The 68,400-nt window shown below is 60.8% G+C and overlaps 2 protein-coding genes across 10 annotated transcripts; both read left to right on the top strand.

Annotated features, from left to right (window-relative positions):
• Positions 1-22,525: 22,525 nt before the first annotated feature.
• Positions 22,526-32,306, top strand: Ctsd (cathepsin D). The gene is made up of 9 exons (XM_047519036.1): positions 22,526-22,684; positions 24,589-24,748; positions 26,210-26,333; positions 26,930-27,048; positions 28,315-28,541; positions 30,315-30,437; positions 30,743-30,887; positions 31,345-31,443; positions 31,521-32,306. The coding sequence occupies exons 1-9, from the start codon at positions 22,617-22,619 to the stop codon at positions 31,686-31,688; spliced, it is 1,233 nt and encodes a 410-aa protein (XP_047374992.1). The 5' UTR covers positions 22,526-22,616; the 3' UTR covers positions 31,689-32,306.
• Positions 32,307-34,385: 2,079 nt separating this feature from the next.
• Positions 34,386-52,014, top strand: Ifitm10 (interferon induced transmembrane protein 10). Of its 9 annotated transcripts, XR_007103957.1 has the most exons (5): positions 34,863-35,598; positions 36,873-37,325; positions 38,384-38,464; positions 38,630-38,746; positions 51,446-51,578. XR_007103957.1 is itself a non-coding variant. In XM_047517647.1 (4 exons), the coding sequence occupies exons 1-3, from the start codon at positions 35,422-35,424 to the stop codon at positions 38,432-38,434; spliced, it is 681 nt and encodes a 226-aa protein (XP_047373603.1). In that variant the 5' UTR covers positions 34,863-35,421; the 3' UTR covers positions 38,435-38,464; positions 51,446-51,584. The 9 variants fall into 9 exon arrangements, 8 of the variants coding, with proteins under 8 accessions (XP_047373605.1, XP_047373606.1, XP_047373603.1 ...); XM_047517647.1 differs by lacking the exon at positions 38,630-38,746 and having other exon boundaries at positions 51,446-51,584; XM_047517649.1 differs by lacking the exons at positions 34,863-35,598; positions 38,384-38,464; positions 38,630-38,746 and adding an exon at positions 34,386-34,487 and having other exon boundaries at positions 51,446-52,014.
• Positions 52,015-68,400: the final 16,386 nt, after the last annotated feature.

Below are 68,400 nucleotides of genomic sequence, written 5' to 3'. Positions count from 1 at the left end.
GCCTCAGGCGTGCCAAGGCCTTCCCGTGTGCGGGGCTGCTCCCTGCACTGGGAAGAGGCGCTCCCCGGGCAGGCACACCCACAACGCCCACCCTGCACTCCCGGCCGCCCGAGTGCTAAGTGCACCTCGCCTGGCCCTGTCTTCCTCTGCCAGACGGGGGCTGGTGGCTCAGGGAGGCTCAGCCACCTCCCGGGTGACAGAGCTATAGTGACCCAGCACCCGGACCTTCCTCCACAGCCTGTGTTCCTCCACCTTTCATGGCCACGGTCTTAACCCAGCGCTCACCTGGGTGTGAGGCGTGAGACACGCGCCCGTCTCACCCCAGCTGTTAGGGGACTGGTCAGTTCCCGGGACTTTAAGCTGCGTGTGTGCACCAACACCCGGAGGCTCAGGCCCGGCCCCGCCCGGCCCCTTTCCTGAGCTCGGCTCCTGCGTCCAGCTCCCTCTGAGCTCCCTCGCCTCCCCCGAACCTGCTCTTTCCCTACGGTCCCCAGCTGGGCTTCCCTCAGAGCTGCCCACCAGCAAGTCCAGGTTGCTCTCCATGGGAACAGGCCCAGGGCAGGCCACTCTGGCCTGGGGGCTTCTTGACTCCTGTCCTGTCTCTGAACCGTCATGGCCACAGCTTGCAGGTGGGTTGAGCTCTGTGCCCTGGCTGCGCTTGGCCTGAGACAGGGGCTGAGATGCAGGAGAGACGCGCTCATCCCTCCGGGGCTGTCGGGGCCCCAGGCCTAGTCCTGCGGTTGCCAGGCTCGGGGTCCCGAATGCCTAACCTGGTTCTGGGGCATAAGGGATTCCTATCTGCTGCCCAGGGCAGGGATGTGATTCCCAGATTCACCTTTGCTTAGGTCAAAAAATGTCCTGGGGAGCACACACAGGAGGCCAGGCCATGAATGCCAGCCTGGACAGGCAGTGTCCCCCTGAGCCTGTCCCTGGCCAGCTGCAACTGAAGGAGGGAGGGGTGAGCTCTGTCCAGCCCCAGGAACACGCGTCTGCTGGACAGAGTCAGTTTCCTTCCATCCAACCTACAAAAGCTCATCTCCACCAGGCTTTCTCTACGAATCGCAACCAGACCCAGAGATGGAACCAAACAAAGCCCAACTGCCCTGCTCTTGGGAGTTCAGAGGCCTAAACCTCAAAAGCTTCTAAGGCAACAGAAGCAGAGCGACCTCACTCTCGGACAATCACACCCGGAGGCCACCGAGTCCTGTGGAGACGAGAGGCGGGGGCGGAGTATCCTCCACTGAAACGGCACACGAAACTAGAAAAATACGTGCGTGGGGAGAAGCGCTCTGCGGACGCGGGACACAGCCCCGTGCCAGCTGAGGCCTCGGGGAGTCTCCAGGCCTCAGCGTGGTGCCCCTGGTGGGGCAGCGTTCTAGAGAAGAGCGTGCAGGAGACAAAGGCAGAGACCTGCACAGGGCCCTCTGGGGTTTCGGCCACCAGCACGGCGCACTGGAGACCACCACCCCAAACAGGGACCGCCACCCAAGAGGAGACAGGGAGCATTGGCGTCCCGGCCAGCCAAGTGAGAACACCTCTGAGTCCACAGGTACCGAGCTGAGGGCCCAGAACGTTCCGCCAAGGCTTCAGAGTAAGACCAGCATCGACGCCAGGACGAAGCTCCGAGGGGAGCCAGCCCGACCGGGCAGACACGCCGTGTCCACGTCCCACCAATGACGGCCGGGGAAGCGAAGAAGCAGGAAACGCCGTCTCCACGGACAGGACGATCAGCCATGGAGGCGCATTCACAGACGGTGCCCGAGAGGCGCGTGGACGGGCCAGCTGAAGGCTCGCCGAATCTCACGTGTCCAAGAAGGTGAAGGGAAGCGAGCCCGGCTAAAGAGGGCCCGGGAGCAAATGGAAGACCCAGGACGCATCTGGGGGTTGAAAATGTCACTCTGAGACAAAGTGACATGGGGTTCAGTTAGTGGCAGGCTGTGACAGACTTCTCAAATGAGGCACAGGGGAAACGCGTCCCGCGCCGGGGGTCAGGCCGGGCAGGCCAAGCGGGCCACCGCGCTTGGAGTGGGAATTCCCAAGGGAGGGGTGTGCCAGCAGTGACCAGAAGGCCGCTGGCCAGAACCGCCAAGGCTCCCAAGACACAGACTGAGAACCCACAGGTTCAGGAATGTTCACAAATAAGCACGATAATGTGCATAAACTGCAGCAAAGCTCATCACAATCAAATGGCCTAAAACCAGCCACGACCTCGAAAGCCCTGGAGGAGGACGACAGCTGGCGCGCAGAGGAGACTGCAGAGAAGGCTGCAGAGGAGGCTGCAGAGGAGGCTGCAGACCAACAGTGGGAGCGGGCGGAGCGGACACCGTCTAGGACCTGCTGGGCAGTGGCGAGGAGGTCTGAGAAGGAGCCCGTATCTGCCCTATCCTGTAGAAAGGCCCGGCGATGAGGGCGGAACCAGACTCCTTCAGCTGGAGGAGTCACACCAGGGGCCCTGCAGGGCCTGCCCTCAGCAGGCACAGTCACAGGCTGGAGATCTGGGTCTGCACGAAGCGTCTCGAGACTTGCGGCACCGAGTCGGTAAGACCTACAGCGATGTTGGCACAGGGCTGGGGCCCAAGTCCCTGCAGGTACCGCCTAAGGCTGGGCAGCCAGCCATTCTTGGGACGGGCACCCCAGGGCCCTGGGTCAACCAGACAGTGACAACACAGCAGTCGAGCTAAGACACCATCAAAGGAAGAAGGTGGAGTCGTAAGAAATACCTGCGACCTCGAAAAAAAATAATAACGAAAGGCAGGAAAGAAGCAAAACACAAGGACCAAGGGGCAAACAGAAAACCCAAAGCAAGGCTTTATATTTAAATTCCACCCCACCAATAACGGTCTAAATGGCCTACTGGCCTAAAAGTCCCAATTAAAAACAGAAGTAGTGGGACACAGAGGCCACACCTGTAATCTCAGAGGCTCGGGAGGCTGAGGCAAGAGGATCAAAAGTTCAAAGCCAGCCTCAGCAACTTGGTGAGGTCCTAAGAAACTTAGACCCTGTCTCAAAATACAAAATAAAAATGGCTGGGGATGTGGCTCAGGGGTTAGGCACCCCTGGGTTCAATCTCCTGTACCAAAAAAAAAAAAAAAAAAAAAAAAAGACAGAAATAGCCAAATTGGATTTAAAAAAGAAAAGCAGGACTCAACTATATCCTACCTAAACCCAGGGCCCCAAATACATGAAACAAAAATGGCCCAACAATGAGCAACTGGAAAATGAGATTTAAAACAGTTCCCATTTCCCATTAGCACCCAAAATGAGACACCGGTATAAATCTAATAAAATAAAATTTGTACAAGATCTACAGAAGAAAACCGCATAACTCATAAAACAAATCGAAGGTGATCTAAATAAACAGAGATCCCGTGTGACTCACAGGAAAGCACTACTGCCCACGGGTCAGTTCCGCCCGGACTGGCCTGCGGGCTCCGCACAGTCCCCTTCCATAGCTCAGCGAGCTCTACGACCACAGACAGACAGAGTCTAAAGTCTCCACAGGAAAACCCAAGTCCCAAGGAGCCGCCGCGGTACAGGGGAAGAACCACGCCAGAGGACGCAGACTCCCGGGGCGATGGAGGCAGATCGTGGGCAGGTCAGAGAACCCAGGGAGCCCCAGGAGGCAGCGCCAGCCGTCCCTGGCGAAGGAGCGGAGGCGGTTCCAGGAGAAAGGATGGATATCAGCGGATGGTGCGGGGACGAGGGGACACCCATGGGCAAGCACAGCAAGCACACTCGACCAGCAGAGAGAGGCAGGAGCCTAAGCCCCCAAGGTGGTGGAGAGCGGATCCCAGACCCAAGGCAGGCGAGACCCCCAGGTCCCCCAGGACACCAGGCAGGGAGGTCTCCGATGACCCCGGGTCTGGTGGTGGTTTTAGCCGCGACATCCAAGACCCCATTCCCATGAAACTATTGGCAAGGAGGACGTCATTAAAAATAAAAACCTCTGTGGAGAAAGTTTTTGTGAAACGTGTTAGATAAAGGACCTGAATTAAAAGTAGTCCAAAAACCCTTAAAATTAAAGGATTGAAGCCATTTTTTAAGTGGGCAGGGCTGGGGACGAAGCTCAGTGGTAGAGTGACCTCCTAGCCTGTCTCAGGGCCTGGGTGCCAGCCTGCAGATAGGTAAACAAATACACAAGCAATAGAGCAATAAGAGGCTGACGTACCAGCCAAGACACACAGGTGACAAATAGGTGCATGGGAAGGTGCTCAGTGTCACGTGTCACCGGGAACTGCAAAAGAAAACAAGCCAGGCACCACCGCACACCTGCTGGAGTCGGGCTAGAGTCCAGGACGATGGCTTCAGCAGGCGCTGGCAGGACGCAGCCACGAGAAGCCCAGGACACGTCCGTGGGGATGCCAAGCGTGAAGATGGCTCTGGCTTCCTGCACCCTGCCCACCCCTGCCCTGCAGCCTGGCAACCCTCCCCTGAGGAGCAGAGGACTGTCCACACACAAAGCTGGCACTGACCCTCACAGCAGCTTCCTTCACACCAGGGACACAACCAAACGTGCTTTGTCAGTGAAGAGATGGGAAGTGGTAAGATAGAGTGGATCCGAGTCACCAAGGAATCCGAGGGAACTCAGGGCCTCCGGCTGCGTGGCATTTAGGGGACGACAACACCGGGCAGACAGCAAAGTCCAGGTGGGGGACACGGAGGGGGGACGGGACACTATGGGGGAGAGCTGCTCTGCTTGGTGCTCTGACATGGACAGCACACGCATGTCACTCAGAGCACGCAATGCAGAAAGAAGCTCCAATGAGCCACAACTCTGGTTGATAATAAGGCGTCGGCACTGCTCCTTGACCATAAAACACGCACCGCGCGAGGGCAAGATACGAACTGCAGGGGAGACGGGGAACGGAAGATCTGCTCGAATCTTCTGGAAATCGAAATCTTTTAAAAATATGCAATTTTTGTTTTTAGGGATGGAAAAAGAAATACCTAACACTAAGCGAAAGAAGCATGGGTGGTGGTGTTGGTTCCAGAGGATGTGTAGTTTGAGCAACAACAAAACGTGTGTGGGCGTATAAAGGGTCATTTTATAGCGACAACGGGCACTGGTCAAGGGACCCAGCAACCCCCCGGGGCACCCACGGAAGCACAGGAAGCAAACACGGCCAGCACCGGAGGGGAGGAGGCAGACCCGCGTCCCTTGGAGAGCCAGGCTCTGTCGGTGACGGGCGCCCTGACCCCGGGAAGCCAGGACGGCACGCAGACTGCAGCCCGGACTCCGGCGTGAGGTGACCGCGGAGCCCGTCTCCTCGGGCATGGGGTGTGCTCCGGGATGCGCCATGCTGGCCCCTGAGGGCAGTCGCAAGGCCTGAGTCCATGCAGCAGGCGGTGACGGGGCCACCAGGAGCGGAGGCCATGAGGGGCCACCGGGAGTGGGGGCCAGGTCTGGTGACCTCCCGGCACTCTGTGAGGGGCAGCGCCCCGACACGGCCTCTGCCTTCACCCTGGAGCAACTCCCGGGTTGGGTCATGACAGGCCAAGCAGCCCGCAGCAAGCCCGGGACACTCCCTGGTGGCCTGAGAAGCAGTCCCTCCTGCAGAAGGAGGCAGTCAGGAGTCGAAGGCCGGAGGCCCTGCAGCAGGGGTGGAGGGTCAGGACCCGTGACCCGGAGGGCTGCAGAGCGGCAGGTGGCCAGCCAACACCAGCAAGGACACGAGGCCTCAGCCCTCCACTCCGGGGCACTGGCCGCTGCCCACAGCAGGAGGGTGGGGGATCCCATGCTCCAGAGGCGGCACGGGCCTCGACCCAGCCGAGCAGAGAGCCGGCCCGCCTCCGCCTTGACGGCAGTGTGGGCAGAGCTGCTCTGCTGGCTGGGCTTCCTCATGTGGCAGGCAAAGCTGATGCACAGAAATGAGCCCGCTTGACGCCACACTCAGCCCAGGAAGCCCTCGCTCCAGAGGGAATCAGGAGGCTTTCGGAAGGTGGCACCCGCAAGGACCGCAGGAAACAGGCATCGGAGTGGGAGACGGTCCAGAAGGGGGCCTGGTCTTCCACCTTAAGGATCAGGAAGAAGGAAGGAGATCACCCATGGGAGAGCAGAGACCTCAGAACAGGAAAGAAGATCCGTGGGACCCAGGAGCTTTGCTTGGGAAGATAAGACCCTCAAGCCAGGGGCCCTGGGGGGAATGAGAGACGCTCCAGTCCCCAGGAACAGGACGGTGGGGACCCAATGGAGCCCACAAGCATTCCAAGGGACGGCAGCGAGCCACCTCAGGCTGACATGTTAGTGGCTGAAATGACATGGATGGGCTGCCAAGGCAGCTGCAGAAAGCAGATGAGCCAGAGCACGTATCTGTTCAGGAAACTGAGGCTGCAGCCTCCAACCTTCCCTGGAAGGACAGCCCAGGGCGGCCTCACTGGCAAATTCTTTCCGGTGTTTAAAGAAGAGCTGATATCAACTCCACACAAACTGTCCCAGAAAATCGGAGGGAGGGGAGCAGTTTCTGACTCATTCTTAGGATGGCATCGCCAGACCCAGACCCAGTGCGGACGTGAGGAGAGAAGATGCAGAGCACCAAGCACACACAGCGTGAGAAAGCCGGGTCCCAAGTTAAGGGAAGACAACACTCGTGACCACACAGGGTCACCCAGGAATGCCTGGTTGTTCTCACACTTAAAATCAAGGACCAGTGGTCACAGTGACCAAACCTGTCTCCCAGCAACTCAGGAGGCTGAGACAGGAGGATCACAAGTTTCAGGCCAGCCTTCGAAATTTAGGGAGAACCTGTCTCAAAATAAGCAAAAAGGGCTGGGGGTGGTGCCCCGTGGTGCAGAGCCCCGGGCCCAATCCCTGGTCCTGGGGGGAGTCAACGGCCATACTAACAAGCAAAAGAAAAGGCGCATGAACATTGCCACAGAGACAGAAAAAGGGTTTCGCGAAATCCAACCTCTAGTCCCAGTGGAAGATCTGAGCAAACAGACTGAAAGGAAATTTCCTGAAAAACAGTCCAGGTGAAGGCCTGGACTCCCTCAGGAGCCAGGAGCCAGTGCGCCCCCACCGGGGGTGAGCAGGTGGCCACTCACAAGCCCCGTGAGAGAAAAAAGAAAAGGTAGCCAGATTAGAATGACTTTGTTGGAGGAAGACATGATCTTCATAGAAAATCTACAAAAAATTATGAAAACTAACGTGAATTTAGCAGGGTTGCAGGACAGGACATCAGCAGGCAAAAATTATATTTCTATATAACAGTAATAAAAATCTGGAAGTTGAAGTTTTAAATGTCCATTTACAAGCGAGTGAAAGGCAATTTTTAAGGGATAAACTTGACACAAGACATTTAAGGCATAATCTGAAAGCTATAAAATATACTAAGAGAAAGTAAAGAACCAAGAGCTATCCAGTATTCATGGAGAGAAGGAATGCATGTTACCATGTCAATTCTAACATGATCTATAGATTCAACCTGGATCCCTCAGGCTGGTTTCTTTTGTAGAAATTGACAAGCCGATATTAGAATTTTTATAGAAATACAGAGGAACTAAAACAACTTTGAAAAAAAAAAGTTGGTTGAATTGCCTACTTGACATGGAGGTGTTATCACAGGAACCAAGACCGAGTGGTCCTGACGGAAGCAGAGGAACAGGGGATGGGTGGCTCAGTGCACACCCACCCTGGGCTCCATCCTGGCCTGTGTATATCAAAAAGAGCACCCTGAAATAGAGCCACACAAATGGCCAACGGATTTTCAACCACTGCTGAGGCGATTCAACAGGGAAAGGATTCTCGTTTAAACAAACAGGTTGGAATGGTGGTCTAAGGTAGGAGTTCAGGAATACCAAGATGGCGGAGACAGATACAAGAGAAGCTGCTGGAGGACAAGACAAGGAAACAGTCTTGCCCCTGTTTATAATGAATCCCATTACCATGACAGCTCCCATCACTGAGGACTTACCTCCATGACAACTCCTGCCACAAGTTCAAATCTTAAAATGACCCATGGGGTGAAGTGGGCAGTATCCTAATGAGGTTTTCTAAAGTAACCAATGAAGGGGTTGGAAAACATTCTAATCAGGTATCATCAGATAACCACTGGGAGGAAAGGGGTAAGACCTTCAACCAGGTCCATCCAGGGAAGGGCCCGGCCCACAGCTCAGAAGGTAAGACCCTCATTTCCAGACACTGGGGCCTCTCTCCCGCTTGTCCCGCTCCGCTCTACCTAATAGAGTGCTACCTTCACCTTCAGTAAAGCTGTACTCTGTTACTTCTGGGTGTCTCACTCAATTCTTTGTCCAGAACACCAAGGACCTAGACTTGGACTGGATATGCCAACGGTAACAGTGGGATGTCATAAGAATGAAGGACAATACTTAGGTCACATCACATATAGAAATTAACTCAAAATGGATCATAGACCTAAAGTAAGAAGCAAAACTATGAAACTTCTTGAAGAAAACAGGAGAAAATCTCACTCAAATTCAGCAAATATTTGTTAGATATAGCCTACAATAGTGTTAAAGAAAAAAATCAGTAATTTAGACTTTACAAAAATTTTTCAAACTTCCGTTCTTTGAAAGACCCTATCACAAGAGTGAAAAGCCAAGCCATGGAAGGAAATCATCTGCAAAATACTGTATTTGATAAAAGGCTGCAGTAAATAACAAACGCTTTCCTCTCGATAACAACACAACATATGAAGGAGCAAAAGGTTTGGATGAGCAGCCCCAGTGGAGAGAAGGTGCCAAGCTCAGAGCCCTGAGGTCAGTGTAGACCAAGGCTGCAGACTCCACCTCATCCCTGTGAGCTGCCCAGACTGGGGCAGTGGAAAGGGCACAAGGACTCACAGACACCACGTGGACGTGCTTTGAAGATGACCGGTGCATCACCACGCAGCCTGCAAGCCTCAGAGTCCAGACCACAGGTCCCCGTGAAGACTCGTGCCGGACTATCTGCGCTTCCCAGCACTGCCCTGCTGGAGCAGTGCCACCCCAAGACCATCCACCGCTACCTGGGCAAACCCTGTGGCATCTGCACGTGGCAGAAAGTCACGCAGCAATTGGACTTAGTGGGGCAGTGACTGCGGAAGGCAGAGAGCCCCACCCCCAGCCCAAGAGGCCTGTTCAAATCCCTGTGGTCCCAGGGGGATGGAGACTGCGGGTGGCTGACCTCCCAGGAGATAATCCCGGATTATCTGAGGGCACAATGCAATCACAAGGTGCTGGGAAACGGGCCCAGGAGTGACCTGGAGCTGGTGCTGGGGTGAGGGGCCGGGAAGAGCTGCCCTGCGGAGCCTCCAGGGGGGCACGGCTGCTCGACACCCCGACCTCGTCCAAGGGAAGCCCCCTGGGCATTCTGACTCCAGAGTCCCAGGGTAATAGAAGTGCTGGTTTACTTCCCGGAGGGGAGAGCGCGGCCAGCGGGCGTGTCCACGTGTGCGGCGACAGGAGGGACTCCAGAGGCCCTTCCCGAGTGCAAGAAGCCAGACAAAGGCACCTGGCCTCCAACTCCGTCTACATAAGACCCAGCTGGACGGGTGTCCCAGTCGCGGGAGCCGGGGGGCGGGGGCAGGGGACAGAAGCCGGTGGGTGCTCGTCACCCTGGGTCTGGAGTCGTTCCTGGACATGTGCCTCAGCGCTCACCAGACGGTGCCCACAGGCCACACAGAGATTGGTGCATATCGATGACCTTTTGAGTGAAATGGCAATGAAGTCTCCATCACTGGGTCATCACAGCAGGCAGCAGAGATCCTGGGGTCTCATGTCTCCCGGGAAAGGCGCCAGGCGCTGGCTGGAGCTGGGCACACAGCTGACGCCTCAGAGCGCCAAGGTTGAGGCAGGACACGAGGCACCACTGGGTATCTGCAGACAGCAAGCTGGGCAGAGGGTCAGCACTGGCCAGCAGGATCCCCGGGAAGGCAGTGGCCCAGGCCGAGGAGGCAGACTGAGGGGTCTTGGGTGGGAGGGCACTGTCCTCTCCAATGACACCAGGGGTCGCAGGGGTCGCGGGGCGAGGAGGGCCGCAGGCTCAGCCTCACGCTGAACTCGGTCCCGCTGTGACCACATCGTCCTGGGGAGAGGATGACCATGGACTGGTGCCCACTGCGGGCTCCACATCAAGATCTCACCTCAGGGCCCAAGTGGAGCCCAGGGATTGGGACATGGGCACCTTCGGAGGCTAACTTCAGCCCAGCACAGAACAGAACCAGGCACAGGAAGGGTCAGAGAAGCAAGGAGGGGCCCGGGCCCAGGCCGCTGTCCACTGCATGCTGCACTCCCATCCTCTCTGGCTTCAGGACAGGCAGCAGTGTGCGGCTCAGGACGTGGACACTTGAGATGACCTTCCCTGACCCATGTGTGAGTCACCATGAGGGGGCCAGCTGGAAGCACACTGGACCCTTGGGGAGCGTGGAGGGGACACTGGAATACAGGGCCCACCCAGGCCTCTGTCAAGCCAGAGTGGGGACCCCTGGCCCTCCAACGCTCTGTGGGTGATGGGCAGAGACCCTGAGCAGAAGCCTGATGAGGCAGCGACTCCTGCAAACTGCCGAGGTGGCAAAACCAGGATCAGGAGACGCCGCGTGTCCTTGAGCACTTCCTCCTGTGGCTGGCCGGTTTCCTCATCTGGGGCACGGGGACGGGGCCCTGCCTCCCCTCTGGGCCCGGGGGCCAGGGGCGCAGGGGAGCAGTGGCCGCCACCTTCCAGGGGCTCCCTTCTCCTTCCCTCTGTCCTCAGCTTGGTGGCCACAGAAGCCCTCTAGGCTCTATCGTGTCCCCTGCCAGCTCGGGCCCCTTGCCATCTGCCCGAGTGCCCAGTGGAGCCTGCTGCCCTCGACCAGGCAGAGCATGCAGCCTGCGGCCGGCGAGGTGGCACGCACACAGTGCTGTGCCGACCTGCTTTCCTGCAGCTCACTGGCACTGCAGGATGGAGCTCTGTCCTGGCAGAGCGTGGACACGCTTGCTGTGGGTGCAGCAGGCGGAAGGACAGGCTGGACCAGGCCGGAGAGGCCAGAGGGTGCAGGCTGTGGGCAGAGGCCGGGCAGCAGGGCAGGCTGGGGCCACTGCTGAGAGCCATGGTCCTGGGGATGTGGGGCCGGAGGAGGGCGTGGGGAGCCGGGTGCTGGCACCAAGGCCAGCCTCATGTGACACCCGGGGGGACAGCGGAACTTTTCACGGGGAGGAGGAAGTGGCTGGCTGACCTGCAGACTGCAGGGAGGGTCATGTGCTCGGAGGTCAGCACCCGGGCCAGCAGCAGGGGAGGGGACAGGGTCCGGCCGCATGCCAGCCACTGACACCTCCCTCCTGCCCGCTGTCCACCCCACACTTGCCCATCGTGCCAGCCCTGCTCACCCGTGGAGGTGGACCCTCTCCCTCGCCAGGCTGAGTAGCCCCAGGTGGGGCCTGTCCCCCCACCTCCCGTCCTGTGGCCCCGGACATGCACCCCCGCAGCCTGGCTTCCTCCTGTGTCCTCGTGCTGGTCTGGCTGCCCCTCTGAGGGGCAGCCTGGCCACCCAGCTCAGGAGCAGTGACACACCTGGTGAGCCCTGGAGGGAAGGCCCGGCTTCCCAACCTCCCAGGGCCACCGTGCTGCGGCCACGTCCTCGACCCAGCTGCAGCAGCCGCAGCAGCCGCCGGGCCTCGGCTCTGTGACCCCTCCCCGCGGCAGGCCTCGGACACCAGGGCCCCTCTCCCCACCGGCCATGGCCATGGCCACCCACCTTCTGTGTGGGACTGGTCCTGGGAGAGGCCCTGCCCCGTACCCTGGAGGAAGGCTGACCAAGCAGGTGTCCAAGAGGCTTCTGGGCAGACGGGCCTTGCTGGGCTCCCCCTCGGCCGGTGCCTGGAGGCCCATCTCATCTCCACAGGCTGCCCGAGCGCCACCAGACCTGAGGTGGAAGTGGACACTTCCCCTGTCTTTGGGTCAACTGGGCACACGGCGGCCTCCAGAGCCAGGCTTCCTGTGAGCAGTGGGCAGGGGCCTGAGGGACAGGCCTGGGCCCCTTCAGGACGGAAAACAGAGGCCTGTGGGCACAGGCCCATCCCAGGCTCCCAGCCCTGCTCCGCCTCAGTGCCCCACGGCCACGGCCACCTGAGCCGTCCAGCCGCTCTCATCCCCATGGGAAGTCAGGACCCTGGTCACGCCCACCACCCCCGGCCCTTCTGAGCCTCCGCTCCAGGAGAGGGGGCGTTGCGGCCCCAGACCCGCTTGCTCGGCTGGCCGGGAGGGGCAGCCTAGGGGAGCAGGCGTCCCCGGAGCAGGCGGGCGATGACCCACCATGGGCCCACTTGGCCACGGGCCTCGTGGCCTGGGAGGCAGCGGAGGGCAGCGGAGGGCAGCGGAGGGTGGAAGGCCTTTCCGCTGGTGGGACGAGCTCCAGGTCACGAGGAGCAGGTTCCAGCTCTGCAGGGCCCGCCCCAGCCTGGCCCACCACAGGGCAGTGTGGACGTGGCCCTGCCTCAGGGTCAGGAGCTGAGCAAGCGCAGGGGCGGGCGCTTGTCCTGCCCCTGTCCTCAAGGACACCGTGGAAGGACTGAGGACTGGGGACGCCAGGTGGCCAGGCCCCTCCTGGTGGGATGTCAGGTTCCTCTAAGACCCACTGACCCAGGGCAGCAAGGAGGCAGTCAGGGTGGACAGCTGCTTGCCCATGGCCTCCGCCACTTCTGGGGGTGGAGGTGAGTGCAGAGGCTCGGGTGGTGCCCAGGGAGGACCCCAGCTCCCAGGCAGAAGCCACAGCCTGTTCCAGGAAGCAGCTGGAGGGCCGGCCCTCGCTCCAGGGAGCCTCGGGTTGTCAACCCCACCTGCGGGAACCCACACTGAGCGAGCCGCTCCGGCCAGCCAGCCCAGCAAGGTCAGCACCTCAGTCCCGCGGCAGTCCTGCCCAGCTGGCAAGCCCATCGCGCCAGGGCCATCCGCCACCCACCCCAGCAGCCCCATCCCCCACGCCACCCAGCCCAGCCCCCGTGGTCCTGTGTGTGCCAGATAAGGCGGCCCCAAGTCCCTGCCCCACCAGCCTCTGGGCTGGGCCTCTACCGTGGCCCCCACTCAGCCCACCCTGCACACCAGGAGGCCTCGGGACGGGACCTCCCAGCCCCGTCTCGGACCTCCGGCTCACCCTTACTCTCACGGGACCACCCCCCGCCCTGGCAACTTCAGACTCTGCCCAGACTCCACCCGCCGGGGTTCCACCTTGCCCTGCACACCCTCGGCCTAGGAGATGCCAGTGGCCGGCGCCACCCACGGGCACCTGCTCTCTGGGCCCGGGAGGTTCTGCTCCTCCCTGAAGTCTCTCTTCCAACCAACGGCACGCCGTGGACAGTAGCACCCCTCCCCAGGTGCCTGCACCCCACCCCAGCCTCTGACCATCAGAGGTGTGACAGAAGACAGGACCCCAGACGGGAGAGCATCCTGGTCCCCCGGTGGGTCAGCATGATCTCGGAGGAGGCGATGGACAGGGAACCATTAGCAGATGGCTCCAAGGAAGGAGGGGCACAGCCCAGGGCTCAGTGGCCTCCAGCAGCCAGAGAGGACGGGGACACACGGAGCGCCCAGGAGGGCCCTGGATGCCTTGACTGCAGCCCAGCGAGGCTGACCTCAGACTTCTGGCCTCCAGAACTGGGAGCAGGAACCGGGCTGTTCCAAGCCACCCGCTGTGGTCATTCAGACAGCAGCTTTCTTCCCGCTCTGACTCCAGAACTGGGGCAGCCTCACCTCTGGGAGGGACAGAGGGGAAGCAGATGCAGCCTCCCTTCCTCACGTCCTCGTTGCCTCTTCCTGTCACCTGTCCCTCGTCCCACTCTTTTTTTCTTGGGGGGGGGGACCAGGGATTGAACTCAGGGACACTCGATCACTGAGCCACATCCCAGCCCTAGTTTGTATTTTATTTAGAGACAGATCTCACTGAGTTGCTTAGCACCTGGCTTTTGCTGAGGCTGACTTTGAACTCACGATCCTCCTGCCTCAGCCTCCCAAGCCACTGGGATTACAGGCATGGCCACCGTGCCCAGCTGCCCTTGTCCCATGCTTGTGGTCTGCTGCGTGCCAGGCATGGGCTCCACCACAGAGCTGCACACCAGCCCCCTCCTAGGCCCAGGCCCGTATGGATCCAGACCATCCCTTCCTGGTTGGCGGCCACACTACAGGGCAGGGCCACTCCCAGTCACTGCTCTGACCCCTGGCCTGCCGTGCTGCCCACTGCTGGCTTGACCCTCGCTCCAAGCTCCCTCACAAGCCTGCAGACCACACACTTCCACCCCTCCCCGTTGGAGGCTGTGACGGGCCCCCCTGCACACCCAGCCCTGCCCGCCATGGGCCAGACACCAGCCCCCAGCTAGGTGGCCCCAGGGGACCTTCCCTGATCCCGTCTGCACTCACCACGGTCCTCCCAAGACAGGCACAGTGGGATGTGGAGAGAGACACACACAGACACAGACACAGGGAGAGAGGCTGAGAGACAGAGACAGAGATAGATTTATTTTAAAGAACTGGCTCGTGCAATTGGAGGGTACAAGTCTGAAATTTGTGGGGCAGGCTGGAGACTCAAGGAGAGATGATGCTGTAGCTTGATTCTGAAGGCATTTGATGGCAGAACAGCTTCCTCCTGGGGACCCTTACCATTTTTCTTTTAAGGTTTTCGACTGTTTAGACGTGGCCCACCCCAGTGTAGCAGCTGGTCAGCTTTCCTCACAATGTGCTGCCCTGATCAGCTGAGTACTTGCTCAGGTCCTGTTTGTCCCAGTTCATCAGGTTGGATCTGCCTTGCTCATTGCCAGCAGGCAGCACAGTGGGGCACCTCCTGGGCACAGTGGATATTGCCAAAGCAGAGGAGGAGCCTTTGGGGAACAGCAAGTCACTATTGGGCCATTGCAGGTGCTGGGGCCAGTGGGCTCTGCCATGGACTCCAAAGCAGAGCCCACTCTGTGGGCTCCAGGTGGCTTGCTGCCATCGGCCTTCCCAGGGCAGCCATGAAGAGGCAGGCCCCACCAAGGGCTCAGCCCTTGGGACGGGAGCAACTACACAGAGAGCTACTGGGACCCCGGGTCTCTTTTCACTGCAGCCTGAACCAAGACCCCGAGACACTGCTGGGCTCCAGAGCCTCTGCTTTGGCCTCTGTCTCAGAACCCTGGAAGCTCAAGGCACCCATGCTTGTGGGCCACAAGTGAGACCAGCTTGAAAGGTCACCCGTCCCACCTGCCTGAGGAACACACGCCTCCTCAGGGCAGAGGGGCCGATCCCGGGGCGATGCCCACCCCAGGGGACGCCCAGAGACCCCCGCCCAGGCCCCCGCGGCACCCAGGAACACTCTCCTGGATGGGGGCGTGTGCACCCCTCACTCTGCCCCGAGTCTGGTCAGGCACACCCTCTCCCCGCAGCCTGCTGGGCACCAGTCCCCCTCCCGCAGCTCTGCCCATGTGCGCTGCCCCCTCCCACCAGCCCTAGCCCCTCCAGTGACCACAGCTCATTCCCTCACATGGCCTTGGCCACCCTGAGGACCTGGCCCCAAGCCCCAGGCGCTGCAGCCCCTTCCGTGTGACTCAGCCACGGAGCAGGAGAGGCAGGAAGGCAGGAGAGGTGACTCAGCACCTACAGCTGCTCCCGCCCCGGGCTGGGGGAACGCTGCCCACGCGGCACCGGGCAGCCACCCCGCCCAGGCCCCTGCGCTCCAGGACTGCCCTTCCCCTCAGAGCTGGTGGGGATGGACAGAGCTTCCTCCCTGTCCATCACACTGAGGACCCAGGGGTGGTCTCAGAGCCTCCGAACAAGGGGGCAAGGCCCTGGGGCTGCCACCAGGGAGGGTCTGTCGGGCTCGGGTCCCTTGGGCCGGCTGCCCCCAGCCCTGACCTGGCCCCTCCTCCAGCCCCCACGGGGGCACGACTGGGCTTCCCAGGGGCCAGGGCCTAGGAATGGCCCCCCAGGGAGCAGGGCCAGGGAGCTGTGAGTGGCCCCATGGTGTGTCCACGCTGGGCACCGCCAGCTGCCCTCGGTGCCAGTGAGGAGGAAAATCTCGGAGGACACACTGTGTCTGCTGGAGTGCAACCCAGGCAAGCCAGATCCGGCCAGCAGGAGCCGTCCTCTGGCCTCCACCTTCAAGGGCCACCACACTAGCCTTTCCTGCCCCGCCGTGCGGCGGAGATGGGGGCCGGGAAGTGGGTGCAGGGGCTGCTTCGGGCAGAGCGGAGCAGCCACAGGAGCCCACCTGCCCGCCTGCCCTTCACTGCAGGTCCAGGGCAGGACAGGAGGCCCCTGCCCCCGGCTGGGCCTGGGCGTCCCTGCTGCCGGCTGGGTGGCCGTGGCTGTCGCCCGGGCTCCTGACCATGTGTTGAAGATCAGGGTCTCCATCTCACCCAGTCCCCTTCCTCGTTCTCCCTCAAAGAAGTGGAGGCTCTTGTGAGGATGAACTTCACTCTTTGGAACCACTGGGCTCATTGGGGGACGCTGAGCAGCACACAGGTCCCAGACCCCAAGGCCGCCACGCCTGCTGCCCACACCTGGCGCCTGTGTGGGCGCCTGCACAGGTGCCTTATTAAGGGGGCCCACAGCTGGCCCTGAGGCTGGACAGACGTGCAGCGACGTCCCCCGGGGTGGCAGGGCAGCATGCCCTGTCCCCGGCTGGCCCCGCACCCCTGGCCTGGTCACCATCTGCAGAATGGCCCCTGCTGGGGTGGAGGGCGGGCGTCTTTCACTCAGCAGACTGTGCCCAGGGCCCCATCCATGCCAGCAGGTCTTCCCTTCTCAGTGCTGGACGGCATCCCTGTGGCCGCACGGCAGGCCCGTGGCTCCTCCAACCACCTCCCCAGGGCGTCTGGGTGGCTGCCAGGCCCTGGTGACTGGAACCTCCCGTGAGCCTGGAGCCAGCGCAGGTCCTCAGCCTGGTAACTGGAGCCCGGTCGCCGGCTCAGGTGCAGGAGGAGGCTGGGCCCACAGCAGCTGCCGAGTCAGCAGCCGCACACCTTCGAGGCTTCCGGGGACGCATGTCCTCGCCAAGGGTCCTGGTGCTCTGGATGGGGCCGTCCAGCTGGTGTGCAGGGGTGTCCGCTGTGGCCTCAGTGGCGGTGACGTGGGGAGGTGCCCATTGCCGCCACGTTCTCCTCTGGTGAGGTGACGGTCAGAGCGCCTGTGGGCTTTTGAATGGGGTTGTTTGGTTTCCTGTCCAGCTTTCGAACTCTGCGTCCTGGCCACAAGTCCTTTATTGGACGCCCAGCCTGCAAACGCCCCTTCTGTTCCGGGGCGCATCCTCTCCGCACCCAGCCTCTTCCGGCTGGGATTCGTGTGCAGGTGCTGCTTAAGCTGATTCCCGGGGTGTGAAGAGCTGCCTTGGCCCTTCTCCCCGGGTGCTCTGTCCACTGCCATCTGCAAGGCCGCTGGCTGCCTGCGGGAGGAGGGGTCACCTAGAGGGTTCAGTTGAGGCCCTTCCTTCCCGCCACCGGCCTCCACCAACGCTCGCTCCCGCTTCCTCGCCATCCCTCGGCGGAGGCGCCTGAGCCTCCCTGAGCCGCCCTCTTAGCCTCCAGGCCCCTCTTGGCCTCTGTGCCCAGTGACCGCTTCCAGTCCCCTCTGATGGCTCCGCTTCACCTCGTGAGGCCCTGGGCTAGGCTTCAGTGCCCTCCGTGCACAGCCCTGGGCTTTGCCTGGTCCTGTGGCGAAGCCTCGAATGCTGATCAGGGACGCGCTTCCCACTCAGACCTGCCCTGGGCTCCCTGTGACGTGGCACTGTCACCAGCAGCGCTGCTCCCTGTCGGGCCCCCCAGGCAGCCGCTCACCCGACACACGCAGGGCAGACTCCTGGGCCTCCTCCCGGCTCCCCTGCTGCTTCCACCACAGGAGGCCAACTGCACGCCAGCCCGGCCGCTCTGGGGGTGGCCCCAAGGCGCAGCACTGGCCACCCACCAGGGGATCCCTCGGGTCCTGTCCCTGCAGTGCAGGGAGACTGATGGCGTCAGGGCACTGCTGCCTCCACCTGCACAGGTGACCCCCGCTGGCCCCTTCACCTGGGCGCCCCCCACGTGGCAGCCAGCCACGCCCCGTGGCTGCTCCTCCGCCTCTGCTGGGAGCGCCCTGCAGCTGCTGGTCTGTAGAGCCAGGCTGGGTGTTCCCTGGGCATTCTTCTGACCTCTGGCCTCATCGGGTCAGCTCCTCTCTGACCTCTGGCCTCCTGCTCCCCTCCCTGCAGGCTGGGTGTGAACCTTCGGCCTCTGCTCCTCTTGCTCCAGTGTCTGGCTGCGGGCCAGCTTTGTGACCCGTCACCTCCTTCCGGCAGCTCGGATGAGGCCTCTGAGGTTGCAGCACCCTCGGCCACTTCCTGAGCCCACCCTGCGCCCGCGTGCGAGGCCCCTGTGAGCTGCTTGCTTCATTTCATGTACACCCTCTAGAACGTAAACTGCAGGAGGCCAGGAGGTCCTTCTGCCTGGTGCGCCTGGCGGGGCCTGCAGGTGTTCAGTGGGCGCCGGCCAGCGGGCGGGGCTCTAGCCTGCACAGGCTGACTTTGATCCCAGCACGGCAGCAAAAGGGAAAAGCCAGGTGCACAGAGTCTGAGATCAACGCACGGCCCAGACCTGGTCCACCAGGCAGAGCGCGACTCCAGAAGGCAGGGAGCAGAGGTCGGGGGCCTGGCTCTAAGCTCCCTCACCAGGCCGTCCCCCGCCGGCCCGGGCTCTGCCACTTGCTCAGCCAGGGCTCCGCACGCTGCTCAGGCAAGGCACCCCAACACAAACCGAGAGGCGCAGGGTGGGCTGCTGCCCAAAGAGGAGCTGCAGGGACCCCTGGGGCAGCCCCGTGGGTGCAGCTGGGTCAGCTTTCCGCTGCTGTGACCAAGAGACCTGATGAGAACCATTGCAGAGGAGGAGAAGTTTACTTGGGCTCACAGTTACGGCGGTCTCTGTCTGCAGACAGCACGAGGCAGCCCCAGGCACAGGCTCCACTCCTGGGGCTGGGGGACAGACACAGCACTGAGGCGGAAGAGGGAGGCGGAGGGAAGCAGCTCACATGATGATCAGGAAGATCCACTTGCCAGATACGAATACATACCCCAAGGCATGCCCCAGCGCCCACCTACCCAGCCAGAGTTACCACTCAGTTAATCCCACTGGGGGGGGGGGGTCATGCTGTCACTGGGTTAGACTCTCATAACCCAACGGGTTCGCCTCGGAATGTTCTTCATTGTCTCACACAGGAGCTTCTAAACCACAGCAGGCGGTGACTATAGAGGCTGGGAGGCAGGCGGGCCAGCCTCCACCACCTGCCTCCTTGCTCCCTGCAGGCTGTGCACCAGGCAGAGCCCGGGTCCCTGCCCCATGCAGCTGCTGTGACCTGGGGCCCCTGGTTCCCTGAGGAAGCTCTCTGCTCTATCAGAAGCACAGGGCCTCTCGAGTCAGGGAGAGAGGCCCTGTGCCCTGTCTTCTGCCTAACACGAGGCCAGGAAGAGGCATCCTTGGACCAAAGGCACTGGACTGGACACAGTACTGCAGGGCATGGACACCGTCCCACCTTCGCTGGTTCAGGACACTGAGGGGCCAGGCTGGTGGGAACAGGGGCTCCTAGCCAGTTTGGCAGGTGCAGGAGACCTGGGGTCTGAGCCGAGCTGGGCAGGAAGCAGGGCAACCCCAGAGCATCTGGCTCCTCCAGGGCTCCGGACACTATGGGCCCATCCTTGTCTCTGCAGGTGGGGGAATCCAGGCTGAGACCTGGAGATCGGCCTGAGCAAGTGGGAGGAGGGACCAGAAACCACGCCCCGCTGCCCCTACTCTGGGGCGTCCCAGGGTCCTGTGGGCACATGCAGGCACTCACGCCACAGGGCACAGGGCACCTGCCATCACCAGGCTAGCCAGGGACTGAGGCAGGTGGAGGCCTCCTCTGCACCAAACGGGACAGACGGTCTCACACTCGCCTCTGTCTGACACCCAGGGACAGTGTCTGCCCACCACAGGGCTCCGGGTCCCAGTACCATGACCCAGGGCACCTCTGCCCCTCACCTGATGCCACCTGACCCAGGGCCCAGCTGTCCTCTGAGACAGCAGCTCACAGGGAGGCAGGTGACGGTTCAGGGTGCTAGGTGCCACTCCTGGGCTGACCAGAGGAGCTGAGGTCAGTTTCCAAGGGCACAGATGCCTGTCCACCTCGTTCTGGCCTTCTGTTCTCACACCGAGAGCTACACAAGGTACGTAGAGCACTATGCACCAGGAAAGACCCGGGAAGCCCTCACTCACCTGTGGCCACCACACTGGGTAGACAGGGTCCGCAGGGCCTGGCCTGACTTAGTTACAGCCTGACATGAGCCATGATGCTGTCTGCCTCTCTGCAAAGTGGGGCCGGGGGTGTCTACCCTCCTAGGCACTGGGAGAGCCTGCCCAGCAAGGGGGCATCTGGAGGAGAGGCCCAGGAAGGCTCTCAACCCTGCTCAAACCTCACCCCCTCCAGAGGACTTGCCCCTGAAACCTCAATTCCTAGCTCACCTCCTCACATTTCCTTCCTGACAGGAACCCTTCACTGAAATGACCTGTCCCAGCCGGGTTCCGGGAGGAGAAGCCCAAGGGCAGGCAAGAACAAGTACCAGGGACGCCTGGGAGGGCAGCCTCCTGAGGCCTGGCCAGGATGAGGCTCACACAAGCACTACTGGGAGAGCTGGTTCTTGGTCGCAGGTGGGATGCACAGCACCCTTTGAGGGTCTGGCCCCAAGAACAGTGCCATATCACAGAGGAACAGGTCCCAGCCTCGAGGGAGCACCCTCAGGGACCCCGGGCAGGCCCAGCAGACGACTCGATGGCAAGGTGAAGAGTGGGCCGTGGGCATTTGTGTGACCCAGGCTCAGTCCTTGTCCCTGATGCCAATCCAATAACAAGACACCATTTTCAAGGAAAAACAAGTTTTCTTGCTTTGCTAGCAAAGGAGAAGCACAGGGACTCCCGTCCCAGAGGCTGTGATTCTGCCCATCAGCAGGAACAGGGACCTTTTAAAGGGGAGACTCAAAGGCCACATTCCTCGTGTTCTCTGTTGGAGTTGCGATGCACTTGTTCATCTGGGAGATGGTGACTGCCCAGAACTTCTGGTGCCATCCCCAAGTCTGGATACTTCTTTCCTGTGGTGGGTGAGTGCTCAGGAGAGATGGCTCTGCCTAGGATGGGGAGGAAAGCAATCCTGTTTCCCCCGAGACTAGGGAGGGGAGAGATTAGGGAGGAGCAGGGAGAGAAACGTGTCCTTTTAAAACTAAATGGGCTAAGGAAATGAACAGACACTTCACAGAAGATCTACAAGCAATCAACAAACATATGGAAAAAATGTTCAACATCTCTAGTAACAAGACAAATGCAAATCAAAACCACCCTAAGATTCCATCTCACCCCAATTAGAATGGCGATTATCAGGAATACAAGCAACAACAGGTGTTGGCGAGGATGTGGGGAGAAAGGTACACTCATACATTGCTGGTGGGGCTGCAAATTAGTGCAGCCACTCTGGAAAGCAGTGTGGAGACTCCTTAGAAAACTTGGAATGGAACCACCATTTGACCCAGCTATCCCACTCCTTGGCCTATACCCAAAGGACTTAAAATCAGCATATTACAGAGATACAGCCACATCGATGTCCATAGCTGCTCAGTTCACAATAGCCAGATTGTGGAACCAACCTAGATGTCCTTCAATTGATGAATGGATAAAGAAACTGTGGTATATATATACAATGGAATATTACTCAGCCATAAAGAATGATAAAATTATGGCATTTGCAGGCAAATGGATGAAGAGAATATCATGCTAATTGAGATAAGCCAATCTCAAAAAACCAAAGGACGAAAGATATCACTAATAAATGGATGATGACACATAATGGGGGGTGGGAGGGGTTAGTGTTAGGATTAGAGGAGGGGGGCAAGAATGGAGGAAGGAGGGACTGTATAGAGGGAAGGGGAGTGGGGGGGGTGGGGGGAAGGGGAAAAAATGACAGAATGAATCAAACAGCATTACCCTATGTAAATTTATGATTACACAAATGGTATGCCTTTATGCCATGTACAGACAGAGAAACAACATGTATCCCATTTGTTTACAATAAAAAAAATAAAAAATAAAAAAATAAAAATAAAAAATAAAACTAAGTCCCAGTGGCAGAGCAGCAAGGGCTGCATTCAAAGCTTAAAGAGGACCCTGTCACACTCGGAGAGGGAGGGCGAGGTCCCTCTGGGCCAACGGCTCGTGGGGGAACAGGGGGCGCTTCCAGAGGGGGTTGTGGATGATCCCCAAGGATGGAGAGAGCCGCGAGGCAAAGAGGCCCGAGGAAGGCGGGCGCCCTGGGGAAGGGGTCACCCCAGGTGCACCAACCCGAGCTTCCTGGGCGGGGACTGCTGGCAAGCGGCGACGACTGCAGGCTGGGGACCCGGCTCCGCCCGGAGGCAGGTGGGCGGGGGACAACCGGGGTCCCCGAGGGGCTCCCCGCAAAGGGAGCCGTGGACCCTCGGGAGCGCCTGGGGGAGCGCGGGGCGGGCGCGCTCCGGGTGCGTGCGCGGCAGGTCGCCCTGCCCAGGCCCCGCCCAGGCCCCGCCCCCGCGCCGGCGCTCGGCCCACGTGACCAGCCCGGCAAACAAGTCGGTCAGCTGACTCGCCGGACTGCGCCGTCATCCCAGCTATAAGCGCGCGACCTCTGGGACTCGGCTCGGCTCCCACCCGGCTCTGCAGCCATGCAGCCCCCCAGCCTCCTGCTGCTCGCGCTCGGTCTGCTGGCCGCGTCCGCCTCGGCGCTCGTCAGGTGAGCCCCTGGCCGCGCAGCGGTCCTGCGCCTGCGCCCCCCGCGCGCCCCGTGCTGGAATGCACCTGTGCAGCCTGCGCGGCCACCTGCAGGGCCCACCCCTAGGGACGGCGCTCCGGGGCGCACCTGGGGTGGGCCTCGAGAGGACAGGAGGTTTGCTGTGACTGTGACTCGGGGGTCGGGGACTGTGGAGGAGCAGTGCTGATCCGTCAGGCGGAGTTTCGGGGAATCTTACTGGGGACGCGCTGTGGATGGCGGGAGGCCAAGGACTAGGCCCTGGGCAAGGCAGTCTCCCTTTGGGGGACCCCCACTTTGCCATTTGTGAACTGGAGGGTGGTCTTTCCTTTACTCGGGGGATGCTCCCACAGTTCTGGGTGGAGAGACCCAGGAGGCCCTAGGAGACCCATAAGTCCCAGGGACAGGAGGAGGTCTGGGGGAGAGGTCCAGCTTGTCCACCCCTGGAGCTGGGGCTGTGCACCTGTGCACCAGGCGCTCTTCAGGCCTAGGGATCTGCCCCCCTGTGCCACATGAGGCCTTCCTGCAAGACCTCCCTTGTGGACAGATGGAGGAGGTCCTAAGTCTCTGGGCCTGGGAGCTGGCTGGGGACAGAGACTCACCAAAGGTAGAAAGACCGTGGGCTGCAGCGTGGGGGTGGGCAGCCTCAATGGGAGCCTTTGTAGGGAGCAGCCACAGGCCTGAGCCTGCCTTGGCCTTGGTGCCCCACCTTCAGGCCTCCCCTTTCTGGGGAGGGAGGCTTCCTGGGGGCAGGGCAGCTGAGCCAGAGCCCCTCACCTGAGCCTAGGTCCCTCAGGTCTGCTGGCACCTGTTTCCCTGAGCCCTGGAGGGCGTGTCCCTGCCCCTAGGCCAGAATTTGATCTCTTCCAGCTCACCCCTCTTTGGTAAGAGCCCTGTGTTCCTAGAGCACGCCCTTGCCGTGCCAAAAGTTAGCTGTGACCTTGTCCTCAAATCCCTGGGGCAGGGAAGGGTCATCGAAGCAGTTCAAAGCTCAGGCCAGCTCTCCCAGGTGCAGGGAGGCCAGCAACCCCAGGAGATAGGCAGGACCCCTCACTTCGGACATTGGATGGCAAAGCCCTATGTTTCACAGAACCCAGAATACCTGACCTTGGTCTCCAGCGCCCACTGGGCAGGCCAGACCCCTGAGGCCACCTGGGCAGGCCTCTGGAGGGGTGCTCCCTGCAGGCAGGTGGGGCTCCTCTGGAGGACACATGGAAGCCTCTGGTGCCCAGGGGCAGTCTACAAGCTTGTGGGCTGGTGGTACATGTGGGGCAGTGGTCCTGGGGTAGTCAGTAAGGCCTCGGGGATTGGCGTCGCGGCCCTCTGTCAGGAGGAGCCACCCGGGGAGGTCAGACAAAGCTGTCAGTGCTGGCCTAGAGGGCAGCCACACTGGTGTGGGCCCTGGTAGAGAGCAGATGTGGCCAGGGGGCCAGGTGCAGGCTGATGCCTCCAGGGCTTCGGGCAGGGCGACAGGTGTCCATCAACGCCCTAAACAGACACCATCCCAGCAGAGACCAGAGCAGGTGTGCAGGAGGACTGGAAACCAAGTCAGCCGCTGGAGTGACTGAGGGCTGTTGGGCTGGCGTGTGGCTCAGGAGGGAGAAAGGTGGGCACACTGGCCTCCAGGCCAATGTGGGGTACAGAGGGGGTTGGGCCTCCCAGGACTTTGGCCTGGCCCCGGGCTGCTGGTGGGTCACCATTCACTCATTGAGGGCAGCTGGGCCCGCAGGTTCTGGGCAGGAGTTGGGTTTAGACCATGCTGAGTTTGAGACTCCTGGGAGCACTAGGAGACCATGAGGGCACCTGGTGGCCAACACGTGGTCTCTGGAGGGGGCTGCCTGAGAGCAGCAGCCTGAGCGCCCCTGACGTGCCCCACCCCATCTTGACAGAATTCCCCTGTACAAGTTCACGTCCATCCGCCGGACCATGACGGAGGCGGGGGGCCCGGTGGAAGGCCTGGTTGCTCAGGGCCCCATCACCAAGTACTCCCTGCAGTCTGCGGCTGGGACCCAGAGCCCGGTTCCCGAGATCCTCAAGAACTACATGGACGTGAGTGTGGTGGGGCTGTGCTCAGTGGGTCAGGGCCCCTCGGGCTCTGCAGCCAGTGGCTTTGCCTGTGCACCTGTTCAGGGGTGGTGCTCCTGGCTCCCCAGGCCCTTCCCTGTGCAGCCGGCCCTGCACCTCAGGACACGTCCCGCTGCCTCCAGCTCAGAGATGTGCTGTCGTCTCAGCCTTAGCACCATCCGGGGCCCTGAGCCCGGATCATCTGGACCAGCACACCTGCCTGGGTGTAACTGGCTAGAATCTCCGCTGGGAGGCCTGCGGTGACCCCGTGGCACAGGGCCATCTCCTCACCATCTTCTCCGGGGTCAGCAGCCCCTCTCATGCCTCTGTCCCTGAGGGAGAGACAGGCTCTGAGCCACAGACAAGCCTTGGCCTGGCCCATTTGGTTCCCACTCTGAGAACGGCTTTGGGGCCCGAGCAGGTGGCTCGGGCTGCCGGGACCATTCTTGTGTCCTTATCTCTGAGTCCCAGGAAGCCCCTCATCACCGCCAATCCTGGGCTCTGTGGCCCCCTGGGCTGGGGGTGTGCCCTCTGTCTTGCCTGGCCACAGCCAGGGTGGTGACAGGAAGCTCAGGACATAGGCATGTGACTGGCTGGGGGGGGGGGGCTGCCTTTCTGGGCCTCACTGGCCAGTTCCTGATCCCCCCGGGTGCACGGAGATTTGCTGAGTCACCGCCCCCCACGGCCACGTGGGACAGTCGGTGGTTACTGCTGCTCCCTGGAGCCGGGTGGGAGTGGAGCCAGGCTTCCTCCAGTGCCGGGGGTACCCTGGCAGGCGGGGCAGCTCACCCCAAGCTCCAGGACCCCCCCCACCTCCCACCTCTGAGAGGACCCATGACAGGGCTTCCTCCCAGAGGCAGGTCTGGTCCCAGAGTTGGTACCCTCGTGGCCCTTGCTGTCCCTGTGAACAGATGGGGAAACTGAGGCTTGGGTGGTAGGCAGTGACTGCGTCGAGCCAGGGTGTCGGGCTCCTGGGTGTGGCTTCTCCCATTGGCCCAGACCCCTCCAAGGCTAGTCGTAGGACAGGGGCAGGACCTGAAGTTTCCAGAGTCAGGGCCTGACCCCCGTGAAGAGCTCACCTCACTTCTCAGGCCCTAGAGGCTGAACGGCAGGGGAGTCTACTGGGTGGCCTTCCCCAGGCCAGGGTTGCCCAAGCCAGCTGACAGCTGGCCTCATCTTCCGAGAGCTTCGGCCCGCCCCAGCCTCCGTTCCCCAGTGGGTGCTGTGCCCGGGGTCTGGAAGCGCCCTGCCCGAGTGCTCGGGCCTAAGCTCTGCTGGAGCCTGTCCTCATCAAGGTCAGCAGGTGGCAGTGGATGCTGCAGCTGGGCACTCTTCCCTCCAGCCTGGGCCTTCAGGGTCTGGCTCCCAGGACAACCAGGGTCCCCTCAGGTTCAGTGGGGACATGGGGTACCTTCCCTTGCCCTGATGGACACTGCCACCCCATAGGCGCAGTACTACGGGGAGATTGGCATCGGGACCCCCCCACAGTGCTTCACAGTCGTCTTTGACACCGGCTCCTCTAACCTGTGGGTCCCCTCCATCCACTGCAAGCTGCTGGACCTTGCCTGCTGTGAGTCACACCCACGAGACGCCGGCTCCAGCCGCCCTGACCCTCGCCTGCCTGTGCACTCAGCCACATGCGGGCTGCTGGTCGCAGGAGCAGTGGGGGAGGCAGAGGCCGCAGCATGGGGCCTGCAGGCAGCCAGTGTCCTCCCACTCTGGGGACTCGCCTCTTCCTCCGGGGAGCGGGGATTGCTCCCCAGTCCTGCCTTTCCCACCAGGCCACTCTGGGGGACAGCTGGGTGGAGGAGCAGGCCTGGGACCGGCAGGTGGCCCTCGCCAAAGCTCTTGGGCAATGACTGCACCTCTCAGCCACATCAGACAGGCCCGGCTCCTCCACCCTGCCCGAGGGTGACCGCTTTCCGGGTGAACCTGTTCCAGCCGGCCCAGCTGGCCGCGGCCTTGCTTCTCCTCTGGGCTGGCACTGTACCGACCGAGGATGGAGAAAGACGTGGGCTTGGGGTGTCACAGCCCCATCCAGGGGTCCCTGGGCTGGTGGGCCACAGGTCATGGCCCAGCCTTACCCTGGGCAGCGAGCGTCACGGTGGATTGGGGGTCTGAGGCTGCAGTGGGGCAGCGGGCTGATGGTCTGCCCCCACCGAGCAGGGATCCACCACAAGTATAACAGCGGCAAGTCCAGCACCTACGTGAAGAACGGCACGTCCTTCGACATCCACTACGGCTCGGGCAGCCTCTCCGGGTACCTGAGCCAGGACACCGTGTCGGTGAGTCCCTGAGTCTTCTCTTGGGACGGGGGCGCTCACCGTGGTGCGCTTGGGCAGCTGCAGCCGAGGGAGAGGGCGTGGTGACCTGGCCTCTTGGAGGGCTGTTGAGCCATGGGCAGGCCTGTGGGTGGACGGCAGGCAGGGAACCTGGCGTGCTGGACTGCAAAGAAGCCAGCGGGAGGCAGGGTGAGCCTGGCCATGTGCAGACCAGAGGGGCAGCTAGGGACCCCGGGGTCGGAGGGGCCAGTGTTCCCTGGAATTCGGGGCGGCGAGCAGGAGGAGGAAGGTGGGGCAGGAGCGTGGGTAGCGAGCATCGCCACACCCGGGCAGGCACGGTGGCTCCCGGGCAAGAGTGCTGGGTGGTCTCGCGCCAGCCCCGGCCTGCTGGGCTGGTGGTGCGGGTGCAGATGGTGGGGGAGGGTTGGAGTTCGTTTTGGGTTTAATGTGTCAACAGGGTGTCCAGGGACATCCCTGGGCATTGAGGGGGTCCCGTCCCTGCAGCTGGCTGAGGGGTTGGGCACTGAGGGTGAGATGTGGCAGAAGCCCCGGTGCAGAGCGTGTGGAGCAGAGACCTCTGCAGAGTGGCGCAGGGCCCGTGCCCGCCTGCAGGTGAGGGTCAGGCAGGCTGGCCCCTGCCCTCCAGAGAGGCTGAGCTGCCAGGGGCTGTGTCTCTGAGTCAGCGTCCATGTGGGCTGAGATCCTGTAGGGTAGTGAGTGGGTGGCACTCGTGCCCATATGCTGCCGGGGTGGGTCCAGCAGGGCTCTGGGCCCCTCAGCTGAACAGGACGTTGCCCAACCCGCTCCCCACGCAGCCTCCAGCCGAGCAGCCTGCCTCCCACATCCTGCCCAGGCCTCCCTCTCTGCCGACCAGGGAGGGGTGTGGCCTTGGGTGGCACTGTGGGCATCGAGCCTCTCGGGCTGCAGGCCTAGGCCTGGCAACTTATCTCCAAGCCCAAGGGCAGGAACCAGACAGCCCTGGCACAGGGGAGAGGGCAGGGTGGGAGCCGAGCCAGCGCCGCCCTCCACGCTCCCTCCCGCCCCCGTGTCCTGTGAAAACAAGGTCATGACGCTCCCTGCGAGGCGCCCCCCACCCTCACACCACATCCCTGTCCCCAGCTGGGTGTGGTGTCCCCAGCCTTCCGCCTGCCCTGTGTCTGCTTGTCTGGTGTCGGGAGACGAGGGCCATCTGAGCCGGGCATGGCAGCTGGCGTCCCAGTGCACTGTAGCTGCTGAGCCCTGCGCTGCTGACCCTGCCCTGGCCTGTAGGTGCCCTGCAGTTCAGGTCCGCCAGCCCCAGGAGGCATCCAAGTAGAGAGGCAGATCTTCGGGGAGGCCACCAAGCAGCCTGGCGTCACCTTCATCGCGGCCAAGTTCGATGGCATCCTGGGCATGGCTTACCCCTGCATCTCCGTCAACAACGTCCTGCCCGTCTTCGACAACCTCATGGAGCAGAAGCTGGTGGAAAAGAATGTCTTCTCCTTCTACCTGAACAGGTTCCCCTTCCCCACCCCACCCCGGCTCTCCCCGCTGTGCTTTGACGGGGCCCAGTCCACCCTCCAGACTGTGCCCACGGCCCTGACCTCTGACCCTGACTTCCCAGGAGGCAGGAGCGGCTACTCTTACAGACAAGCGGCCTGCAGGCCTGCAGGTCCCAGGACCCTGCCCGTGGGGCCTCCCTCCCATGGGGGCAGGACCCACGCAGAGGTGTGGCAGTGCCTGGTTCAGCCTGTTGGCACTCCTTGGCTCTGGGGAGGGGCAGAGGGGTCCAGTCCTGGGCTGAGGGTGGCCCCAAGGCCGTGGCCGTGAGCCCTGCTCTGTAACAGGAGCTCTGGAGGAGGGCATGCCAGGGCCGGGGCCTCCTGAGGGATGTGCCCTCAGATGGACCCTGAGAGGCAGATGCTCCTGAGAAGGCCGAGTCCGGCCTCAGGCTGAGGGTGGCTGAGGTGCCTCAGACCTCTGGCTACCCAGAAGGAACGCTGGGGGCCTTCCTGCCAGGGGAGCTGCTCTGTGCAGCTGCTGCTCCAGCACACTGTCCCTCCACCAGGACCTTGCGGGGAGCGTGGGCCTGGTCCCCTCACGGGTTACTGCCCAAGTGCTGGGCAGTGGCTGGTGCCGCCCTGAGGGGGCTCCAGTTCTGGTGCAGACGGGTCAGCGGCAGCTTCCCTCCCGAGCTGTGGCTGCTCGCTTCACGTATTCCCCGCCCCGGGCTGACTGGGCCGCCTTGGCCAAGGGGTGTCTGAGCCTGACCCTGACCCTGGGCACTCTGGCGGAATTCCAGCCCAGAGCCTTGCCCTGTGGCTCAGCCCTGCTCCTCCCTGCCCTGACTTAGCACGGACCCTTTGCTCCGTCCCTTGCTCTGGGTTCTGCACACAGCTGCTGGCCCAAGACTGCAGTGCAGGTGACAGCTGGGGTCATTTCCCCAGGACCCCTGGGTGCAAGGGAGGAGGTGGGGTGAAGAGGGTCCCCTCCCCTAGGCAGGAGGTTCACTCAGACACCCACAGGTGTGACTGCCCAGGCAGGGTCTCAAGGTGGCTGAGGCCAGTGGGGTGGGGGGACATGGGCTCAGGAAAGCAGAGTGGTGGACAGAGCGTGGGTGAGGGAGGAGGACAGGGCAGTGGTCAGGTGTCTACACACGGGAGGCCCAGGCTGGAGGCAGGTGGAGCCCAGTGGGAGGTCAGGTGAAGCTTGGGGCTTCTGAGTGTGGGGACACCCTGGCAGGCCGGCAGAAACTCCCGAGGCCAGCTTCTCTCAGGACGTGTTTGGTGACCACAGAGTGCAGCGGTCTGTGTCCTGTCCAAGTTGCGCCCTGGCTGGTTGTGGGTGGGCGTCCCTCTGACGGGCTGGAGAAGCCGGGCTTTGGAGGCACGTCCTCAAGGACGCAGGGAAGGTTGTTCCTGGGACAGCCAGTGTAGAGGCCCCAGCAGGAAGGAGCCACTCAGCCTTGGGGTTGTACCCCTGCCTCCTCTTGGAAGCCCACCCTGGTTTTTCCTTCTTGGGCTCCCAAGTTGTCTTCAGCCTTGATCCTGGTCGCCTGTGGCTGGGCCTTGGACCCCAGCCAGCACTCAGGGCAGGAAGGAGGAAGCTTGATGCTCCTCTTCCAAGCCTTCCCCCTTCCGGGTGGGGCCAGGAAGTCCCTCTGTGAGCAGCCCCCATGACTGCCTCACCCCTTTACCTCTCACCTCCTGGCCCAGCCGGTGCTCTGGGGGCGACATGGGCCCTCCTCTGCAGGGGGCCGGGGGTGCTGACTGCCGCCTCTTCCCTCCCAGGGACCCCAGTGGGCAGCCCGGAGGGGAGCTGATGCTGGGTGGCATCGACTCCAAGTACTACAAGGGGTCCCTCACCTACCTCAACGTCACCCGGAAGGCCTACTGGCAGGTGCACATGGACCAGTAAGTTGGGGGCGTTTCTGTGGGTGCCGGTGGCGTGGCACACAGGCCCCAGGGCACACGGCCCAGCCCCTCCCTCGGGCTGCCCGGGCTGCAGCCCCTGCCCACTCATGGCCTGTGACTCCGGCCAGGAGCTGGGCCAGGCTGGACCCGGCCCTCCGTGCCCTCTTGCCCTCTCCGCCCGTCACTCCTGGCGGCTCGTGAGTCAGGTCGCCCTGAGAAGGAAGAGCAGGCCCGTCTCCCGAGATGGAGTCGGGTGGCTCTGATGGGCTGGCCCAGGTCAGGAACTTGTGCCCTCCCACCTCCAGGCTGGAGGTGGCCAACGGGCTGACCCTGTGCAAGGAGGGCTGCGAGGCCATTGTGGACACGGGCACCTCGCTCCTGGTGGGCCCCGTGGACGAGGTGAAGGAGCTGCAGAAGGCCATTGGGGCTGTGCCACTGATCCAGGGCGAGGTGAGTGGACGGCAGGGGGTCCCTGGCCTGCAGCCTGATCCCTCTTGCTGGGATGGGCAGCCGGGGGCGGTGGGGGTCCCTGGCCTGTGGCCTGACCCCTCTCGCTGGGATGGGCAGCGGGGGGCGGCGGGGGTCCCTGGCCTGCAGCCTGATCCCTCTTGCTGGGATGGGCAGCAGGGGGCGGCGGGGGATCCCTGGCCTTCCGCCTGACCCCTCTCACTGGGATGGGCAGCAGGGGGCGGCGGGGGATCCCTGGCCTACGGCCTGATCCCTCTCACTGGGATGGGCAGCGGGGGGCGGTGGGGGATCCCTGGCCTACGGCCTGACCCCTCTCACTGGGATGGGCAGCGGGGGGCGGCGGGGGCCCCTGGCCTGCAGCCTGATCCCTCTCGCTGGGACGGGCAGCGGGGGGCGGCGGGGGTCCCTGGCCTGCAGCCTGACCCCTCTCGCTCTCCAGTACATCATTCCATGTGAGAAGGTGTCCGGCCTGCCGCCCGTCTCCCTGCGGCTGGGGGGCAGAGATTACACCCTCTCCCCCGAGGACTACACACTCAAGGTGAGTGGCGGGAGGGCCGCGGCCCAGACACCCCCGTGGGCATCAGTGACCGCCATGCCCACCCCGTGGCCTTGCAGGTGTCGCAGGGCGGGAAGACAATCTGCCTGAGCGGTTTCATGGGCATGGACATCCCGCCGCCCAGCGGGCCACTCTGGATCCTGGGCGACGTCTTCATCGGCCGCTACTACACCGTGTTCGACAGGGACAACAACAGGGTGGGCTTTGCCGAGGCCGCCACGCTTTAGCCTGGCCCCTGCCCACCAGCAGAGCCATGGACCCGAGTCCAGGAGGCAGCCGGCCGGCCCTCAGCACTCGGCCCTGCCCACTCACACACACTCACTCACCGCTGCGGCCCGGCCTTCGCTGGTCTCTCGTCCTATGGCTTCCCTCCCTGGGTCAGCAGCGCTGCCAGTCTCTCCCAGGAGGGCAGATGCCAGGCCTAGGCGGGGATCTGTCTCACCCCTTGGAAGACCCAGCCTGGGCTTGGTGGCCGCCAGGTTTGAGTGTCCCGGGAGTCCCTCCCCTCACCCTGCCGGTCTGAGTCCCTGCCCAAGACAGACTGTCCTCAAGGGCTCTCCTCTGGAAACCTGCCCTGCCGGAGTCCCCTCCACTCAGCCTGGGCCTTGCCCGTTCTGTCGCCCTCGCCTGACGGAGTGTCCTGGCTGCTGAGGCCTGAAGACACGCAGAAGGAACAAGAAGACAGGCAGTCCTTATGGGCCTGACCCACCCAGGTGGCCTGTATTGGCCTGAGTCAAGGGCCAGGGTGTCTGGGGCCATGCTGGCCTTCCTCTGGTGACCTCTGCTGCCCTCTTCCTGGGTGGCTGAGAGCCACAGCTGATAAGAAAATATAGTTGTTGGGCCTATTCCTGTGTTGGCGTGCTTTGTCCTCTGGAGAGGCTGTGCTCCCTCGGGGCCTGGGGCAGGAGCGGTGGGCTGGAGAGATACCTGAGGGCCAGGGCAGGGGAGGGAGGGATGAACCAGGCTGCCCAGGCCTTTGGAGCCCGGTCACGCTGCCTAGGGGACCCCTGAGGCTATAGCTTGCTGGCTGGCCTTGTGGCTAAGATGTGGCTGGCAGCAGCTGGCTTGTTCTGAGGCCTGGAATGGAGGCCAGCGGATGTGGCCTTGGCCGGAGGCTGCAGGGCCAGCGTGGTGCTTCTGGTGCGCATGCCTGCTCAGAGGCAGGCTTCCAGTGAAGCCGTCTCAGCGTGCACCCACGAGGCTTCCAGATGCTCCTGAAGGAGAACAGTGTTGGGTGCCCTGGTGGAACCTCTGACCCTTGTGGCATTTCCTTGTATCTAGGGCAGAGAAGGTATCTGCCTGGGCTCTGGCTTGGGCAGCCTGCCTCCCAAGCCAGCCCCTGGAAGCAGCCCTGGGCTCGGGCAAGCCAAGCTGGTGCTGCCCGGGCCTGCCTCGGGTCACCGGGTTCAGGGCCCAGGGCCCAGGGTCCAGTGTGGGGCCGTCCCCAGGCAGCAGTTGCTGCAGGCACTGGTGTGCAGACTAGCTCCTAAGGTGGTCTTGTTGGTTGGAGGGAGAGGCCAGGAACACATGTCCAGAGGCAGCAGCAGGGGCTGAAGGGCTGAGCGGGAGGTGGTGTGCTCCAGGTGGCAGGCCAGAGATCTCTCGATCAGCTCGGGAGTCTTGCTCGAGGCCCCCACCCCCACCCCAGCAGGTGCAGGGTACTGGCACGCCTGATGTCATCCTCCCTGTGCCTTCCCGGCCTGCCGGACGGTGGCTGTCCTTGGACTTCCAGTCCCAGGGGCTCCAGGGACTATACCCTGGGGCTGAGCCCCAGCAACCACCTCCTCTGGAGAACACTGGTCCCGAATTGCCAGGAAGCTGGTAAACATGTGCCCGCTGTTCTCTGCACCTGAAATATGAGAGGGAGCTGGGCAGAGCTCCGCAGGGCCTGGCAGGGTTTCTGGGGAGACCAGTGTCATCAAACACTGCATGGAGAGGCCGGAAGGAGGTCGATCCTCCCTCCCCTGCAGGCCCGCGCTGCTCCTTCCAGGCGCCATCTCCTGCGCTGCCAGGGCTTGCACCCGTTGCAGCCACCTGGGCGTGACCGAGGAGGGCTCTGTCCAGCTCGGCATGCGTGGGACCCTGGAGTCTGACTCGGGTTCAGATCCAGCCTCGGTGCCTTTGTAGAGGTGTGACCCACCCCGAGTCTCCAGTCCCTGGTTCTAGGGTGTGGGAAATAACAAGATCCGTGTCACTGCTGGCCATGGGTGCCCAGCACGGTGGCCAAACACTGGCCCTAGTCTGTAGCAGCAGGCCCACACCCAGGCCAGCCCTTCACTCACCACTCCAGGGGAGGCCAGGGAGGCCCTGAGGCCTCAGGCCTGATGCAGTTCAGGGAGAGGGCCCTGCCTGGCCTCACCCTGCCCTGAGGGCCAGGCACCCTCTCCTGCTGCTTCCTGAAGTGTGCAGCCCAGCCTCCCCGCTGTCCGAAGCCTCCTGCCCAGGGTAGCAGTAGAAAGGCACTGTGGCAGGGAGGACCTCAGGGTGGCGCCTGTCCACGGAAGCTCAGCTCTGACCCAAGGAGACAGGGTGGCATGGAACAGTCAAGGGAACAGGCCCAGATCTAGATGCCAGGTCTGGGCCCCTGGGTGCCTGGCCCTTGGGAAAGGGGGAGGTGGTGGAGTTGGGTGAACAGACGCCCACAGGGCCTGTAGGGCCTGAGGACTGAGGCTGGGCTCCATGAAGGGAGTGGCCAGGACTTCCAAGAGGGCTCCTTGTGCTGGGAATTCCTCCCACTCATGGGGGATTTTATCAACATCATTTAAGATCTACTTTGTGCTATGGGTTCCTGACATGCCAGGGCTGAGGCTGAGCCAGGGGTCAGCCTGGGGGTGGGGGTGTGGCCTGGGCAGGGGAGAGGAGGGGCTTGGGAAGGGCGGAGCTTGTCGGGGGACAGGGGTTTGGAAAAGAGCTTAGGGCTCAGAGCGCACAGAGGGTGTAGAGAGAAGGGGATTCCCATAGCACCAGGAGCTCAGGTCAGGGCCAGAGAGCACTCAGGAAAGGAAGAACTGGGAGGAGGGAAGATGGTAAGGAGACTGGAGGCAGAGGGCAGAGGAGAAGGGGCTTTGCTGGACGGAAGATGCGGCTCAGACAGCAAGGTGCAGGCTCAGACAGAGCAGGGAGGACAGGCCACACTGGGTCACGGAGCAGGGTCTGGGGCTCGAGTGGAGAGGGCCCAGCTCAGAGGCGGCCCCGCAGGGTGAGACCAGGGACTCCCAGGGCTCTGTCCAGGGAAAAGGAAGCTCATCACGACCTTTCAAGAGTTAGGAGGTCAGCTGGGAACAAGTGTCCAAGGAGCAGGAAGGTGGGGGAGAAGGAACTGCGAGCAGTCGAGGTGGACAAGCGCTGCTGACGGATGAGTCGGGGGCCAGCACACCTCAGGGACTGGGGCCCAGGTAGGATGGGTTCATAACCCCAGGCCTGGCGTGGACAGGGCTCCAGGGACACAAGTGCTGGCCCCGGTGAGGGACCAGGGGCCAGGACCCTGGAGCAGAAAACGTGACCTGGGGACAGAAGAACTTGCTGAGCACCTATGCAGGGACAGGCTGCCCTGAGAGGTCACAGGATCCAAGACTGGATTAGAAGGACAGGCTGGGCTCCGGGGGTGTCGGGCTTCAGAAGAGGGTCCGGAGGAGCAGGAGGAGACACTGGAAGTAGTGAGGGACCTGAACGTGGTGTGCTTGGGACAGAAGGGACTGGGGAACAGCCTTAAGGATACAGAGATGACTGGGTGGGGTTGTGAGGTGCCCCCTCCTCAGGGACCCTGAGCAAGGAGTGTGAAGGCCAGAGATACTCCAGAGGCGCCCTGGCCGGGTAGTCTGTACAGGGGCAGAAGAGTGGCAGGACCCAGGCTAGCGATGAGGCTGGGCACAGCAAGGCGACCAGGATCAGAGGACCTCACGGCTGGTGGGTGGTAAGGCTCAGGAGTCAACGGGGTCTCGACCTCATGGGACCGACCTCATGGGACCCGGTCAAGTACTCTGCCATGGGGCCAGAGGAGGTGGCAGGTGGGCTCGACAGGCCCAGAAGAGGCACAGCCGGCGGCTCGGGGGCTCCAAAAGCAGAAGGCAGCAGGTCCTGGACGGGTGGAGCGCTAGGGGAGAAGAGCAGGAGGAGGGGGCTCTCTTGGGGAGGCAGGTGCGTTGGGCTCCCACGGTGGCCGGGGCTCTGCGTGGGGGGGCTGGCTGCGCCAGGGGAGGCAGGCTCAGTGGTCCCCGAATATGGAGGAGGAGCGCCACAGGGGTCGCCGAGGCCCATCCCTGTCCGGCGGGCAACTCCCGGGGTCCAGGCTTCCGGCCGGCGGCCCCCACCCTCCCCGCGGAGGAGGCGGAGGTGTCTGCGCCGCCGCCGCCGCCACCGCCGTGAGTCAGGCTCTGGCCGCAGCCGGCCGGCCTGGCGCTGCGGAGCGGGCGCGGGCAGCGGGGGAGGCAGCGGCGCCGCCGAGTCCCGCGCGCTCCCTGCCCCCAAGGTTGGGCGGTTGGGACGCGGATCCGCGGACAGACAGCGGCCGGGGAGGGCAGAAGGACGCGCGCACTGAGGCGCAGGGGTCCGGCCCGCCCGCCGCGGAGTCGCCAGTAGGTGAGGACGCGCCGTCCGGGCGGCTGCGGCGCGGCGGGGTCGGGCGGGGGTCGAGCAGCCTGGCGCAGACCCCTGCGCGCTGCACCGGCGCTGGCTGCGCTTGTGCCGGGGCGCGGGCGCCGGCGCCCTGGTGCCTCTTGAAGTGTCCGTTTCGCAGAGTGTCATTGTGCTGTGTGGCGCGCTTGGGTCCCCGGCACCGCTCTCCGCCAGAGCTGGGGGCTGGGGGCGATGCGCGCGAGTTTGGAGCCCCGCACCTGTGCTTATCCTCCGGCGGCTGTCCGAGCCTGTGTCGCGGTGTGTGTGCACGCTGTGTGTCGCTGTGGCAGTTGTTTACCTGGTTGTGTCTCAGCTCTCAGCGGGAGTGGCCGGCCGGAGAGCCCGGCGGGTGGTGCTGGTGTTTGTGGCAGATGTGTCTGCGGGGTCTGTGGGCAGGTGCTTCCCTTCTTTCTCTGCTCATCTCTCCGGTGGTGACTAGGGCAGGGTCATTGTAGACTGCCGCCTTGTGCTGGGCGCTCTGTGTATCGCAACAACACATCAGTGTTGTCGGGTGTGCACTGGGGGTGCTCTGTGTGTTGGTGGGTGAATGTGTGTGTGCAGATGGCAAGAATGGAAAGCCGGATGCGCCTGCCAAGGCTGCTGCGAAGGGCTTTGGCATTAGCAGTGGCCGGCGGGCGGGGGGGCAGGTGGCAGGCCAGCAGCTGGCTGTCTGGGTGGGGATTTCCGTCTCCACTGGGGCTGTTTATGGGGCTGCAGGGGAGATGCCGCAGGGCTCCAGGGTGGGTGCCGCCCCACTGGCAGGGCACAGCTCATTCCTACTCTCTCCCTCCCTGCAGGCCCAGGGCCCCAGCCAGTGCCCAGCCTTGCTGGGAGCCCCGGCCAGCACCACGGACGGCACCCAGGAATCCCGAGTCCCCCTGGACGGGGCCTTCTGGATTCCAAGGCCCCCCATAGGTTCACCCAAGGGCTGCTTTGCCTGTGTGTCCAAGCCCCCGGCCCTGCAAGCTCCGGCGGCCCCTGCCACTGAGCCCTCAGCCTCACCCCCCATGGCGCCCACTCTGTTCCCCATGGAGTCCAAGAGCAGCAAGACGGACAGTGTGCGGGCAGCGGGTGGCCCCCAGGCCTGCAAGCACCTGGCCGAGAAGAAGACCATGACGAACCCCACCACCGTCATCGAGGTGTACCCGGACACCACGGAGGTGAACGACTACTACCTGTGGTCCATCTTCAACTTCGTCTACCTCAACTTCTGCTGTCTGGGCTTCATCGCCTTGGCCTACTCCCTCAAAGTGAGCCCCCGGCGGTGACAGGGTGGAAAGGAGGGCGGGTGCGGGTTGGACAGGACCTGGCTGCACCGCTCCACCCCTCCCTCCAGTAGAGCAGGTGCAGTTGGGGTGCAGAGGGACATGAGAACGGGGACGTTCCTGGGGTCTGGGTACGGGGCCTTGCAGGCATCGCCAGGCAGCAAGGAGCTCCCCTCCCTTGCCTGAGCTGAGAGAGCTTCTGACAGGGACCTGGAGTCCTAGGACCTTCCTCTGCACAGCCAGCTCCCATAGGGATGCAGGGAATTCACCCTGGCCAGCAGCCACCCCAAGGTAAATGGGGATGGAGCCCACACGGAGCTGAAGAGGGCTTGGAACCCTGCACCTTTTGAAAGAGGAGGGGTGACCTCAGGGACCCTTACAGACCTTCTCATCATCAGGGAACCTGAGCCAGGCACTGTGCACGCCCGCTGTGCAGTTGGTAGGAAGTCAATACCTGGTGGCCAGGGCAGCTCAGGGGAAGGACAGGAAAGCATGTCCCATACACCCCATCACCCTGTGCCCAGAATAGGCATGAATTCCAGAGCCTCTTGGTGCTGAGAGGAGCTGACTAGGAGCAGAGAAGACTGGCAGGAGGACCCACCCCCAAGTGCAGAGGGAGAGCAAGGACCGTGCCTGCAGGGGCCCCGTGACAGGCACACTTTGGGCAGGATGACCCCTTGGCCCCTCAGAGGGACTGAGCAGCCCTGGGTTGTGCAGGGAGACGGGGACTCAGGCCTCCCCCCACCCTGTCCCTCCAGGAAGAAGGGCCTGGCTCACATTGGGCCAGATCATCACTTTTCCGAGCCCAGACTTGAATGGCCAGAGCCAGATGCATTCTGCTGATTACGGCTGCCCAGCCAGGTGGGGGTGGCAGGAGGTTGGGAGCAGCAGGGTTGTGGGGAAAGAAGAGCCAGGGCAAGGCCTACCTGGGAGCAGGTACTCGGACAGCTCTGCCCCTAATTGTCTTTGAGCCAAGAGCCCCACCCTGCGCCTACCACACGCCTGGCCACCTGGCTCCCCACCTCCTCCTGACTCATCCACAGCACCATCATCACCCGTCATGTGCACCTCCATCGCCAGGCCTGTGGACCTAGCCCCGGGCTCACCGCGTGGGACCTGTGCACGTGAGTGTGCATGCCAGGCGTGTGCATGTGTGTGTGTATTGTGAGTGTGAGGTTTTTAGGTTTGAGGTCTTTTTTTCCTTGATACTGGGGATTGAACCCAGGGGTGCTCCACCTCTGAGCTGCACTCCCAGCTCTTTTATTTTTTAAATTTTTATCTTGAGACAGGATCCCACTAAGTTACCCAGGCTGGCCTTGAACTTGCAATCCTCCTGCCTCAGCCTCCCAAGTCACTGGGATGACAGGAGTGGGCCACCAGGCCAGCATGAGTGAGCCTGCACACGTGTAAGTGTGGACATGTGGGTGGGGTTGTGTGAGTGTAAATGCATGGATGTAAGTATGCACGTGCATATAGTGCATACGTGTGTGTGCATGCATGTGTGCATGGGCAGGCAGGAAGATGTGAATGTGCATGTGAGTTGGGGTGTTAGTGTGGCTGCTTGTGTGTGGATGTGCATGCATGTGTGTGAATGAGTGCATCTATCTGTGCCAGTGTTAGTGTCTGTGTTAGTGTGTGTGTGTGTGTTTGTGTGTGTGCGCACACTCATGTGCTGAAGAAACAGCAGGGGAAGGTCCCTGGTGCTGGTGTGGCTATCAGTCCAACCCAGCTCTGCCCCTCAGCCCAGTCCTGGCAGAGGACTGGCGTGCTTGGTGGGGCGGCTGAGGCTGCAGCTGGTGGAGCCCGCCTCCCCGGTCCCTTCCCTGTGCGCTGCTGACAGCCTGGGGACACAGCCTGGCTACCCGGGCCCTGTCCGGAAGCTGTCCCCTCCTCCCTTTGGCTCAGGCTGTGGCCGGCTGGCTGGCATGGGGCAGGTCCATCTGGTGCAGGTTGTAGGTAGGTCAGGCCTGTCTGCCGGGTCTGTGCTGCAGCGGAAGGCACACGAGTTCCGTAGTTTGAAGGGGCAGAAGGGACTCACGCTCCCTCTGGGGCTGCCCCTCCTAGGTGTACCCAGGGGACGGTGAAGGCAGAAAGACAGGCGCGCTGGGGGTGCACAGCACCAGCAGAGTGGGATAGGGACAGAATGTCCGGCCCTGTGCCCAAGGTCTGGGATTGGTGCACCTGTCCGTCCGGTGGCCCTTCTCCTGACCTGCTGCTCTGCACATCAGGCTGCCCATCCACGGGTATTTTCAAGGGCAGGGGATGGACTTGGGGTCAGGAGGTCTTGGCTAAAACCCAGCTGTGGGGATTGACGAGCCGTCTCGCCCCACTGAACAGCGGTTCCCTCACCTGTCCTGGCCAGTGCACGTGAGCAGGGGCGGGGCTGGCGGGCAGGGGGTGTGGCAGCTGCCTGTCTGTCCACCCAGCTGTCCAGCCACGTGGGCAGCTGAGCCCCATGCAGGCTGGGGTGCAGCATAGAGAACGGAGCCTCATTTTGCTCAGCCTAGTGTCTGGGGAGGGACAAGATAGAAAAATCAATTGTCCATTCATGCAGTCTCCACTCGCGGCTTCCTGACCATGGCCACCCCGTTAGCTGGGTGATGTCCAGACTTCTCCTCTCAGCCATTGTGACCCCCTTTCCACCTCTGAGCTGCACTCCCAGCTCAGACCCCCCTGATCCCCTGCCAAGATGCGGCCCTTCCTGAAGCCACCGGTGTCCAGGGCAGGGCTGACCAACACAGGGGCCAAAGAATGCTGTTGAATGGGGGGATGGACAGAGGACACGTGGAAATGGAATTGGGGTCCCAACACCTCAGAAGAGGGTGACTTTGCTCCCAGCACGGCACCAGGTGGGGCCCAGGGGCAGGAGCCCTCGGGAAGGAGGCAGCACTCTCACTGGCCTCGAGGGACAGGTGGGTCAGGGCAGTCCATGTGGAGGACGGGATAAACAAGGCTCAGAGGTGGAGCTGTGGGTCAGCCAGGCCCCATCCTCCGTGGGCTGCGGAAGACAGTGCCAAGAGGCAGGCTGAAGCAGGCGGGGAAGGGTTCGGAGTCCGTCCTGTGGAAGACTGAAGACAGGGCCACCAGAGCTATCACATCCCTATCCTGTGCCAAGAAAGGGACCAGAAAGGCCCAGAGCAGAGTTAGGGTCCTGGCACGGAGATCCACAGGGAGAGCATGCAGCCCGAACTCGGGCAGGGACAAGGGGCAGGAGCAGGGGACGGATGCAGCCAGGAAGTGGCAGCTGGGAGGGAAGCCGGAAGGCATTGCTGGTGGGGCAGGGGCTGCCTGGCTCGTGCACACACATCTGCCCTGCGCTCTGGAGGCCAGCACCATCGTCCACTCACCACCCAGCCGCCCACCCTCTGTCCACCCACCCGTCCACCTACCCTGTCGACCCAACCATCCATCCATCCACCCACCCAATTACCTACCCAGCTTCCCACCCTCTGTCCACCCACTCATCTACCCACCCATCCACCCACCCAACCATCCACCTACCCTCTACCTACCCAACCATCCATCCATCCATCCATTTACCCACCCAACTACCTACCTTCTATCCACCCACTCATCTACCCATCCACCCACCCACGCAAACACCCACCCTCTGTCCACCCACCACCCATCCTTATGTACCCACCCAGCCACACATCCACACACCCTCATACAGTCGTGTGACAGTTCAGCCTACACCAGACCATGTGGGGCAGTAGTTGCATTAAGATCGCATCATCAAGTGATGTCATATCTTAGTTCGCCTAGGTGCGCCCACAGCGTCAGCACACGGTGAGCCCCTTGTGGGGCATTTCTCAGAACATCCCTGTCATTCGGTGATGCGCGCCTTGCATCTCTACACCCTCCTCCTTCCCTTCAACCCATCCAAACCCACCGTCTCCCTTTACACACAATCACTGGTGCTTCTTCCTCCCTCCCGCTTTCCTGTCCCCTCCCCACCAATCCCACGCGTCATACTGTAACCATTGCTCTCATGTCATTTGCTCAGAGACTCTCTGCCCTCTTCGACAGGCCTCCCTGTTGATATGCTCAGTTGTCTGTCCGTCCGTCCATCCACCATCCAGTTTCATTCGTCCTTGTACCGACTGTTCACCACACACTCTCCTGTTCTTTCATCATGAATCCATCCATACACGGTCCCCTTTCCGCCCATCTGTCTGCTTCCCTTCCCTACCAGCCTCCCTCCTGGCCTCCCCTGCTTCCTCCTCTCATTGCTGAACACCATCCATCAACATAGCAAGTCATTCATCTGTACCCAGCACAGCTGCCCACACACCTGTTCATCTTTCCACCCTCTGTTGATCTTCTGGTCATTTCCACGCCCATGATCATCCCTCCAACTGACCACCTCTTTGTTCTGCCCTCCCTCTGTCCATCTCCTCCTGGTGTTTCCCACACTGCCATCCTAGGGCTCACTGTGACTCTGATTCAGAGCATGTGTGAGTCCTGACCACACCTCTTAGTAGCCACGTGACCTTAAATAACATCTATGCTTAAATTTCTTCCTTCTACAAATGAGGATGGACACACTGCAGAGTGTTGATGAGAGAAGTCGATACACGTAGCGCTGCCAGACACTGGGGGACCTTGCCACAGCATGGCCTTCGTCTCATATGCCATCTCCTCCTCTGTTCTACCTCCGTCACCTCCCTTCTGTCCCTGTAGGAACACCCGTCCTTCCCCAGCTGTCAGACCCCAGCCACCTTCCCTCTCTGCCGTACCCCCCACTCTGACCCATCCAGCCACCCCATCCGATCATTTCTCTTGATCCGCGAGTTGGTGGAACATGCCTATCTCCCCCTCTTCTTCCCAACTGCCTTCTTCCCACTGACCCCACTGCCCTCTCCTAGCCCACCACGTGCCCACTCCCTTCTCTCCCGTCCCTCAGTGCTTCTCCCCGGACACTCTGCCTGCTGGCTCCTCCAGGCACACTCGCCCGTCACCCACCCCTCCACCTCTCCTTTCCCCTTTTTCTTCTGCCCACTTACCCTCCTGCATGTTCCTCCACCCACAAGTCCCTCTCTCCGCACGTCACCCCACTCCTGCTGCTGTCCCCCTCTCTCCACCCTCTCCGTACCCCATTCTTTCCGTCGTTCACCTCCACGTCTGTCGTGAGTCTGTTCGCCTCCCCTTCCGGGCCCCTCCGTGGATCTGCCCTCCAGCCACACCTCCCTGCCTCTCTTCACTTCCGTGCTGTGCCGTCCTCCCCGGGCACCCTCCCTGGCCACATTGCTGTCACAGCCGTCACCTACTCCCTAACTCATCCAAACTCCCCCGCATCTTCCCACGGCTTATTCATTTCCTAGGCACATGGTAAACTATCGTCCACTGTCTCATGAGAGTGACGAGAAACCCAGAGTTCTTGACCGGGGAGCGGACTTCCCGGCAGGGTTGTCGGGTGGTGGTGTCAACCAGGAAGAATGAACCCAGCACAGTTCAGAGATGGGCAGGGCTCACGTTTCACAGGCGGTGGGAGAAGAAGCCCTCTTTGGGGGTGATACTTGAGTGTAAGCCTGGTAATTCCCATGCTGGCCGTACGTGCATCTGAGCAAGAGGGCTCCCAGGAGAAGAGCAGGCGTGCATGACCCTGAGGCAAGGTCAGTTCCATGGCCAGCACGGCTGGGATGGGTGTTGGACTGGGAGAGAGGCCAGAGGGAGTCGAGGGCCCAGGCCGTGTAGCCTTGTGACCCACAGTAAGGACTTGGTCATTTACTAGGAGTGAAATGAGAACTGAAGAACTTTAGGCAAAGGTCCATGTGACACAGCTCGCATGTAAGAGGATCATCTGGCTGCTGTGTGGAGAAGAGTCTGTGAGGACCCAAGAGGCAGGAGCTGGAGGACCAGTGGGGAGCTGTCCCATTAGCCAAGACTTGGACCACATAGGGGACGCTGGAAGCTAAGACCTGGTCCTTTGAGTACATGGGTCCCTTGGTATCCTTGGAGGATAAGTCCCAGGTCCTCACATGGACACCAAAACCTGAAGTGCTCCAGGCCCTTACGTGAAATGGCATGGTGTTTGCACAGAACCTGCTCATGTCCTCCTGTACTCTCTAGATCCAGTCTGGACAACTTGCACTCCCATGGAAACACTAGGCAAAGAGTTGTTACACTGGAGTCCAGCGGTGGGTCTCCTTCATAGCGCACTTACCACATCGGGTATCTAACTTTCTGTTCACTTTCTGTACCTTGGCTGTGAATGTAAACCACGAGGACACAGTTTGCTGTGCTCCTTGTCACGTACGCAGGACCTGAGCAGCAACTGCAGGGAGCAGGCACCAAGTCAAGGCAGACAGATTGAATGAATTAGTGAATCTGTCCCCCACCGACTCTCCACTCACCTACACAGTGACCACCAGTCATACACTCCACTCCCATGATTCCACCTGGTTCTCCTCCTCAAAGGCAATCACAGATCTGTTCATCCCATACCTCCACCACATGCTTACCTGTTACCTCTCCCATTGATGCAGCCCCATCACTGCATCCCACTGCACCTGCCCCTCCACCACATGCTTACCTGTTACCTCTCCCATTGATGCAGCCCCATCACTGCATCCTAGTGCACCTGCCCCTCCACCACCACGCTTACCTGTTACCTGTCCCATTGATGCAGCCCCATCACTGCATCCCACTGCACCTGCCCCTCCACCACCAGGCTTACCTGTTACCTCTCCCATTGATGCAGCCCCATCACTGCATCCCACTGCACTTGCCCCTCCACCACCAGGCTTACCTGTTACCTGTCCCATTGATGCAGCCCCATCATGCCCCAGTGCACCTGCCCCTCCACCACCACGCTTACCTGTTACCTGTCCCATTGATGCAGCCCCATCACTGCCCCAGTACACCTGCCCCTCCACCACCACGCTTACCTGTTACCTGTCCCATTGATACAGACTCATCACTGCCCTAGTGCACCTGCCCCTCCACCACCAGGAGGGGTCCCAGGAGAAGAGCAGGCGTGCATGACCCTGAGGCAAGGTCAGTTCCATGGCCAGCACAGCTGGGATGGGTGTTGGACTGGGAGAGAGGCCAGAGGGAGTCCCAGTGCACCTGCCCCTCCACCACCAGGCTTACCTGTTACCTGTCCCATTGATGCAGCCCCATCACTGCATCCTGGTGCACCTGCCCCTCCACCACCACCCTTACCTGTTACCTGTCCCATTGATGCAGCCCCATCACTGCATCCTGGTGCACCTGCCCCTCCACCACCATGCTTACCTGTTACCTGTCCCATTGATACAGACTCATCACTGCATCCCACTGCACCTGCCCCTCCACCACCATGCTTACCTGTTACCTGTCCCACTGATGCAGCCCCATCACTGCATCCTGGTGCACCTGCCCCTCCACCACCACGCTTACCTGTTACCTGTCCCATTGATGCAGCCCCATCACTGCATCCTGGTGCACCTGCCCCTCCACCACCACGCTTACCTGTTACCTGTCCCATTGATGCAGCCCCATCACTGCATCCTAGTGCACCTGCCCCTCCACCACCACCCTTACCTGTTACCTGTCCCATTGATGCAGCCCCATCACTGCATCCTGGTGCACCTGCCCCTCCACCACCACGCTTACCTGTTACCTGTCCCATTGATACAGACTCATCACTGCATCCTGGTGCACCTGCCCCTCCACCACCATGCTTACCTGTTACCTGTCCCACTGATGCAGCCCCATCACTGCATCCTGGTGCACCTGCCCCTCCACCACCACGCTTACCTGTTACCTGTCCCATTGATGCAGCCCCATCACTGCATCCCACTGCACCTGCCCCTCCACCACCATGCTTACCTGTTACCTCTCCCATTGATGCAGCCCCATCACTGCCCCAGTGCACCTGCCCCTCCACCACCAGGCTTACCTGTTACCTGTCCCATTGATGCAGCCCCATCATGCCCCAGTGCACCTGCCCCTCCACCACCAGGCTTACCTGTTACCTCTCCCATTGATGCAGCCCCATCATGCCCCAGTGCACCTGCCCCTCCACCACCAGGCTTACCTGTTACCTCTCCCATTGATGCAGCCCCATCATGCCCCAGTGCACCTGCCCCTCCACCACCACGCTTACCTGTTACCTGTCCCACTGATGCAGCCCCATCACTGCATCCTAGTGCACCTGCCCCTCCACCACCACCCTTACCTGTTACCTGTCCCACTGATGCAGCCCCATCACTGCATCCTGGTGCACCTGCCCCTCCACCACCACGCTTACCTGTTACCTGCCCCATTGATGCAGCCCCATCACTGCATCCTGGTGCACCTGCCCCTCCACCACCACGCTTACCTGTTACCTGTCCCATTGATGCAGCCCCATCACTGCATCCTGGTGCACCTGCCCCTCCACCACCACGCTTACCTGTTACCTGTCCCACTGATGCAGCCCCATCACTGCATCCTGGTGCACCTGCCCCTCCACCACCACGCTTACCTGTTACCTGTCCCATTGATACAGCCCCATCACTGCATCCCGGTGCACCTGCCCCTCCACCACCAGGCTTACCTGTTACCTGTCCCATTGATGCAGCCCCATCACTGCATCCTAGTGCACCTGCCCCTCCACCACCACGCTTACCTGTTACCTGTCCCATTGATGCAGCCCCATCATGCCCCAGTGCACCTGCCCCTCCACCACCATGCTTACCTGTTACCTCTCCCATTGATGCAGCCCCATCATGCCCCAGTGCACCTGCCCCTCCACCACCAGGCTTACCTGTTACCTGTCCCATTGATACAGACTCATCACTGCCCTAGTGCACCTGGCCACCTGTGCAACAGAAGCCCCATCTGCATCTCCACCTGTGCCTTCTCCTAGCATGCAACAGTGTGTGGTGTGCCCACCTCTCCGTCCCACAGATGTACATTTACTTGCCCGTCTGTCCCCTGCCCATGTCTCCCATCCTGTGTTCACCCATACACGCTGCCCCTCTGGTGCGTCCTCAAGCCCCTGCCTTCCTGTCCCACCCACCCAAATGCACTGGAGGAGGCACAGCCAGCCAGTGCTCTCAGCTCTATTCCTGGACCCTGGACCCCCCCTGCTCGCCCACCACATCCTGCTCACCCTCGACCCCTCTGGCTCACCCTCGACCCCTCTGGCTCAACCTCCACCCCTCTGGCTCGCCCTCGACTCCTCTGGCTCACCCTTGACTCCTCCGGCTCACCCTTGACCTCTCTGGCTCAACCTCGACCCTTCTGGCTCACCCTTGACCCCTCTGACTCGCCCTCGACTCCTCCGGTTCACCCTCGACCACTGGGCTCACCCTCGACTCCTCTGGCTCAACCTCGACCCCTCTGGCTCACCCTTGACCCCTCTGACTCGCCCTCGACTCCTCCGGTTCACCCTCGACCACTGGGCTCACCCTCGACCCCTCTGGCTCACCCTCGACCCCTCCGGCTCACCCTCGACCCCTCCGGTTCACCCTCGACCACTGGGCTCACCCTCGACCCCTCTGGCTCACCCTCGACCCCTCCGGCTCACCCTCCACCCCTCTGGCTCGCCCTCGACTCCTCTGGCTCACCCTCGACCCCTCCGGCTCACCCTTGACTCCTCTGGCTCACCCTTGACTCCTCCGACTCGCCCTTGACTCCTCCGGCTCGCCCTTGACTCCTCCGGCTTGCCCACACATTCCTGCACCCTCAGTGCCCTGCTCGTCCGTCCGCCTCACTCTTATCTAATCCCTTATTTGACCCTCACAGTGGTGCTCTTGGCTTGTCCACTCCCTGCATCCACATGTCCACTGCCCTCCCTCCCGTTCATCTACACAGCTGTCCGTCCAGCGCATAGTCCTGTGTCCAGCCTCCACTCAGCAGCCCTGCTGTCCCCCTCTCTCCCATGCTCCCCACCCGAACCTCTCCTCACTCCAAGGACCAAGGAGGCCACACGCAGGCCTGCTCCAGGAGTGGAGAGCACTTCAGGGTGCACGTGGCCCCAGGCTGTCCCCACAGGGGTGAGTGAGCGGAGGACTCCAGGAGGTGTCTCAGGGTGCTTCTCCCACACTGACGGCCCTCCCGTCTTGAACATCCTGCCTGTGCAGAGGCTAAGTTCCGGCGACCGGCTGCTCGGCATGGTCTCTGCCGGTCACTCTGGCCCTGAGGCCTTCTTTGCCTCCGTTGGAGGCAGACGTGCCGACATGGCACACGCGCTAGCTCAGTGAGACCTTCTACACCCCACGGGCAGGCTGCACTGGGTCTCCAGCTGCCTGGCGGGACCAGGGCCAAGCCGGGCCGACAAGCCGGCGGCGCCTGCTCTCTAGTTCTGCCGTCTGGATGGCGGAAGGCCAGCGGGGTGAAAGCACCATTTGCAGTTCGACAGTTCTTGTTCCTTCTGACAAACCCTGAGTCGACCCTGGAACAGGACAGCGAGGCTGGAGGTGGGAGGGAGCCGGATGTCTACACCATCAGAAACCAGAGAGAAACGTGCTCGTGCATCCCAACCAAAGAACCACATAGGCTCAGGCTCCGTCCCCAGTGAGGTGGGAGCCCCTGCAGAGAATTACAGGAAGACTTCAAATAGCGAGTGCCACGCCGTCCGCTTCCTGCCTTCTGTTTTTTGAGTTTTGCATATTAATTACCCAGAACGGTGGGCCTCGACGCTGTGGCATCATTATACCTGCACAAAGCACCTCTCCCCATGCGCCCCGTCCCTCCGCCCTCCCACTGGCGGACTCCCTCTACTTCCACCCGCTCTTTCTCCTGCCGTTCTCCCTCTGGCTTCCACAGAGAAGAGAGAACATACTTTTCTCTCTGAGGATGACTTCTATCCCTCAAAATTATGGTCTCCAGCTCCATCCATTTTCCTGCAAATGACATAATGTCATTCTTCTTTATGGGTGAATACAACTCCACTGTGCGTATGCACCTCATTTTCTTTATGCATGTGTCCATTGGAGGGCACCTGGGCTGGCCCACGGTCTGGCTGTCCTGAATCGTGTGCTGTGAACATAGTGAGCACGTGTCACTGCAGCAAGATGACTGTGATCCTTCAGGTAAATGTGGAGGAGGGGGACAGCTGGGTCGCACGGTCTTTTCAGGAGCCTCCTACTGATCTCCGTAGTGACTGCACTGATTGACAACCCCATCCACGGTGTAGAAGTTTCCCTTCCCCGCATCCTCGCCAGCCTTTACGTTCTTTATGTTGGCGTTCTTGATGGCTGCCTCTCTGGCTGGCGTGAGAGGGAGCCTCGGCGTGCTGTTCATGGACACTTCCCTGGTGGCTGAAGAGGTGGAGAGTTTTCCATGTATTTGTGGCATCTGCACTTCTTTTGAGGAGTGCCCGTTCAGGTCATTTGCCCTCTATTGATTGGGTCACTTGGCTCTTTTAATGCTGTTTCTTTGAGTTTTTTTTTTTTTTTTGTAACCCTCAGTTGGAAGAGGAGCCGGCACAGGTTTTCTCCCGCTCTGTAATTCTCTTCACTTTCTGATTTGATGCCGCCCGCCATTGCTTCTCTCCCTCATTTCCAAGCTGGGGAGGTCCGTTCCAGGAGGGCTTTGCTGGTGCCCGTATGTTGAAGTGTTTCCCCTCTTTTTTTCTAGCTGCTGCAAAGTGCCTGGTCTTATATTCAGGTCTCTGGTCCATCTCGAGTCGTCTTTTGTGCAGTCTGAGCTCAGGGACCAGTCTCAGTCTTCTACGCGTGGACAGCCGGTTTTCCCTGCCCCACTTGTTAAGGAGGCCGTCTTTCTCCAACGCATGCTTTTGGCCCTTTTGCCCAGGATCAGATGACTGTGTCTGCTTGGTTGGTCCCTGTGTGCCCTGCTCTGTTCCTTTGGTCGACATGTCTGTTTTTATGCTGCATCAGACTTTTTGTCACTGTGGCTCTGTCATATAAAGTCGGGTATCATGATGCCACCAAGATGGCTCTTATTTCTCCTTATATCAAGGAGAGAAAAGGACAGGCCAATACCTTTGATGAACGTTGATGCAAAAACAAAACATTAGCAAACCAAATTCAAAAACACATTAAAAAGATCATACGGCATTGCAAGTTGGTTTCAGGGTTGCTTTGTCTATTCTGTCTTTTGTTCTTCCACGTGGACTTCAGGTCTGTTTTTCTAATTCCGAGAAGAATGTTATTGGTATTTTGAGGAGGATGACATTGAATCTCTATATTGCTTTTGGTAATATGAACACTTCAACAGTATTAATTCTGTCTCTCCATGAACAGGGAAAGTCTTTCTGTCTTCTTCAATTTCCTTTTTCAGAGTTCTGTGATATTTTATGCAGAAGTCTTTCGCCTATTTGGTTATAATCATTCCTAAGTATTTTTTAGAGGTTACCATAAATATAATTGTTTTCCTGATCTCTTTCTCAGTGGATCCATTATTGGTGTATAGGAAAGTCGTTGATTTTTGTATGTTGATTTTATATTTTCTACTTTGCTGAGTTGATCAGCTCTAGAAGTCTGGTGGAGCTTAAGGGTCTTCTAAGTGTAGGATTTTAACATCTGCAAAGGGATAAATTGACCTTTTCCTTTCTATTTGTATCCCTGTATTCCTGTCTCTTACCTAATTGCTATGGCTAAAATTTTGAGTATTTGTTAAGCAGGTGTTGGGAGGTGCACATCCTTGTCTTGTACCTAATTTTAGAGGAAATACTTCCAGTTTTTCCCCATTCAGTATAACCTTGGCTTTAGTTTGCCAAGTGCAATGTTCATGATGTTGAGGTGAGTTCCTTCCAGTCCTAGTTGCTTCTGGGTTTTTATCATCAGGGCTATTGAATTCCATCAGGGGCTTCCTTGGTATTAATTGGGGTGATTATGTGACTTTTGTCCCTGGTCCTATTTATGTAGTGTATTTTGTTTATTGATTTGCACGTGTTGAACCATCCTTGCATTCCCGGAATGAAACCAACTTGCAATGGCGTATGATCTTTTTAATGTGTTTTTGAATTTGGTTTGCTAATGTTTTGTTTTTGCATCGACGTTCATCAAAGGTATTGGCCTGTCCTTTTCTCTCCTTGATATGTCCTTATCTGGATCTGGTGCAAGTGTGACCCTGACTGTATGGAATGAACTTCTCTCCCTTCCTAGTTCATGGATTAGCTTGAGGAATCTTGGCTTAGTTCTTCTTTGAAATTCATCCTTCTTCTTTCCCACTCTCCTCTCTCCATCTGATTCGCAGCCCCTCACCGTCCACCTGCCCTGTCTCCCACTGCCCTTCCCTTACCCTCCAACTAGCTCTTCCACCCGCCTCCCTCCTTTCCCTGTCCTGGCTCCCTGCATCCAGTGCTGCAGGTGCATCCTTTCGTCCTCCTTCCTCTCCTTCCTCCTTTGGTTCCTCCTCCCTCCTGCCTTCTCCCTCCGTCCACCCAGCCGCACTTCCACCTTGTGCCTGTCTACACACCCACGCCCCCGCATTCTTCCCCAGCAAGGTTCCAGGTCTGCCCAATGCACCACCTTGCGGTCTGGGCCTCAGTCCGTCCAAGTGTCCATGTGCTCACCTTTCGTCCTTCAACAGCCCCAGCTGGCTACTGCAAAGGCCTGTGTCCCTCCTCACCACCTCTCTCCCTCCTGCTCTTGCTCCTCCTAGGCTTTGGTTTCTGCTTTCGGTAGCTCAGACCTGCCCTTAATGGACTGTGTAGGAGAAGGGGGACATCCTAAGACCCACCCTGGACACAGGCAGCCCATTGGAAATGGCACAGCTCTGCCCTCTGCCTCCCCAAGGCAGCCTGGCCTCTGCCCCTCCCACTTTGGTTCCTCCCCAGAGGCCCTGGGTCCCTGCCTGTCCCCTGGGCAGTGCCCCGTCTCAGGGACAGGCGTAGCCCCCAGCCTCCAGTTTCCCTGCCCTGAGGCCACCTTCCTTCAGCTTCCATCATGTCAGACTTGCCCGGAAGCAAATCTGAAGAGGTGTTCCTGGCACCGCGCCCCACGTGTCAGCACGTGTCCACTCCCGCCCCTCCGCCCTCACTCTGAATCACTGGGGGAGTCTCGCCCGTGGCCTGCTCCCCAGACAGGTGTCTCTCATGGAGGGCTGTGCGTCCTCACAGGCAGTCCCTGGCCGAGGCCCGGCTCACACCCCACTGCAGCCCTCCCGCTGGACCCTGTGCCGCTGCCCCAGGGCTGTGATCTCACCCCCTCTTCTGGCACCAGGTCCGGGACAAGAAGCTTGTCAACGACCTGAACGGAGCCGTGGAGGATGCCAAGACGGCCCGGCTGTTCAATATCGCCAGCTCGGCGCTGGCGGCCTCCGGCCTCATCCTGGTCTTCATCTTCCTGCGGTACCCGCTCAGCGACTATTGAGGGAGATAGCGCCCACCCTGGCTGACCTCTGGTCACTGAGACGCAGGAGCCTCGAGGGGCAGCGTGGGCTCCCGCCCGCCCCCGGCTGTGCACCAGCCCCAGGCTCAGAAGCGAGCCAGTGCCTGCGGGAGCCGAGCTGGGTCCCGCCGTCTGTCTGCCTCCCAGCCTCCGCCCTGCCTGTTTCTGGGGTCCTGGGCTTCCTCCTGTGCCACTGCCCCAGCTTCCCGCGGCTGCCCTCTCTGCCCGTGTTCCCTGCCCGGGCTTCTGGGGCCCCTCAGACCCAACACCCAGCAAGAAGGGCTCGTGTGGGAGCTCCCGGGACGGGCTGCCAGCGTCTGGGACTCGCTCCCCACCTCCTCCCAGCTGTGACCCTGCTCAGAGCTCTTGTATCTGTGAACTTTCAATAAAATACCTGCCCAGCTCCAGCCTGGCCTCTGTCCGTGCCCGAGGTAGGGCGGGGACGTGGGGGCACTGGGGGCCCCTGTGGACGCTGCTGGTGGTCCAGCCCTGGCCATGCATAGCTGACTTTCCAGGGTTGCTCCAGAAGGCTGCTCTGCAGGGGTGCCAGAGAGGACCCAGGGGCTTGGTGGCAGGTGCCCACACCTGAGTCCCCACGTCCACCCAGGAGGAAGCGGCAGCTGGCACCCTGCCAGGCCGCTCCTCCGCCTCTCCTGTAGCTTCCTCCTCCATGAAACAGGTCAGGACCGATGCCAGCCGGCTGCAGTGTACTGGCCCAGGACCAGAGAGGCCCCACCGTGGGCTCTGACCCGCAGTGGGGCAGGGGGCAGGCTGGAGACCGGGCCAGGGAGGGGCCCGCGGAGCTGGCCGGGAGGATGAAGAAGACCTGGGCAGTGGGGGGAAGGGCCCTGGGTCCCACAGGAGGGCAGGCTGGGCAGACAGGGCCTCGGCCCTTGTTCCCAAGGCCATGCCCTCCATGCTGCCTGCGGTATCAAGACCAGCTGGAGGGACGGAGAAGAGGGAGGCTGCTGCCAGCAGAGGAGGCTGGGCTGGGCCAGCAGAGGGCCGGAGAGGAGGACTGGCATCTGCTCGGGGCAGCAGGGACTGACAGCTGGCAGGTGGACGGGCTGTGGACCAAGAACGGGAGAAGCTGACTTGAGTGCAGAGTGTAAGTAGGTGGAGATGGTGTCTCTGTGGGTGTGAGTGTGAGTGAGTGTGTGAGAGGGTGAGATTGTGTGTGTAAGTGTGTGAGAATGTGTGAGAGTGTGAGAGTGTGTGAGTGTGAGAGTGTGCGTGTGAGAATGAGTGTGCATGTGAGAATGTGAGAGGGTGCGATTGTGTATGTGAGTATGTGTGAGAATGTGTGAGAGTGTGAATCTGTGAGAGTGTGTGAATGTTAGAGTGTGCATGTGAGAATGAGTGTGAGAGTGTGTGTGTGTGAGAATGTGTGAGTTTGTGTGAGAGAGTGTGAGTGTGAGAGAATGTATGTATGAGAGTGTAAGAGTGTGTGTGAGAGAATGTGTGTGTGAGCGTGAGTGTGTGAGAGTGTGACAATGTGTGAGAGTGTGTGTGTGAGAGAATGTGTGTCAGTATGTGAGTGTGAGTATGTGAGAGTGTGAGAATGTGTGGTTGTGTGTGAGTGTGAGTGTGTGATTGTGTGTGAGAATATGAGAGTGTCTGAGTGTGTGAGAGTGTGTGTGAGTGTGAGAGTGTGAGTGTGTGAGTGTGTGAGTGTGCATGTGAGAATGAGTGTGAGAATGTGTGAGAGTGTGTGTGTTAGTGTTAGAGTGTGCGTGTGAGTGTGAGAGTGAGAGTGTGTATGTGTGAGATTGTGTGTGAGAGGGTGAGATTGTGTATGCGAGTGTGTGTGAGAATGTGTGAGAGTGTGCATGAGTGTGAGAGTGTGTGAGTGTGTGTGTGAGTGTGAGAGTGTGTGAGTGTGAGAATGTGTGGTTGTGTGTGACTGTGAGTGTGTGATTGTGTGTGAGAATATGAGAGTGTCTGAGTGTGTGAGAGTGTGTGTGAGTGTGAGAGTGTGTGTGTGAGAGTGTGAGTGTGTGAGAGTGTGAGTGTGTGAGAGTGTGCATGTGAGAATGAGTGAGTGTGAGAATGAGTGAGTGTGAGAATGTGTGAGAGTGTAAGAGTGTTAGTGTTAGAGTGTGCGTGTGTGAGAGTGATAGTGTGTATGTGTGAGAATGTGTGTGAGAGAGTGAGATTGTGTATGCAAGTGTGTGTGAGAATGTGTGTGAGTGTGTGTGTGAGTGTGAGAGTGTGTGAGTATGTGTGTGTGAGTGAGAATGTGTGTATGAAAGTGTGAGAGTTGTGTAAGAATATGTGTGAGTGTGAGAGTGTGAGTGTGTGAGAGTGTGAGAATGTGTGAGAATGTGTGTGTGTGTGTGAGCGTGTGTGAGTGTGTGATTGTGTGTGAGTGTGAGTATGTGAGTATGTGAGTGTGAGAGTGTGAGTGTGTGATTGTGTGTGAGTGTGAGAGTGTGAGTGTGTGATTGTGAGAGTGTGAGTGTGTGAGTGTGAGAGTGTGAGTGTGTGATTGTGTGTGAGTGTGAGAGTGTGAGTGTGTGAGAGAATGTGTGATTGTGTGTGAGAGTGTGAGCATGTGTGATTGTGATTGTGATTGTGTGTGTGTGAGTGTGACAGTGTGAGAGTGTGAGTGTGTGATTGTGTGTGAGAATGTGAGAGTGTCCGAGTGTGTGAGAGTGTGTGTGAGTGTGAGTGGGGGTGTCAGCCAGCCCCGGGGCATTGGGACAGGACATTCAGGCCGCCTGCATGGGGAGGTCAGGAGGAGGCAGAGGGACCAGGGACGGGTGCCAGCAGATTCTGGCCCTGGCCAGCTGGAAGGACAGGAGCGAGTGGCGGTGGTGGGGTTGGGCTGCACCTCTCCAGAGCAGCAGTTAACCAGGCCCAGCCTGGAAAAGGACTTTCCCCATGAAACTGTCAGGCACTGGGCCCTGGACACTGGCCCCGTGGAGGCTGGGCCTGGGCTTGGGAGGGAAGCCCTTGGGTCTGGTGTCAAAGCCCATGGCAGAGGAGACAGGTGCAGGGTCCGGATGTCACCACAGGAAGTGCCATTGGTGAGCGTCCACTGGCAACTGACCCAGAATCCCATGCAGCAGAGGCACAGGGTGGACTTGGGTCCCCCAGGCAGTAGATGGAAGGGACAGTCAGGGGAGATGTGAGCAGAGGACCTGGAGGCCGGGAGTGGACACAGTGGGGGCTGTGTGGACCTGGGTGTGCTGACCCTGCCCTGGCAGTGCAGGATGGGAGGTGGCGGGTGGTGGGCAGGGGCTGCTGTGGGCGGGTCTGCATGGAAAGACGCCATGCCCCACCCCCGGGGAGGGTGGGATGCAGCAGAGGGCGGGGTCCGACTGCCTGACCAGGCGCAGGAGGTGGGCACAGGCTTGGGGACATCCGGGGGCACCGGCAGGAACGTGGTGGGGGTGGGCTGGGTGGGCCTTGCCAGAGGCTGGGGCCTGGGTGGCCAGGTTCACTCAGCAGAGGCAGTGTCCAGTGGCTTCCTGGTTGAGTGTGGCAGGGGACGGGGCAGGGGACGGGGCAGGGAAGCTTTGCTTTGCTGGTTCTCCTTCAGCAGGCTGCCTGGCAGGTTCCAGGCGGGATGCGGCTATGTTAAGGATGCCCCGGGCGGACCTGGGACCTGCTGTGCCCAGCAGAGGTTTCCCGGGCTCGTGATGGAGGTGGGACAGTCACCTTCTGGCCAGCAAGGCTCGCAGGCAGCATGGGACAGAGCCGTCAGACCTGGCGGCTCAGATCAGTCCTTCCGCAGTCGGAGTGGCAGATGCCGGCTCCTGCTCGGGCTCTGGCTTCGAGGTCCGTGCCTCGGCTCTCTGGCTCACCCTGGACCCCCAGCCTCCCCGTTCCCTGCAGGGACCACCCCATCGCTCCTTGATTTTGCCCAGGGCCAGTCGCCCTCCCTGGCTCCCTGTGTGCCTCTGTTTTTCTGCACAGATTTCAGGAACAGGGCAACTTTCCCTGCCTCCCTGCTGCCCTGCTGCCCAGTGACCCCCCAGCCACAGTCCGGTTCTGAAAGGCCCTCAGGACCAGGAGCTGAGTGGGGAGAGGGTCTGAAAACATGCCTGGACACCCGGACACACGTGTGTCCAGCTGCATGCCATGGTGGGGCCGCGAGGGACAGGGAGGTCCCTGCAACAAGCCACTGGGCCCACTGAGGCAGCTCAGGCCTTGAGCTCAGAATGGAACTTCCGCAGCAGGAACGCAGCAGGTGCCCCCAGCGGGGCCACACCTGCCTGCTGGACTGGAGGCTCCGGGGCAGCCGAGGTGACCCGTCGCCGGGCCGGCACACCTGGGAGACTCAGAGGGCAGGCAGCAGTGCAAGGAGGTCAGCAGTATCTCGCCACTGGTGAGACTCGCCCAGCCACCAGCTGAAGGCCACGGACGCCGAGGCAGCAGAATTCAAGAGACCCCAGCCCTGCCCCTTGCAGCAGACCCTCCAGGACAAAGAAGAAAGAGCCTCTGGACCCGCCAGAGAGAATCAGCAGGAGATGGACGACCTCTCACCAAAACGCTCGTGACCTTGGGAAGGAAATGTTCCTTGAACCAGCCCTGACTCACAAGATGTCACACGGGGACCTGGGGCCACAGAGGCCAAGGCAGGAGGGAACCTGGGAACACAGAGGTCAAGGCGGGAGGGAACCTGGGAACACAGAGGTCAAGGCGGGAGGGAACCTGGGAACACAGAGGTCAAGGCGGGAGGGAACCTGGGAACACAGAGGTCAAGGCGGGAGGGAACCTGGGAACACAGAGGCCAAGGCGGGAGGGAACCTGGGAACACAGAGATCAAGGCGGGAGGGAACCTGGGAACACAGAGGCCAAGGCAGGAGGGAACCTGGGGCCACAGAGGTCAAGGCGGGAGGGAACCTGGGAACACAGAGGTCAAGGCGGGAGGGAACCTGGGAACACAGAGGTCAAGGCGGGAGGGAACCTGGGAACACAGAGGCCAAGGCAAGAGGGAACCTGGGAACACAGAGGTCAAGGCGGGAGGGAACCTGGGAACACAGAGGTCAAGGCGAGAGGGAACCTGGGAACACAGAGGTCAAGGTGGGAGGGAACCTGAGGCCACAGAGGTCAAGGCGGGAGGGAACCTGGGAACACAGAGGCCAAGGCCGGAGGGAACCTGGGGCCACAGAGGTCAAGGCAAGAGGGAACCTGGGAACACAGAGGTCAAGGCCGGAGGGAACCTGGGGCCACAGAGGTCAAGGCGGGAGGGAACCTAGGGTCACGTGTGGCGGGTGTCCCTTCGCACGGGCATCTGTTAAACGTGCTGCCCTTGGAACTTCCATAAGCAGAGCTGAGCAGCGCCTGCCCCGCCCCATGCCAGTGTCTCCGGGTGGCTGCAGGCTCCCTGGGTCCTCTGGGCAGTGGGGCTTCTGGCATCCATCACGAGGACAGACCACGCTTGCTAGAAGACATGTGGGGCTCTCGGTCGCCGTGCTCACAGACTCTGCTGGAGACCAGAGTTCTCCGCAGGGCCCAGGGTCCTGGCCCTCTGCAGGCTGCGGGGCATGTCCACCCTCTGCGAGACCTGAGCACACTCCGTCAGGAGGCCTGTCCCCGAGGCTTCCGCCCTCCCGTCCAGCCCACATCTGTCTCCACGGCTCAGCGTGTGCAGCTCTCAGTCTCGGCCCAGGCTTCGTCCACACTCTCAGAAGCATCTTGCCGAGGGACGTTTTCAACTATGGTAGAATCACATTGGGCTCAGGAAGGAAGAAGGAGGACTCAGCCCATTGTGGCTGCAGGTGTGTCCTGGGCTTCTGGGGCCAGATTCTTCCCTTCCTTCCCTTCCCCCACCCCTACTCTGCAGTGCTGGGATGGAGCCCACACCTGATGCATGCTGGGTAAGCAGGGTACTGCCCAGCGGCCACCCGGTCCTAGGTCCTGTTCCTTGATTCTGTGGCATTCATTGCACAAGTCATTACACTGCACTTTTTCTGCGATGCAGCTCTCCTGTGAGATGCACCTACTTGTGCACAGTATTTATCAAGCAGTCTCATTCACACGTGCCACAAACAGCAAAGAACCAAAGTGTCTTTAAGGTATTTTCACACACGTATGGAAATAAGCTGAGCAACTAGACTCATCTATTTTTGGTTGAGGTGATTTCCCTGAAGGAAATCGTCCTCGTATTTATTCATAAATACTCCAAAGCTGAAACAGCGCGTCACAGAAGCCCACCGGCTCTGGGAAGGAGAGCCCGTGGCAGCAGCTGACTAATGTCATTGTGAACTAAAGGCTCATAGAGAAGAGTGGGGTGTCCACGGGGAGTAGGGCCACGGAGGGAGAGGAGGAGGCCCGGTGGGGCCTGGGGGCATTGGCTGGGGGCTGGCCACACCCAGGGGACAGGTGACATGGCAAACCCGCCAGAGCTTCGGGAAGCAGGTTTCTCCCTGTTGGTGAACACGGCCACAGCCACCAAGGGCCGGAGCTCCTGCTGTCGGCACCGCGAGGGCCTGGAAGCAGCAACGCCCCCAACGCGGCAGCTCACTGGGGTCTCACTGCTGTGACTGTCCAGGGGCAGGAGACTTATAAAGAAGTGAAGTTCACGCCCCCATTCTGGAGGACAAAGGCGCGAGGTCCAGGGGCCGCGGCTGGCGAGCGCCTTGCCTTCTCCAGCAGCTGGTGCCAGGACTGTGTCCCACCTTGGGCCCTTGTCCCCTCGGGTGGCGCCGCGGGAAAGCAGCGGCTACGGTGGGTGCCAGTGAGGTCACCTGCCCGGTCCTCCAGCACCTGTCCTGTCCGCTGTCTCTCTTTTCCGATGGCCGAGCATCTCAGAGAAGCAGGTGCTCCGGGGAGTCTTCCTTGTGAGCGGCTCTCAGTTTTCCTGCGCTTTGAAGACGTGGCTCCTCGCTGCCTCCGGGATCCTTCCCGCGTGGCCTTTGCGTTGGACGCAGACCCTGCGTGCAGAGGTCGGCCGGCTCCTGCTCTGCAAGGCCCTCCTCGGCCTCCGCCGCCCGGCCGCCCCGCCTCCCTCTCCGCGCTCCGTCCGGCCTGCCCGTCCTTGCTGGAAGCTCCGCAGCCCCAAGCCCGTGGCTCGCGCAGGCCAGGGTCACCTGTCCCGCTGGCTCTTCAGGAACTTCCTGCCCATCCTCCTTCTTGTCTTCCATTTAATTTCAGAATTTAAAAAGCGCCTGTCGAGACCTTGATTAAATCTCTGCCCCTGTGGGGAGGACTGACATTTTTATCAGGCCGTTTTTGAATCTCCGAGGGCAGCGCTGCTCCCCCTGGAGTGTCCTCCGACCTCTCCCGAGGGCGTTGCCCCCCGCTGTGGTCCTCCGAGTCTGAGGGATGTGCCCCTGGGTATCTGACTCTTATGCCCTCGTGAATGTCACAGTCAGGTATTTTCTTTTCCAATCGTTTGTTCCTGACATAAAAGTGCGCAGCCGGCTTCTGAGGAGCCCCTGTGTGCCCAGTGTCCTCACCAAGGACACGTCCACTCCCACGGTCCTCTGCCGCTTTGTCAGGATGTCCCCATGCTGTCGGGGCAGCAGGTCTCGGGACCCGGCGCTTGTGACTTCTTCCTCATGTGCACTCCGCCTTCCTCCACATGCTGCCCTTCCCAGGACCCGGTTGACCACGGGACCAAGGTCCCCTGTGCTGGCCTCACTGGGAAGCCGGCGGGCTCCAGGCCCTGGTGGCGGCCCGTGGAGTCCCGGGACCTGCCCTGGATCCACACCGCCTCCTGCAGGCATCTCTGCCACGAGGTCCTGCGCATGGAAGACTCTTCCTGCTGTGAGAGCAAGTCCCACACCACCAGAGGTCCTGCGGAAGCCGGCTGGGGAGGGCCACGTGCCGTGGAGGGTCTGCAGCCGGGACAGGGCAACAGCAAAGACCCCCGCGCTCCGCCTGCCCCCACTGCGCCTCCTACCCACCCTCAGCCTGGCTTGGGAGTCCTGCCTGGACAGCAGGTCTTGGAGGAGCCCACCAGCAGGGCACCAGGTTGGAAGGCTGCTGTGCGGAGTGGACTTTGCTTCGGTCCCCAGCTGGGAAGAGTGACACCCCAGCCCCTCTGTTTCCACCTTTGGCCTGGGGATGGCTGAGCAAGGGTCCTGGGGCTAGTGCTGGGGGCACCAAGCCTGCTGCGGCTTGTGCCAGAGTCCCCTCAGGTTGGGGGCCGCTCAGGGGCCCTGCCCGGTGTTCACCAGGGCCTCCAGTCCACCCCAGAGCTGCAGCAGGAGCAGAAAGACCTTCCTCAGCGTTTCCATCTTCCTCCTCCCTTGAAAGACGACTTCTCTTTACCTATGAAAATGCCTACTTCAGTCCTTGGGAACCACTCACAGGGGCCAACACGTCCAATAGGGCGCCCCTCCGCCACTGCCCTCCCTCCGCCACTGCCCTCCCTCCGCCTCCACCCTCCCTCCGCCACTGCCCTCCCTCCGTCACCTGCCCTCCCTCCGCCACTGCCCTCCCTCCGTCACCTGCCCTCCCTCCGCCTCCACCCTCCCTCCGCCTCCACCCTCCCCCCGTCACCTGCCCTCCCTCCGCCACTGCCCTCCCTCCGCCACCTACCCTCCCTCCGTCACCTGCCCTCCCTCCGCCTCCACCCTCCCTCCGCCTCCACCCTCCCTCCGTCACCTGCCCTCCCTCCGCCTCCACCCTCCCTCCGCCTCCACCCTCCCCCCGTCACCTGCCCTCCCTCCGCCACTGCCCTCCCTCCGCCACCTACCCTCCCTCCGTCACCTGCCCTCCCTCCGCCTCCACCCTCCCTCCGCCACTGCCCTCCCTCCGTCACCTGCCCTCCCTCCGCCTCCACCCTCCCTCCGCCTCCACCCTCCCTCCGTCACCTGCCCTCCCTCCGCCACTGCCCTCCCTCCGCCACCTACCCTCCCTCCGTCACCTGCCCTCCCTCCGCCTCCACCCTCCCTCCGCCTCCACCCTCCCTCCGTCACCTGCCCTCCCTCCGCCACTGCCCTCCCTCCGTCACCTGCCCTCCCTCCGTCACCTGCCCTCCCTCCGCCTCCACCCTCCCTCCGTCACCTGCCCTCCCTCCGCCACTGCCCTCCCTCCGCCTGTGCCCACGGAGCCTGGAGAGCAGCGTGGGCTGAGCTGGTCTGGGGCCCTCCTGCCTTCCCAAGCCTGCAGCCCGTCCCCCCTCAGATCCTCAGATCCCTCCGGCTCCCCTGGCACGGCGGGTCTAGCGCCAGCTTTGCGGGAGGTTTTCAGAGGCTGCTCTTTCTGCCAAGCCTGCCAGGTGCTGAGGAGAGCGAGGGGCTGGCAGTGCCCTCCCGGGCGCCCAGCAGAGCAGGGCTGGCGGTACTGCCTGGAGGGGGAGGCGCAGGCCGGGTTTGCATGGAGGGTCTCCTTGTCTTAGCTCCGGGCAGCCCTGCGCCTGGCTCGCTGCTCCTGGGCCTTTCTCGTTTTCAGGTACAGATGTCACCACGGCCCCTTTGGGGACTCATCACCATAGGGACATTGAAGATTTGTGCTGCCTTGAGCACACACTTTTTAAAATTCAGTATATTGGCTTTTTCATTCCAAATACACTAATCAGTGTCGGGCCCAATCGTTGGTCACCAGGGTTTCAGACAGACACGCGGCTTCCTTTTACTGCTCAGCGCCAAGGACGCAGCAGGCGGGTGCCTTGTGCAGTCTGCCCCCTGCCCCACCTTTCCAGGCTGCCTTCCCACCGCGCTTCTGCCCGCCCCGCGTGTGTCTGAAACGCTCTCGAGGTGCAGCTTCTATTTATCCTCCAGGGTTTTTTCTGTGCTATGGTTTTGTTTTTGGCTGACCCTGAGTTCAGGATGTCCGTGGCAGGCCGGAGGCAGATCCGTGGCCGACGGGGCAGAGACAGGTGCTGACAGCAGGAGTGAAAGGACCTGGACCCCATGCTCGGGCACAGGCCGGCCGGCAGCTGTGTCCACCGTCAGAAGCCCGTTCAGTGGCCGGGTGCCCTGCCTGCGGCGGGGCTCCTCACCGCTGTTCCCGAGCGCTGGCGGGAATCCACTCCGCGCGGATTCCTCTGGCGGCAGGGCTCCGGGAGAAGGGGCTGCGGGGCCGGGGCTGCCCTGAAGCCCGGTCTTCTCCCCCGTTGTTGTCGGACATGTCTGTCTGCGTCATATTCGATAGAGTCACTGAATCGCCGCTTCCCGCCGTTGCCAAACACTGCCGATTCCATCCGTGCGGCCTTGGACTTGGCCCCAGATAACATCCTGGCTCGTTGGACTGCGGCTCCTTCTCAAGGCTCGGCCTCTCTGGCATCCAGACCCGCAGCGCCTCCCACCCAGACCCGCGGGGAGGTAGCAGCATCGCGCCCCAGCGGGTGGAGGACGTTCCCCGCGGGATCTCCAGCTCTGTAAAAATGTCGGCACCTTCTCACGGTCAGTCTCACTCGCGTGTCAAACGTCCCTGAGAAGAAGTCGCGGTGTCGGCGCTGGACTCTTGCTTGGCCTTTGCCCGACGGGTGGGCAGCGTCTCCGGGACCCTTTGGGTTGGTCGTGGCTCTGAAGTGCAGCGCAGCCGAAGCACCAGGACCGCGGGCAGCTGCCCAGGGAGAGGGGACACGCCTCCGGTGGGAAGTGGAGCCTGAGGAGGGCAGAGGCCTGGCTGGCCTTCCTCGTGGGGGCAGCGCTGCCCTCGCAGCCCCTGCATTCCGGGTGGAGGCCACGCACGCAGCCCTGGCTTCCAGTCCTCCCTCCCACACGGCCTTCCCCTCACGAAGCCTCTGCACCCGTCCCTCCTGCAGCCCACTCCCCAGGAGACCCCAGCAGCACCCCCGCAAGTGTGGGCTGGGAGACGGGTGGCGGGACGAGGGCCTGGAACCAGCTGTCCACCTGCCTGGGAGGGGAGGAGGGCTGCTGGACAGCCTGCACAAGATGAAGGCTCCACTGCCATCCGCTGGACAGGACAGGGTCAGGCCCTCGCCGGCCGCTGGGCAGGGTCCTGCAGTGCACAGGGCACGAGACCACGTGCGGAGCGGAGCCCAGCGCCTGCGTGCCCCACACTGGCCGACTCCCAAGCGGAGGGGCAGCAGAGGTTCTCTGGCCTCCAGCAACCACAGGTAAACTCGCACGCGCAGCGGGTTTGGCCTCACTGGGATCCCAGGAGAAGGACCCGAGCCTGGTGACCGTGACTAGGAAACGGTCACCCGCTCCCCAAGGGCACCTCCTCCAGCAGCCCAGAGGGGACGGGCCGCAGCGGCCTGTGTCCACGCAGCACTGGGCATGGCTCCTGGGAGCCCATTCCAGCCTCCCTGAAGGGCATCTGGTGACGTCTCCTTGTGCTCGATTGAGACCTGCCTAACCGCCAGCTGCGGCGAGTCACTTCCGTGTGACGGTCCCCATCTGTCTCCATCCTCCGGTGAAGGGCCGGTCGAGAGTTTTTGCCCATATTTAGCTGTTCTCGTTGTGCTGAGTTCTGAGAATTCTGTACGCATCCTGGACACGAGTCCTCTGGCAGACAGACGTTGTTCTATTTCTCCCCGTCTCTGGCTTTCTCCTGACGGTGCCTTCCCAAATACGGAATTTCTTATCTTGGATGAGGCCAAATTTATCCCTACTTTTCCTTCACAAATTGGGCTGCTCGTGTCACAGGGAACCTGGCGTCCCACAGATCTGCTCCTGTGGCCACTCGCGTCTGGGATTCACCTGAGTCGTCTTTCCTCTGGTCCAGGACGTGAACTGAAGTCCACTGTCCAGGCGTGGGCAGCAGCCGCCCCAGCAGAGGTTGGGGAGGAGCACAGGCGTCCGTCGCTGGGCTGTTTCCGGGCTCTTTCTGTTTTGCTCCTTTTCCTGCGGACCCCGTGGTTCCTCAGCCTGACACGAGAACCGCTGGACAGCCGTTCTCAGCTGTGGGCTCTCCTGTGCCCCAGCAGCGTCCCCAGGCTGACCACCCAGACCATCTGGGACCTGGCTGGATCTGTCAGCCGGCCCTCGGAGGCCTCTCCCCTCCATGCGCAGGGGGCAGCTTGCTCCCGTGTCCTCCCAAGATCACCCTCTGGGCGGTCGAGTCCCGATCCCCTCTTCTTAACAGGACCCCAGTCACAGATGAGTCCAGCTCTGTCCCCACTTGCTGCTGGGCTGTGGCCACTAGCCTCCAGCTTGCACCTCAGGCTGTCCATCTGACCAGGAGCCTGGTGCTTCCACAGGCTTTGGGCCCAAAAGGCAAAGTCCCACCAGGTCAGCTGGGCATGTGTCCCCAGGTGTCCTGTGACCAAGATGGTGGAGCTCAGAGGGCAGGCCTGGGAGGACCCAGAGGCCTGGGAGGACCCAGTGGCCTGGGGGGACCCAGAGGCCTGGAGGGATGACCCAGTGTCCTGGGGGGATGACCCAGGTGGCCTGGGGGGATGACCCAGTGTCCTGGGGGAATGACCCAGTGGCCTGGGGATGACCCAGGAGTCCTTGGGGGTGACCCAGTGTCCTGGGGGGATGACCCAGTGGCCTGGGGGATGACCCAGTGTCCTGGGGGAAAGACCCAGTGGCCTGGGGATGACCCAGGAGTCCTTGGGGATGACCCAGTGGCCTGGAGGGATGACCCAGTGTCCTGGGGGGATGACCCAGTGGCCTGGGGATGACCCAGGAGTCCTTGGGGATGACCCAGTGGCCTGGAGGGATGACCCAGTGTCCTGGGGGGATGACCCAGTGGCCTGGGGGATGACCCAGTGGCCTGAGGGGCTGTCCAGCATCAGAGCATGGGCTCTGAGAGGCCAAGGCCAGCCGTGGGCACCCTCAAGCCTAGGTTCATAGAGCGTCCATGGAGAGGTCCTGCGAGGACAGGCGTCTTCAACGTGCTGGGAGGAGGGTGACGTGCCCAGAAAGCAGAGCCGGCAAGAGACGCTGGGGAACTGAGGCACATCTACACACCTGCTCGGGGGCCTCCCCGCCCATGGCCGTGGCCTGTGGAGCAGCGTCGACCCAGCTGAGACCGACGGGCTTCCTGCCCCGTCCCTCGCGGCCTGCGTTCTGTGACTCCGAGTCCTGGATCTGCCCGCAGCCTCCTGGGGACGTTGCTCCTCCAGCGTCTGCACGTCCTGAACCTCATGGCCGCCCCACGCCCCTTCCTCTGGGACGGACGCTCGCCCGGCACACAGCCTGCGGTCCCCTCAGCTGGCACTTTGCCTGGCACAGGCTTGGTGTGGGCTGAGTGTCCCCCAGGGCCCTTGGTCCCCAGGGTGGGGCGCAGGGGTGCCATGGACCCTCCAGGAGGCAGCCAGCAGAGGCCTCTGGGTCATGTGTGGTGTCTCTCCCTCTGCCCCGTCCGGACGCCTGTCCCACTGCTGCCATCTGTCACCTGTGAGGTCCTCTCAGCTGAGCCCGCGCAGCACCGGGCCTTGAGCCTCCTGTGAACTAGCGGCTCCTCCTCTCTCAGGGCAGCTGGCTGTGCAGTGTGAAGCTGGCCGGCCCACCTGGCCACAGGCCTGCCCCCGTGTGCTCACTGTTCAGTGCTCAGCCGAGTCCCCCTTCTCTATGTGCCTCGACTCCCAGACCCTGCCGAGAACGCTGCCTGTCTCCATGTTCTTGGATCTCCACGCAAGGAATCGGCTGAGCTTCACCTCAGTTCCTCTTCCTGCCCTGACATGGAGACCAGCTCAAGGCCTCAGCCTGGCCTCCCTGCTCTGGCCTCCCGTCTCAGGGGCCGTTTGTTATGGTTGTTTGACCTGCAGTGTAAATCCATTCCTGTTCTAAGGTAATCAAGACAGGTGTGGTGGCACCTGCCTGTAATCCCAGCAACTCAGGAGGCTGTAGCAGGAGGATCTCAAGTTCAAGTTCAGCCTCACCTCAGCAACTTAGCAAGACCCTGTCTCAACATAAAAAGGGCCAGGAAACTAGCTCAGTGGTGGAGCAGCCCTGGGTTCACTGCCCAGAACCCAGAAAAGAAAAGATGACCCAGAGCCCCCACCCCAGCACTGACAGTTGGCAAAGGAAAGGATGCAGAAAAAGGAGCGTCCCTCGTAAGACTCAGGCCACCACCCTCCAGCCCAGCAGCTCAGGCCAGGCGGGAGGAGGACCTGACCTCGGTGCCGCATCACGGCTGGTCTCTTTTCCAAGGTCAGGGAGGCTTAGTTCACGTTTAGATCTGACTGACTTCCAGCGAGTTCAGCAGAGTGTGAGGTCTGGGTTGCCGGCCCTCTCCGTAGTGGTGGTCAGCTGTTGGAAGGACTGCCCTTCTTGCCAGGTCTGTGCAGCACAGCTCTGCGGCTCTCACCAGCAGCCTCAGGCCACTTGTCAGAGCCACACGAATGAGTGGAGCCCTCCACCCCCACTGCCGGGCACCGAGCAGGAAGCAGGTCTCTGCGGGCCGGCTGGAGACTCAGTCCCTCCTCATCGGCGAGTCCGTCCTTGAGCACTACCTCGCCACGCTGCTGTGCTTAGGGGAAAGCCCTGAGCCAGGGACAGTGCTGCTCTGCTTCATTCCCTTCTTCAAGATCGTTTTTTCTGTGCTAATTGTTTTTGCCTTTCTGCATGAATTTCATAACAGCCTATCTGTATCTATTTTAAAATTCTAGATGTATCACAATACCAGACCTCAAACTATAGTACAGAGCAATAGTAACAAGAGCGGCATGGTATTGGCACCAAAATGGACAGGTAGACCAATGGTGCAGAATAGAGGACACTTAAGTACAGTTATCTCGTACTGGACAAAGGGGCCAAAACTCACAATGGAGAGAAGATGGCCTCTTCAACAAATGGTGCTGGGAAAACTGGAAATCCATATGCAGTAAAATGAAACTAAATCCCTATCTCGCACCCTGCACAAAACTCAACTCAAAATGGATCAAGGACCTTGAAATTAGACCAGAGACTCTTCACCAATAGAAGAAAAAGTAGGCCCAAATCTTCATCAGGTCGGCTTAGGACCAGACTTCCTTAACAAGACTCCCATAGCACAAGAAATAAAAGCAGGAATCAAGAAATGGGATAGATTCAAACTAAAAAGGTTTACTCAGCAAAGGAAACTATCAGCAATGCGAAGAAAGCGCCTACAGAGTGGGAGAAAATCTTTGCCACAAGCACTTCAGACAGAGCACTCATCTCCAAAATTTATAAAGAACTTAAAAAACTTTACACCAAAAATACAAAAACCCAATCAATAAATGGGCCAAGGAACTGGGCAGATAGAAGAAGATATACAGGTGGTTAACAAATACTTGAAAAAGTGTTCAACATCTCTAATAATTAGAGAAATGCAAATTAAAACCACCCTAAGGTTTCATCTAACTCCAATTAGAATGGTTATCATCAAGAACATAAGCAATAATAAGTGTTGGCGAGGATGTGGTGAAAAAGGACACTCATACATTGCTGGTGGAGTTGCAAATTGGTGCAGCCACTCTGGAAAGCAGTGTGGAGATTCCTCAGAAAACTTGGAATGGATCCAACTTTGACCCAGCTATCCCACTCCTCGGTTTATACCCAAAGGACTTAAAATCAGCATACTACAGATACAGCCACGTCAATGTTCATAGCTGCTCAATTCACAATAGCCAGATTGTGGAACCAACCTAGATGCCCTTCAATAGGTGAATGGATAAAGAAACTGTGTATATATACATAATGGAATATTAGTCATAAAGAAGAATAAAATCATTGCATTTTCAGGTAAATGAATGGATTTGGAGAATATCATGCTCAGTGAAATAAACCAATCTCAAAAATCCAAAGGCTGAATGTTTTCCCTGATAAGTAATGATGATACATAATGGGGGTGGGGAGTTGGGGGTAAGAGAAGAATGGAGGAACTTTGGATTACATAGAGGGAACTGGGAGGCAGAAGCGGTTTGGGGAAGAAATGACAGCAGAATGAGACAGACAGTATTACCCCATGTACACGTATGATTACAAGAATGGTGTGAATCCACATTGTGTACAACCACCGAAATGGAAAGTTGTGCCCCATTTGTGTACAGTGAATCAAAATGCAGTCTGTAAAAATAAAAAATTCTAAAATTTTATTGAATCCCATTAAATCTGCAAATAATTTTGAGGGAGTTGATGTCTTCACTATTTTGAGTCTTCAAATTAATGAGTTCTCTCTCTCTCTCTCTCTCCGTTTATTTAGGAATTCTTTGATTTCTTTCATCAACCTCTTATAATTCATGTCATACAGATTCTGGACACGTTTTGTGAGATTTATAAGTGATTTGGGGTTTTTTTAAATGGACTTGTGGAGGTGACTTTATGTTCACAGGAAGCTTGTGTGGGACCCGCAGGTCCCGTGGGCCCCCCAGGTCCCGTGGCCCCCAGGTCCCGTGGGCCCCCAGGTCCAGTGGCCCCTGCCACCCTCCTACCACCAGCGAGGCCCTCCAGGGACATCTGTCACCCTGGGGCTGCTCCAAATCTGATCCCAGCCGCAGAAACAATTATCAAGGGGCCAGAGAGTGTGATGAACAGGAGAGCCCCTTCCTCGGCTGGACCTGGTCAGGGGCTTCAGAGAGGAAGCCCCAGCGGGGAAGGTGGGAGGAACCCAGGGAAGGAAAGACCTCAGGGGAGTGATGGGAAAGGGGGTCGCGAGACAGGCTTAGGCCTGGGCGGGGCCTTTCCTCATCAGGGCACGGGAGCAGCAGGCCTGGGTCCACGGTTCAACCCAGAACCCAGCAGGTCACTTCCTGGGGAAGGTGCACAGCAGGACTCCCACAAGACCCGAGAGCAGAGGCTCAGAGCTCACACTGGCAGCAGCAGGCCTTGCAGCAGCTGGACTGGCATCCCCCACAGGAGCCACAGCTGGAGCAGGAGCAGGCTGGCACACAGCAGCACACGGGCTTGCAGCAGCACACGGACTTGCAGCAGCACACGGGCACACAGCAGCTGGAGCCACAACCCCCACAGCTGGAGCCACAGCCCCCACAGCTGGAGCCACAGCCT

Source organism: Sciurus carolinensis, chromosome 11, assembly GCF_902686445.1.
Source record: "Sciurus carolinensis chromosome 11, mSciCar1.2, whole genome shotgun sequence".
Classification (NCBI taxonomy): Eukaryota; Metazoa; Chordata; class Mammalia; order Rodentia; family Sciuridae; genus Sciurus; species Sciurus carolinensis.
The sequence above is the reverse complement of the archived record's forward strand: the minus strand, read 5'-3'. Positions and strand labels throughout refer to the sequence as shown.

What these genes read in the sequence shown, in the direction of transcription:
- Ctsd (XM_047519036.1), top strand. Translation starts at nt 22,617, where the DNA reads ATGCAGCCCCCCAGCCTCCTGCTGCTCGCGCTCGGTCTGCTGGCCGCG. An exon ending in GCTGCTGGACCTTGCCTGCT is followed by an intron (nt 26,334 to 26,929) that starts GTGAGTCACACC and finishes CCCACCGAGCAG; the next exon opens with GGATCCACCACAAGTATAAC. An exon ending in TGCCACTGATCCAGGGCGAG is followed by an intron (nt 30,888 to 31,344) that starts GTGAGTGGACGG and finishes CTCGCTCTCCAG; the next exon opens with TACATCATTCCATGTGAGAA.
- Ifitm10 (XM_047517643.1), top strand. Translation starts at nt 35,422, where the DNA reads ATGGGACCCGGTCAAGTACTCTGCCATGGGGCCAGAGGAGGTGGCAGG. An exon ending in GGGCTCTCTTGGGGAGGCAG is followed by an intron (nt 35,599 to 36,872) that starts GTGCGTTGGGCT and finishes CCCTCCCTGCAG; the next exon opens with GCCCAGGGCCCCAGCCAGTG. An exon ending in CCTTGGCCTACTCCCTCAAA is followed by an intron (nt 37,326 to 51,445) that starts GTGAGCCCCCGG and finishes TTCTGGCACCAG; the next exon opens with GTCCGGGACAAGAAGCTTGT.